This window comes from Ptychodera flava, unplaced genomic scaffold (assembly GCF_041260155.1).
Source record: "Ptychodera flava strain L36383 unplaced genomic scaffold, AS_Pfla_20210202 Scaffold_125__1_contigs__length_171678_pilon, whole genome shotgun sequence".
NCBI lineage: Eukaryota > Metazoa > Hemichordata > Enteropneusta > Ptychoderidae > Ptychodera > Ptychodera flava.
Genome location: NW_027248307.1, coordinates 11,714 through 69,604, shown reverse-complemented (window position 1 = coordinate 69,604; position 57,891 = coordinate 11,714). Strand labels below are relative to the sequence as shown.

General features: G+C 37.4%; 2 long non-coding RNA genes across 2 annotated transcripts; one reads left to right on the top strand and one right to left on the bottom strand.

The window, feature by feature from the left end:
* Positions 1 to 19,492: 19,492 nt before the first annotated feature.
* Positions 19,493 to 51,916, top strand: LOC139126704 (uncharacterized). The gene is made up of 3 exons (XR_011550703.1): positions 19,493 to 19,631; positions 32,875 to 33,012; positions 51,824 to 51,916. It is a non-coding gene; the product is annotated as an uncharacterized lncRNA (long non-coding RNA).
* On the bottom strand, positions 41,967 to 50,489 carry LOC139126702 (uncharacterized). Its single transcript, XR_011550702.1, has 2 exons — positions 49,977 to 50,489; positions 41,967 to 42,034 (listed from the first exon to the last, which is right to left on the bottom strand). It is a non-coding gene; the product is annotated as an uncharacterized lncRNA (long non-coding RNA).
* Positions 51,917 to 57,891: the final 5,975 nt, after the last annotated feature.

Genomic DNA, 57,891 nt, shown 5'->3' with positions numbered 1-57,891 from the left:
TTAGAACTCCCTGGGTTTAATTGTACTTTTGTTTTTTACTCTTTATACCGACTGAGGGCGCTGCTCATGAACCTCATATGCTTACATGCAGTGTATACCGGTAAAAACAAGTAATGTTGCTTCTCAAAGGCAATGAACTTTACGTAGCATGAACGAACTAAACATTGCTGAATATTGAAATTATATATACAGGACACTGCCGGAATGAAGAATGAAACAATACATTTTAAACGTTTAACATCCTGATGAAATGCATCAGAATTTTCAGGTCAACTTTCTCCAAGAACATGCAAAGATTTTAAAAGATACAATGACGTACATGTATTTTCAACAGCAAATACATGTATTTCTAAAGATGTCACACCTTTGATAAGTTTCAATAGTCAGTGGATCAAGGCTACAGTTTGTGGGTTTTAAATAACAAGGAGAACATTGGATGGAAAGCAAATATAAGAACTCTTTTGATGACATTAGCAATTACCAAGCAAAGCCGGTGATTTTTTTACTGCCAAATACACGTGCATGTCAATTTTTCCCTGTGTGGTCTGTTTCTGTTCCCTAGTAAGTACCCTGCGCACTGATAATAATAACATACATTGCAATATGAAAAAATATTACTGCTTTCTCTGTCATTAGCTAAGTACACAATTAGCTAATTAAATGTTGTGACTGTATTTGCTACTTTGGTAAAAGTCATTAAACTGATGGATAGCTCTTAAATTTCTTTGGAAACACAAGAGAGTTCTATTAGGATGTTTGTAGCTGTGTCAAAAATTTGTTCATACCTTTGCAAAGAATGGTTACCCTAGAATGCAATTTCTTATTATGCAATAGTTTTCCTTGCATAAAGACATGTCATCTCATCAACTCAAATTGACAAAAAGGTAGAGTTTTCACTGGCTGCAAATCTGCATGATGGCAAAACGGTTAAAGATACAATTAGGGACTAGTTAGTTTCTTCAGCCTGGAGAGAATGGAGTGGATGAATAAGGGGGTCATCTTGTTTTTGACTTTGGTGATTGGGGGGTCACACTGTTGTGGAAATAATAGGGGGATTAGAGCTTTTTTAAGCAAGAAGAGGACTCAAAATTGCATGAAATGCATCATACCAGCCATGAATTGCATTATACAGTTATAGTTTTCATAGATAGAAACACTCAAATTCAGTGCCTTGAAGACCAGTTCAAGTGCAACTTTTAAAGTGTGGTTTCAAAGAACTGCAGCTGTACATAATCACTGAAATAAACTTTTATACCTAAATTATCATGAAAGATAGAGGTTTAATAACTGGTCTTGTCTTGGTTCTCCTAAGATTAAATGTAATTTATGACAATGCCATTACTTCATTATTTTTGTTCTACAATATCAACCAAGCTGTCTTGTACACTCTCTGAACCTTGACACCCCCATTTTCCTCTGTAGAGCTAGGTCACCCATGATGGTGAAATGGTGAACGATATGTTGCAATGCCTAGCATTAAGCTAGTTGATACAGCCTGCATATGTATAGCCTAGGTAAAATAAATCACTCTATACAACATTGATGTATTCACAAAACTTAATACACATGTATGGTGTATTCTATGTTGAAAAATTGAAGCCTGGGTACTACTGGCATTATTATTCAGAAAAAAAAATCATAAAAAACTTTCAAAAGATACAGCTAGTGTCCCTTAGCCAAAGTGAGAAAAACAGACTTTCAGTGAGCAAAGCATGGGTTCATGCCAATCACTATAGTGGCTGGTAACTGTCTAGCTATCCGATGAAGTTTTTGATAAACTACTGTTCATTCTTTGATATTAGATTGAAATCAATTTATGTACATGACAGTTCTGGACATCTGGTTATGCAAACAATTTTCAAATACATTTACAGCTAGTATTTATGATTTAACCATATCCATATGTTGAAGTTCCTATATCCTATTCATAACAATTTCACTAAAACAGAATGTTTAACACAACAGTATAACGTTTCAAATATGACTAATTGTTTTACACAGACACAGACACACACAGACAGACACAGACAGACAAATCTATTATATATATATATATATATATATATATATATATATATATATATATATATATATATATATAAAATCATATCCATAAAATCAAGACCCTGGGTGATCTATCATGAGGACGCCCCATCTGCAGTCAAATCTGTTCTCCATCATGGGCAGCGTCCCTCGACTGGTTAGATTAGAAATTGACAATTGTCTGTAACAAATTATAGCACTGAACTGGTGAAAAACACTACTCAATTTCTATAACATATCAATCAACTTAATGCCAACGCAGACTTTCCTACGCCCATATTCGTGCTTAACATCTGATCGCACTTTACCTAAATATCGACATTAATGAGGACATTTGTGCGCTCAAGGAAACTTTATACACCAGTTCAGATGAGAATTCCAGCAATATAGACAACATTCTAACTAGCAAAGTCTGTCCTTGAAAGGAACTATTTTGATTTCAACAATCGATATAACAGACAGATATCTAGAACAGCAATGCAGGTACCAAATTTGCTGTTATATCTTACATGTAAATATGCAAATATTTAATATGAGTTGGTGGATGCACTATTTCACATCACCACACTGTCCAGAATTAACAGACTGTTTTATCGATGACAATTGGCAGCTCTGTCCACTTCCTCTGAAAGAGAACTTCACTGTTTTGTCAACCAACTAAACCTGTGCCACGACAAAATCAAATTCACTGAAGAGATCAGTAACACATCGATCTCATTCCAGAATGGAAGACTCTACATCACGAACAATAGACTGGAAACTGACTGGTACAGTAAACCTACCAGCTCTCATCATTATATACCATCAAATAGTTGCCATCCACCTCACGTAGTTAGATCAATCGTCTATTCAGGTTCACTTGGACTTCGACGTATTTGCAGTAAACCTGAATGGTGTGATATGAGATCAAGGAAATTTGCCAGCTACCATAAATTCTGCGGCTACAGGACAAAAACTATCAAACAACATATTACAGAGGGGTGTATCTTAACAAAGGACTTAGCCAAAACGGCCCCAATGAACCCCAACAGGACCACAAATACCTTAAATGATTGATTCTGATACTTTACAGGGGCCAAATGGGATCAAAAGTTAACTTGAAAAGTGTAAAACAGCTGCAAAAGTGTAAAACAGCTGCAAAACATAGATCCCGGGACATCAATCACCTTTGACCATTGCAAGGTCTATGATTAACTGAAGCGTTGAGCGGTGCGATTCAACACTGACTGTGAGCTTGACTCGTCATTTATTTTCCAGCAACTTACTTTCAGTTTGTGAGGTTGTTGTTTATAAAAATGTAACAAAATTTTTAATGTTGTCACTTTTAGTTTTAAAATGACCGTTTTATTCCATTTTTCCTTTATTTGAAGCAAATCTTTGACTCCCGGAAAAATAGACAGCCTTTCAAATGATTTTCTGTGCAAATCGGCTTTGTTGTTGCATGTTCTAATGTGTAGTAATGTTTCACTTTAAATGACACCCACAAATGTTGCTGTTGGAGGGCATGAATTTCTGTATAAAAATTGGAATGTACCTGCATTGGATTTGTGTGTGTGTGTGTGTGTTTGTCAAGTTTTTGCCAAATAAAATAGTTGTTTGTTATAGAGCATTTAAAGAACATAACGTGGATTTTCAGAAAATTTGACCTAGCCAGAGTGGGGTTAAATTCTTTGGAAATTTTGAAATTGGGGAAAAATAAGCCAGGAAATCGGGTGGTTTTCATAAATTTGCATAAATTAATACTTCTTTATCATGCAATGCTCAACTGCTTGACAAGCTAAAAGGTGAACCTAGCCAATATTTAAGGTGGCTGCAAAGGCTATTTTTGCACCATTCTTTATTCAGAGTTAATGTCAAGTTCCAAGTGTTAGAATCAAGATATTTAGTTCAAATTTTCAGGACAACTCCCTTACTTTATACTTTCTCCAAAGAATTAAAAATTGTATATTTGAAGCCATGATTTGAAATATGACACCAGTAAATATTAAAATGTAATTATTCATATTTTTTTACATATTTGAATGTAATGATTGGATAGTACTTACTGTCGTATGCAGATAAGAATGGACAGTGAAATTGATCTAAATGTTATCACACTTGTGTAATTGGTTTGTAAAGTTGTTTCGAAATTTACTACAGGATCGGTAACTTTAGTTGAGTTGCAGCAAACAACAGACGGATGATACATGTAGTGTTGTTTTACAGTAGTCTTCTGCTGTAAGGGTTGATATAAAGCAATAAAGTAGACACTGATTAGTATCTGTGTGTGTAGGGTAAAGATTTCCTGACTTTCTATCCCCTTACATTTCAACAACTTTCTCACTTATTATTTCTGGTGTATAAACACCTCTTTTCTTGTAGATCATGATATTTTGCCAAAGAACTTCATACAATGCAAAGGCAACAAGAGTCTAATGACAACTAGACTCTGACTTGGCTGTGATACAATGTAACTCAAAGCTGCAGTATATAAGGAATGTAATATGAGTCTGTGTATGTGAAGTGCACTGTGAAGTGTACTCCCTGGTGTATGTTTATTGTGGGTCCATAGTAGCTCTTTGATTTTCACCGCAGTTATAACAACTCAGTGCAACTTCAGAGGCAAGTTTTGGAACAACTTTACAAACCAATTACACAAGAGTGACATCATCTAGATCAATTTCACTGTCCATTCTTATCTGCATACCGGTGTAATATTACCAAATTAGTTATAAATGTGTTGACACTATTAATTGTAAGATGTGTACAGCAGGATAAAATAAAATTGGTTTTTATGATTTTATATTGGTTTACACATAAAAAATTTATTAAAAATTCTTTCAAAATTCAAATGTGATTTTTCAAAAGTACTTCAAATACAGGAAAATTGTACCACAGTCATCTTGTCTGTAACCTTGTTAATAGGCTGTAAAATTCCATGTCCATATCTCATTTGAAAGGTTGGATAAATTGGTAAAAATTATGTAGGAAAACTGTTATTCTGTCAAAATGTTGAAAATAAGCCGTATTTGCACCCCTTTGAAGTCACAGAGCAGTCTTTTGGTTAATCTCACTTTTGACACCTCTTTGACACTCAAAATAATCTAAAAATGCATTTACAATAGCAGTCACTAACTCTGAATGCCAGCACCGCCTTGTCAAACTTTCCTGAAAAACAGCAAATAATGACTTTCCCTTTTCAAACATTTTATTAAAAGCTAGGGGACCTCTACCATAGTTAATACACTAAGGACTCCCCAACTTCTTCTTATTTGGTCAGTTTTTCAGAAGTTTCAACAGGCTTTAACTCTGCAATGCCTTTGAGCCCAAATGTCTAGTTTTTTTTTTATTCCACAGAGACTGCTGACTACTTATATTTTAATAGTTTTATTGAAGTTTATAACTGACGCTCTAGCCTTTCCGACCACCTTAATCTTGGGTTAACAAATAAATTAACACTGAATGAATATTTGCAAAAAAGTAATTTTCTGTGTTGGGTGCAGCAACCCCTTAACTGATACTGGTAATTGTGTTGGATGACCAGGCAGCTGCAAAGCAGTGAATACATTGGAGGGGGACGGGAGGGCTTCCCCTTTCTCAAGGAACGTTTGAAAATCAGACATTACAACATGATTCGGTGATACTTAGAATGACTGTAACACATGAATGTGTTACATAACCACTCTTTTTAAATAATTTTTGCATGAAATGCCTTCCTATTCATCATTTTTAGCTCACATGTGTAAACACGTGGGCTAATGTCATAGCGATGTCTGTCTGTCTGTCCGTGTGTGTCTGTGTATGTTAGTGTGTGCGTGTGTGCGTGTGTGTGTGTCTGTCTGTCTGTTTACACGATAACTCAAACGCCCAAACAGATTCAGGTCAGATTTGGTACACGGGTACCATATGCTACTTGCAAGAACTGATTAGATTTTGGTCAGTGTGGCTTGCATATTAATGAAGTTATGCAATATTGTTTTTTTCTGTACAATGTTTCCCTATGGAGACAGTAATGACAGTGTAGACATATATCAAGAAATACTGCACCAACTTTCATGAAACTTTCCACAGATGACAGTCTTAGAACATTATGATGATACTGTGAGTGTCATGTCAATTATCTTCTCATTTGCATATTTAATGAACTTTTGTTATTAGTGAGATAACTCTGAAATTCCTGCACCAAACTTGATGATACTTGCAACAAATATTGATCTGATATATATTTAATTATACTTAGAAGCATTTGGCAGTGTCAAGTTAACAAATAGCTCATTTGCATATTTTATGAAGTTTTGTAATTAGTCTTATAACTCCGATATAACTTCACCAAATGTGATGAAATCTGCTGCAGATACTGATCCGACTGATATCTAACTGTAGTGTAAAACATTTAGTAGTGTGAAATTAATTAAGGGTTCATTTGCATATTTAATGAACTTTGTAATTAGTGATATTACTCAAAATTACAGCCTTAAATTTGATGAAACTTGCTACAGATGTTGATCTGATAAATATCCAATTGTACTGAGAAGCATTGAGCAGTGTCAAGTTAATAATTAGCTCATTTGCATATTTCATGAAGTTTTATAATTAGTCATATAACTCTGAAATAACTGCATCAAACGTCATGAAAACTGCTGCATATACTGATCCGACAGATATCTAACTGTGTTGTAAAGCAGTTAGTAGTGTAAAGTTAATTAAGGGTTCATTTGCATATTAATTAACTTTGTAATGAGTATCTAACTCTGAAATTACGGCACCAAATTTTGTGAAACATGCAACAGAAATTGATTTGATAAATATTTAATTGTGCTATGAATCATCGTACCGTGTCAAGTTAATTTAGGGTTTATTTGCATATTTAATGAACTTTGTAATTAGTTACATTACTCTAAAATTACAGCACTAAATTAAATAAAACGTGCTACAAATGTTGATCTGATGGATATGTAATTGTCCCATGAAGCATTGAGCAGTGTCAAGTTAATTAACAGCTCATTTGCATATTAAATAAAGTTTTGTAATTAGTAATTAAACTCTGAGAGTACTGTGCGAAGTTAAAAAACCCTGCTACATATAGTGATAACATATATCTTATTGTTCTGTGAAGGGTACTGCTATTAATAAACCTGTTTTAAAACACGTGAGCATATTCAGTTCATATCTGGTTATAAATATATGTATTAGGCACTTTGTTTCTCTAGTATTAAACTGTTCACGCTGACTCCTGATTATTTTTCTTGATTTTGTGAGACACTTGTCGAAAGTTTAAACACTGACTGCCTTAATTTGTATAATATAGTCAAAGTAGAAATACATTTTGTGATTGCTTGTAGTTTGTACTCAGGATATAAAATTTAACGCTTTCAATTCATGGTCCCATACTACTCCATTTTCCTCGATCTCATTTTGAACTCCTTCATGATCCTATAAGTGTGTGTGTTTGTGTGTGTGTGTGTGTGTGTGTGTGTGTGTGTGCGTTTGCCGTGAATACAAAGTGAGGACGTCAACTTGAAGATGCACACACAAAGTGACGACAGGGGTGACAAAGTGAGGGCCCTCACAACGTTTTTTATGGCAAACGATTCCCGAAGTCTTCAAAATGATTTTCTGTGAGTTTGGACTGTCCTCACTTTGCACGATAAAACTGACCATGTGTGTTCCTGATGGGACACACACCACGCCTCAGGTATGTTAATGCATGGGCATAGGCTTGCATACATGTAAAATCAGTTTGAACATACTTTTTAATCAGACCTGGTCAGAAAATTGTGAAAATTGCCAAAAATATGTTTCGCATTTGATTAAGCTGAAATTTATCATAATATATTACCCAAGTCAGGTCACGTGACCATAATCTGTTATTTTCCCGCCAAAATTATATATTGCAAATAACTGAATATTCCAACCGTTAAACACTAAAATATTTAAAATATTATGACCAATTAATGTAAAATGGGATTGGAACTTGTGTTAGAACTAGTGGCAGATGCAAAATTATTGAATTTTGAATATTATTTCTTCACAAAAAACAACAAATACAATATTTTTGACGTTTTACATGAATATTTTGAATATCAGAAAGAAGTATAGATAGAGTTTCAAGAGTGCCATGTATTTTTGAAAGAATATGATAAATGTCGTTTCCAAAAGTGCAAAGAAAATCAAGAAAATTTAACGGTTTACGGTTGGAATATTAAAATTAATAAAGACGTAAATTTTGGCGGGAAAATATCAGATTTGGTCACGTGACTCAACTCGTCAAGATTTAGGCAGACATTTTTTTAAAGAATTTAATAATTCCAATAATTAGGCCAAATATCAATCAAATCTGGTGGTTTTTAAAGATAATTGATCATTTTCCTACTTTGGGCTTGATGGGTACAAACACCCATGCATTAACTTACTTGAGCGAGCGCCATCTTGAGCCTCGCTGAGGAGAAACACACAGGTTGACACACTCATTATATGATTGTAGCGCCACCCCTCCTCCTTTCCTTTCATTGCAACTTTGCGCGCTCTGGGAACTATTGTTATGTAAATTTAATTTTAGCTAATTTCATGAAGTCGTCACTTTGTGTGTAGGCAACGTGTGACACAGTATGTACATTTCAGGTGTTTGCGCGCGTGGTCTCACTTAGTGTGTAGACTACAGACCTGTGTCATTCTGATGACAAATTATATCACCGATTGCTGGATACCTCGTCAGTTATTGCATATTTAGGTTGGAATATGATCATTTCTAGAGCGATATTACATTACATCAAGCAGGGCATTGGTATGGTTGTTTAAAAATTGCTACATGCTTCATTGTGGGGAGTTGCGCACCATAATCCTTAGCTATAGGTAACCACGTCTCATTCAAATATTCTATGTGATCAGACTTTTTGATATGAATTTTCCTCTTTTATAATGTAGTTTTCTCGTATATTATTTTCAAGAACAAATTTAATGATCATTTAATGCATTCTTCCTTTTGAAACCATGTATTTGCATTCCTTATTGTTATTATATTCATCCTCATCAGTTTTCGATCGGTCAAAACATCAAAATATGCAAGACAAAGAGGAAGTACATATCCATTTTTTGGTGCGCCATGTGTTCAGCCTTGAATAAAAGTAAACAAACCTGTGTCAATCTTATAACAGAAATTCTGTCAGCTCTTGCTGGATATACTGCGTAAGTTATTTCTTTTAAGTGTGGGATTTCCAGAACATTTGACATCACATCAAGCAGGGCATATTTGGTGTAATTGTATAAAAACAGCAATGCGGCTGTCCCACTTGTGAGGAGTTGCGCATCGTGATCCCAAGCTACGGGTGACCAAATCACATTTAATTAATCTACGTAATCTGACTATATATTTTTGATACAAGATGCTTCGCGATGTGCTGACAGACTGAACCCCTAGCAACAGCACGCCAACCATAACCTGTAAAACACATTGCTTGTCACTTCTGTATGCATAGAGTGGTATGAAAGACAGCACGCGTTTGCTAGTACATGTATGTTTCGTTACATTTATACTTTATTTATTCCGGCAGATATCATTATTAAAATGACAGGTGAATTTCTTATTGAAAACGAATACTACATTAAGTGTGTAATGTCTCGCTTTCATTGCGGCATTAACAGCTTGTTCAGCTGCGGAATCCAGAGGATACTATTCTCGACCAAAAAATATCTATTTCCATATTGGGGCTTTTGAAAATAAAACAATAAATATATGATGATTATAAATAGTGATATATGTGGTCAGTATGCAAAACTCACACAACCTCTACTGGTCAAGCGGACCAGCAACTTTAAAAAATCACTGACCTTAAGAAAATCAACAGGTCCGATCCTCAGGTCAAATCCAAATATTGTGCAGAGTTTTTCACCCGCGCTCAGTATAGGGGCCTAGAAAATTTGATCGAAAAATAAACAGAGACCACTTCATCATCCTAACATTAAGCTGATTTTGTGCCTTTTAATTCATTTACAGGAAAGTAAATGAATATGGCTATCAAAACCAAAAGTTCGGGCAACTGATCTCAGTGCAAAAAAAAAAAACAAACAAAACAAAAACATATGAAATGAAATCAGGGAAAGGTTTAGCACAAACAAATAAACATTTTTATTTCTTAAAACAGCCTTTAACAACAAGTATTTCTAACATTGAGAAAACGAGCACAAGCGTGGTCTTGAAATAGGTGCCAATACGAAAAAGCTAAGCGTCCAGCTAGAACTCTGATCAGGGATGGCTATAAGGTTTGGCAGCACAAACACCGGATCACACACAAATGGAGTCATTACAACAGTTGACTCTTTCAAAAATCGATCCTGGCTTCTCATCTTTGAGGGAAGATGACTATCATCGAATACAAGGAAGGGAATACAAGAAACTAGCTAAGGGTAACTGATAAAGAGAAAAATACTGAAGTGTCGAAACCCACGTGAAAAGACGAATCACAAAAATGTAATCTTTACAGGTGACCAAGGCAAATGGCCATCAAGGTCAAATCACCATGAAGGCGCGATTTTGCACAATGTTTAAATATCGGACATTTACTTTCTGGTATCGAAGTTTGACGTCCAAAATATTTCTGTCATACGGTCTAATATCGATACTAGACGATACAAAATGACTTGTTTTCAGTTGCGGCACGCCGGGTTTGCGAAATTGCCGATATTTTATGCCAGGCTGATACCTATCGGCGATGTTGGGACTCTAATAATCGATACTAGACAATTCTAGAATGACTTGCCTCGCGTCTCGACACGCAATATCTGTGAAATCAAAGATATTTACTATCGGCTGGGACTCTAATATCGATACTATACAATGACTTGCCTCGTGTCTCTTGCACGTCTGCGGTGGCAGGATTAAAAACGTAAAGGCCGTAAATGACAGAAATCCTGTCGGAAAACATCACAGCTATGGACCCACACCTAGTGACTCCAATATCGATAATAGTCAACTCTATCGACTTTTAAATCGTGGGTATTATTCAATGTAAATCGGAGTTTTACCACCCTACAGATCTTGACAAGCTTCCTCAATCCGACCCTAACTTCGATACTTGACGATCCTATAATTGTCAAATCGCCGGCAAATATTCGATGTAAATCGGGGATTTCACTTGTACCTTGCAGATCTGGCCCCGGCCGCGGTCTAGCCAAGCCGATTTCCGTGGTCCGACTCTACTAGACTTGTCTAAAACTGTGCGTAAATGTCATATATTGGAGATTTTACCACCTCGCATATCTGACCGAACAATTCTAATTTCGATACCGTGTTGTCTAATAGCTATAAATATCCGATATCATAATATAAAAGTGCAATGTTGCGGCGCGGTTTCCTCGAAATCCAGTTTACCTCGACACGGTCGATACGCTGAACAATAGTAACTCTTTCATGACCACAACGACATCTCGCACTGCAAACATGCCTAAAAATGGGGAGCATATTGATAGCGCCCTTACTCTCGCGAGAAATCATGAGGTAAGATCTTTCGCCAAGATGCAGTACCGATCAGTCCGTTCAGTTTTTAATTGCGAATCTCACGTTTTGCAAATCTCTTGAAAGAATAAATTTCGTTTCTTTGAATAATGCTGTCAGGTATTTAGCCTAGCAATATTTGGGTAAACTTCTTTCCATGTAGTGAAAGCCGGGAGTGAAAGTTACTAGCCGGCGTCTGGAAGAACAGCAGGACATCTTTCAAGAGTTTAGGTCCGGCATGAAAATAGCTGGTCTCGGGCCATTGGATTATCGTGAATTTCGCCCGCTGTCTGTGGTGTGCTGTGGGATACTCTGTATGTATGATTTGACGTCTGGTGTGGAGTGAATGATGTGTACGATATGAGGCAAATCTGTCCGATAAGCCATGCAGTCGACCGGGACAATGTGGGAATCATTTCACAACTGTCAAACTGCAAAAAGAAGACACTGCATAATATTGATGAAATTAAAATAATAATTTAAAAAAGTACCCCGGCACTGTTTTGGAAATTATGAATGTTGAACATGAGAATTTCCGTCTACTTCGCAGAATCCACTAACTGTAAACCCTTCTTGTTTCATAGTATGAAACCATCGCGAAAATGAATTAATGGTCATGACCATTAATTCATTTTCGCGATGGTTTCATTTATCGTGTCTAAAACCGGGGTCGAATATATGCATGGTCACCCATTCATTCAGTATCTTTCAACATGTCAAACAATATAAGTAGTATCTCGTATCAAACAAAATCCATGAAAAATGGCCGACTTTGTCCCTTTAATACCCTATAAAATTTATGATTAAACCGAAACATTAAGATAACTGTGTTTGCCTATAGAGTCCCCCGATCTTCGCCATAATGCGGTATGTAAGTTGAGTTTAATTAAACAAATACAGATTAATTCAGATTGGTTTTGGTACAGTCACTTTTGATGTATCAGATGTGCATTATATATGCGGTTAAACTTAGTTATTCGGTATTCTGATTCAGCGCGCTATAAGATGAATCCAGTAACACCAAGCCGATTGCGCTATGTATGAGACGAAAGTTGCACTGCAATTTGTAAACCACTTGTCAGCCGATCAGAGACCTCCTTGTTGTTGATATGTGTTGATAGACCATTTTCGGAAAAAAACTAATCATGGCAAAAGTCTGTCTTAACGACCTGACAATCATCCACGAATGGACTGATCATCGAGGATTTTGTGATAGAGGTTGAACATCACGACGTCACCTCCGACGGGTTGAGTCATAAAGGCAACGTTAAAGCAATAGTTCAATTTAAAGCAATAGTTCAATAGAGATTCACTATTGTAATATCCTTACTCATTGTACTTGAAGACATTATCTTTCTGGCTTTATTATCCTAACATCCTTTCGTTTGCGTCATACGATTAGTTTACCAAGGAAATCCGCCTCCTGCTGAAAAATTGATACAAAGTTTTCACAACCAATCACGAAGAAATCTCTCTATTTTACGGATAACCCCTATTTCAATAATAACCAATAGAATTTGGGGCTATTTTTTCACTGACGAGATTAAAATGTAAAATCAACCATGACCAAATTTTACATTAAGCCTATTCCACGGTATCGCCGATTTGCAGCACAGTTTCGTTGAACGGCATCATCAGATGACAGTAAATACGTACCGTTGCCCAATAATTACATTAGGCTATTATGAGTCAATCCATCAGACTGAAGGTTTATTACTACCTACCTACCTAATGTCGTAAATTTGGCTCACTGCAATGTACGCTGCGCTGTTTTGTCGGGGGGGGGGGGGGGTGCCACCATCACTGACCGTGAGAGTTCGTTGACCCAGAACGGACATGAAAGTTGCAGGACGCGCAACGCGGCATAGCGATGTCGACGTCGAATCGCGACAAATCGTGGTTTAAAAATTGGGCCCTTCCCTCCAATTACAATTATCAGATAGGAGTATAAACCTAAATTAAAGGAATCTTTCAGTAATAAGATTTGTTTACGTGCCCAAGCGTTACGATGATTTACGATTCCCCGCATGAGCGTCGTATCTGCATCTGAACGTGAAGTAGTGACGGTAAACGGAACAGTGTGAGTCCGTTCGTTGTACAGGCGGGAACAGGCTTGTGGCTGGCTATATTTAAAGTAAAAAGAAAATAATAACTATGAATATTGTAGCTAGCCGATTCAGTCAATCAGCACATTTCATTTTGAATAGATGTAGGCTACCTGCATTTCTTTTATTTATCATCCCCGTCAGATTTCGATATGTAAGAAAACATAAACACCTACAAAGGGATCTACCTATTTTTTGATACGTAGGTCTATAGTTTCACTTTTTTAATCATGTAACGTCACAGTATATAATCACACTCAAAATAATATTATTTACATTGCATCAAACTTCTGAACTTGATGTGTAACATAGCACATCAATATCATTGTCTTGTGAATTTGTGTAGCATGTGTTGGGAATGCCGTAGCATTGTTAACATGCAGAGTACTTCTCAAGTGATAGTCATTTGAACTCAAAATATACATTACACGGAGTTATGATCAGAATTTACGAAGTTTATGACAACTTTCAGCAGTTATAATGTTCATAATATCTATGAAGCATTTACCAAACGTACAACTTGCAAGTTTTAATCTTATATTATCTCCGCGGCCTACCACGCGACTTGTATCATCATCTGTGAGCCACGAAATTCAATAATGCTTTGAAAAGTCTTGATCAGTTCCAATAAAAAGATTCACTTACTATAATTAAAAAATTACTAACAACTTTATCTTGCCTTATGAATGAATTCAAACAACCTTGAATGAGTTTAGTTTTAAAATTATGTATACCGAAATAATGTAAAAATATGACATTATTTTGATATCCCGGCACTTAAAGATGGTCGTGATTGGATATCTAACAAGTCATAAAAATGCCTGCCTGGTGCATGTGCTTTGACACACTGTGTAACCTAATATGAAATACTTTTTGTCATTAATATCATTCCACAAACGTCGCAACCACATGTCAAACGTTTAAAATGGGCTATAATTGCAAATCAGTAAGGCTTTCAGTCACTATTGTTGATTATTGTCAAGTTGAAACTCGGATTGATTCATAATATCACAAGAAAAATATTAGGATGTAAACTCATGGAAGAAGTATTCTTTTCCTGAAAAAGGTAGGAGATAAAAGTTACTCAGCGTCGAAATGTTTCATGGAACATAAAGTAGTTATTATTTGCAGACGTGACGATGCTACACAAATTCGATTTCAAGTTGAACCGATATTTAGTGTCAGACAAAAGCACAACATCGTAGTCGTCAAATTTAAATTCTTCATAGTCGGAAAAATGTTAATAAAGATTTTTCCAGTGCTATTACGATCTTAAAGATGAAAATATCACCTATAAATGGCTATTTTGCAAGCCCCGTGTCTTTCCAATCATTCATTCGAAATTGCTTTTGTGAAAGAAAAACAACTTCCGTTAGGCCCACAACAGTCTCCGTATTTTGATCATTTTGGGGAGGAAGAGGCCCATGCTATCTACTTCGTGGGCATATACTTTAAAATTCATTCGGTATGCCCCCTTTTCGCCTCACTTAGAGTTTTGAATTAAAAAATAATGTTGATACATTGAAAAATGTTTACACCATGCATGAGCTACATACAGGTGTAGCTGTGGAAACGCAGCTATCTGTTGGCAGGGTAGCGTGCGTCGAGGCTTTGCGGGTCATCAAAAGGTCAACCCGCCACGGACATATCCGTGGCTGGGTTGACCTTTTGATGACCCGCATAGCGACGAAAGCTGCATTTCCACTGCTACATACAGGTGCAGCCAAAGAACAGTGCACTTTTAACGAGGGTCCTTTACTATGATAAGATATATTGTGCATGGCAATTAATGCGAACAGACTAATTTTAAGTCAAGAGGGTATTCATTAGCCGTTCATAATTTGTCCTCCAACAGAAAATTTTTCGACTTTTTCTCCCACTCCCACTTATTTTGGCTGTTTCCCCTCCCCAATGTGAAATTCTGAAGCTCTCCTGCCCTGTGGCGAAAAAACTTGCCATTTCTCCTGCCCTGGAAAAAAAATTCCCCTCAAAATTTTGTCAATCATTTCCCCTGCAGACACGAAGCTACCTTACCCTTTGATAAAAAACATGTCGATTTCCCCCTGCTCCGTGAAAAAAATTCCCCTAAAAATTGATGTGGGGCTCAATCAAGATAGGCTAAGTAGTATGGGTAACCCTCAAAAGGTATAAGTGCACGTGCTTGCCCTGTGTCTCCATCTCTGGAAATACCATGGCTCAACTTCCCCTGTCCCCGTTTTAAAAGTAGCTTCCCCTCTCCTCGCCCTGTCCCCAGGACAATCAACCGATATTTGCCCTGTCCGACAAAAAAGCACTAAAATTTGCTCCCCTGTCGCCCGAAAATATGTCCCCTGCGCGATATGTCAATAAACCAATAATATATAGACAAATCCAACAATATCGACCCTCTCTATCAATTCTACTTCAGTCTACGGTAAACTAGTGAATAACCGCTCCAAATTAGATCAACTGCTGAATAAGAATTTCTTCTGAGGAGACAATGCTCTCTGTTTTCCTTATACATGGACTGATATTTAAACGTATCTAAAGCATCGATCAGGTCGGGACGACACAGAGAATACAATCAGCCTGACGAAAGACAATGTTGAAGTAAAACTTCCTGACTAATATGCTCGAGGGTCGCCACGTCGTCGTGATATAAGTATTTTTCTCTTAGGCATATACATCAAGAAATATTTGAATACATTAATTCTCTAAAACCCGATTCAATTAATCGAAATTATTTCATCCCTAATTTACCGACTCGAAGTACTTTCATCCTCCATGTCCAGTCCCAATTTGTCTGATTATTGTATCGTATACTAGTAACGTGACTCTGTGACGTGTCCCGGTAAACGAGCACACATAGACATGCCAGGCTCCAGTATGCTGTACACCAAAACGGACAATTTGCGAGATGTTTTGCGAAACGAGGAATGTATCAAGTGTCATTATACTTGCGCCTCGGGCTTTCGCCTATACACCGCCAGACCATTCTCACGTTGAGGAGGAATAGCTACTAAAGAGAACAAAAATTGCCTATTTTAAGGCTGAGAAAAGTGGAGGCGGTAGCAATGGCGGTAACCATAAACAAAATTGCGAAACGTTTTCCCAATTTCACAGAATTTCACACGGTTCAGATTTTGGAAAAGTGTCTTTCCTTCAACTGAATGTTAGTAAATCTGAAGCACTGTGGCTCGGTTTATGGAAAAAATAGACGCGACACCTCGGCTGATTTGAAATGGCAATCATCATCCAAAAAATTATTAGGGATTTACTTTGGTTCCGACCGTTTACGCCTAAGACTTCTACTTAGCTGGGAGAAAAAATTGAAAGGCTTAAGACCGTTTTGAGACTTTGGTCAAAGAGTGAGCTCTGCATATGGCAGGCCTGTGTGTTTACCGCGTTATACGGCCTCCCACCACAGGCCGTGTAACGCCGGTAACACACAGCCCTGCCATGCAGAGCTAAGAGTAAGCTTAGTCTGTATGGACGTAAAATCACTATCATCAATCAAGCAATTTTTAAGTTTTTATGGAATAATTGACCTGACAGAATAAAAGACTTACATTGATTAGGGCCTATAACTTACGAACATGGAAGGCACAAGATTCCCGACATCTTTGCCCTCCACGATGCCATTCTGTGCTTCACGGATTCGTAGACTGTGCGATTCAACGATCGCTCGCTGGTAAGCTTTGCTATTGAGATGGCTAAGTATTTATATGGATTTGATTTTCTAATTTTTCATTTCAACTTCAGAAATTATTGCTTTTCATACTTAGACGCAATATCAAAAGGCACAAGGCAGGTTCCTGTTGCTCTAATACGCCGAATCCAAGTTATCTAGATATCCGCAATCAAATTATTTGGGGCAATATCAACATCTCGAACAATGGTACAACTATTTTATCCACTGTGGCACACTAGATTAGTTTCGAATATCATCTACATTAATGACATCGTCGATGACTATGGCGACTTTGTTTCGCCTACAAAGTGTTGTTCACGACAAATCGGATTGTGGAATGAAAAAGGCTTTTAAATCTCATTCCAAAACAATGGAAACGTATTCTGAAAGACACCCGTTTTGATCAGATACGTAGACAATATAATTTTGTGCATGTAAACAGAAAACGTTTCTCTTTCACAACGACCGAATACTTTAATATCCAAGTTTTTTATGACATTTTGTTGTCAAACGTGTCATACCAATTGGATTATTAATAATTTTAGAAAATAATAATTATCACTTGTATATATGTTCTGGCATTAAAATCAAGACGGGAGGTTCATGACTTTAGAGGAAGGCCACAATTTCGAATGCAAGTGTGGAGGAGAGTCGACGTCACCATTTTCAAGGCAACCAGTTAATATTTGAATCACACCACCCTGCTTCTGTTAATTCTGTCCTTACCCTATGTTAAGCATGCCCGTGAAGCCATCTCGACATGACAAACATGTCTATATAAGAATATTCGAAATAATTCTAGCTGTACCATTATTTAATTGGAGTTTTTACATGTTGATTATCACGACACATCTCTAGATTTTTCAAAATAGTCCGATCTGTAAATTATTTAGTAGGAGTTTCTTTTAATTCCACGACTTACTATTTTTGTGAAGTCTAGAGAAAACGTTTTGATAATGAGCCGCCATGGCAACGAAACACCGTCCGCTCTTCAAGCATGCGCACCATAATCTTTTGCAAGGAAACTAGCTACAAAGTGCCGAACGAGTTGCCTAACTCAGGTTCCAGTCGCGTCGCTTGGTGTGGTGCCTACGGTGTTGCTCGTCGTGTTGCCTCGTGTAACTTGGCATTTAGATCATGATCGCCCACTAAAAGTTTGCGCTTTCCTGTTAATTTGTCATATTTCGCCAGAATCCTTCGCACAAAATATCATAACTTGATATAGAAGTTGACAACATTCCAATCCAAATTATATGAATGACGATCACTATTTCTAAAACCAAACCTTGCGCAATGAAATTAATACAAACCGACCTACAATATGTCCATCACCATTATTTTTAAAATATGTGACACAATTCAACATTATTCCAGTATATCAGAAACCACTTTCTGATACCTATTAATAATTTTATGTCTTACAAATAGTCAACCGAAGTTTGTTTTCAAGGTCATGCCAGCCTGATCCCCTGCAGTCTACTCTAAGATAAATCTATTTACATGACAAAGGCCGCAAGAGGTATATGCGCTGCCTGCTGTATTATTGTAACATTGTTACAAATATATACACGGTTGGGTTAGGCTGGTAATTCAACAAAAGGTCAGCTCTTGGCTTGGTCGGCTTCTGCACCCTAGGGCATGAGGCCGGGGTTGCTCGTTTTCTGTCTTAAATGATCAAATAAACGAATCTGTGCTCGGAATGCTCGCTTGTCACACAATAAATTACTGGCAAAACTTACAAACAGGGGATCTGCTAACAATATTGAGAAATTTTACATTGTGAGTTTTTGTTGTTGTTGTTGTTATTATTATTATTATTATTATTATTATTATTATTATTATTATTATTATTCACTCAGATATGTGTCATGGTGACAATGAAATTAGTTTTGATAATGCATATCTCGTATTTCAGACGTAATATTTAATCATGTGAATTGTTTTGTGTCATGGGGATATATACGGCTCGGGCTGCTGCTGAGGCGCGCAAGAATTTGAATATGTATTTATGCAAATGACACTTCCAAGTTCCAGCGAGCCGTGCAAACAGTTTGCGCCGCGTACTGCGCACAATGCAAGTTTCAGCTGAGATCGAGACTACGAACATGATGTAGTCTACTGGTACAAGGTATGGTCGCTGGCGCGGTTTGTCAATTTTTGGGGTCACCACATGTCTGCGTGATCGATGACCTTTGATGACGCAAAAAATTGATACTTCTGCGCCGCCACCTCGCTGACGACGTGAATGTTGAGTCAAGAACGGGTGCATGGCACGGTCGCGATCGCTCAGCTGATTGATGAAGGTACCAGAGTACTGGGGCGAGCCGTACTACGCACTTAGTAGGTAAGTAGCCGTGCATTATTGTGACAACATCGTCCGAAGATACTGTTAAATAATTTTACACTTCTGCTACATGCAAGTCCAAGTGACTTGAGCCTTTGCTAGTGATGGATTTCATACGAATATGATAATAGATGCGTGCTTTTTTCGCGCCAATTCAACCACTGCCAACTCTGCTGCTGGCATGTCAACCGTTCACTAATGCATGATTCAGCTGATATGATCTTGATACACGGAAACATGTTGAATAGGCAAATAAGAGATATCATGAAAAAGTCGAAATTTATAAAGGCGTTCAAGAAGTACCGTAGCACGTGACCTGTGAAATGACAGTGGTAGACAGGAGACGGCTGCTCCATCTTTCAAATCATTGCATCAGTTGACTTATCTACCATTGGTACCGGATGTACCGTACATGTACAAAGCCATTTCGCATACAAAATCACTTTGTCACACAATGATTGTCAAGAATACTCCTCTTGGCTAAGTTAAAAGAAGTCTGGTGTTTAAATGGCACTTTTCCGCTCGCAAGGGATTCAAAGCCTGTCAGTGACTTTGTTGAAGGCACATGCGTTTTAAGAAAATCAATTTTGTGCGTGTGTGATTTCATAATTGACAGAGTCCTTTCTGCTTTTCGATGTGATTTTAAAATGGCACTGTCGTATTTTTATGGATGTGTTTTCATTGTTGATCAAATAATGTCCTCTACACAAATACTGTGTTTGATTCTTAAGGGAAATTAGCTGTAACTTTTGGCTATTTTGTCAGTATTCAAGTTCTTTGTATCAACTACAGTTTCTTGCCCCAAACCCTATGTCATGCTGAAGTGTCAAGTAATTTGCTTGTCAACACACACTATAGGGTTCTCAAAATTTTTGAAGTAGGCGGAAAGTTTAGAAAAGTAGGCGGTTAGCTTCCGTGTGCAACCAGGTTCCCTGGGCACTGGGGGGGAGAGAGGGGTGTGTTAAGTATTTTTTTAATTTGAAGACATTTCTGAGCAATTTTATGCATTTTTATACAGTGTATGAGACAACATACACATTTTTATACAGTGTATGAGACAACATACACACAGGGGAGGGTTTCAGGGAGGGGTGTGCAAGAAATTTTTAAAATTTGAAGACATTTTGGAGTAATTGCATGCATTCTTGTACTGTATGAAAGACCATTTCAGCATAAGAGTGTTAAGGATTTTTTTTTAATTTGAAGACATTTCTGAGTAATTTTATGCATTCTTATACAGTGTATAAAAGGCTATTTCAACATACACACATGTGAAGGGTTTCAGGGTGGGGGTGTGCAAGAAATTTGTAAACTTTTAAGACATTATGGAGTAATTTCATGCATTCTTGTACAGTATGAAAAACCATTTCAGCATACAGAATAATCATTATCACAATCAATTACAACATGTTTTCGTGGGATAAAGTTTAAAAAAAAAAAGTCAGAAAAATTAATTTGATATCACTCGGGCCTGTCAACTGCATTCTGTTGGCAAGGATAATAGCAAAATTTCACCAGACTGTTGTGTAGAATTATATTTAGCTCATGACTTGAACAAACATTTTGAAATACATCTTATTATAGGAACACAATTTTCTGTGATTTCAATTCACTGTACTATTAAATTTCACAATAAAATGAATCCACCAGCTGATTATTGATTTTTTGGTGATGTTGAATATTATTGAAAAAGAGAGCTAAATTTCAGTGTTCATGTTTGTTAAAATCCCAAACTAACGACACTGAACGCGAACCTGTACAACTCCCTTAGTGACCCTATGTGTACAAACCACCGGCAGTCGATTGTAACACAGTACACACAATGCGATATCGGTCAACCTGAAATTTGACACTGTGATCGACCTTCTACCTTCTACCTCCATGGTTGAATATTGACATCGTCATCGACCATGGATGGATTGACAGGGCGTTTCAAAAGTATGAAAAATGAGACTCAGTAACTTTTGATCGCTATAGATTTGATCAAAAACCTACCAAACCCATCAGACAAGGCCCTATTCTTCTTACGCAGAAAATCAAAGCTCTCAAGTGTCGACTTTCTCTTCCGCGTTTGAGCGAAACAACATCAGCTTCATTTGGAAATGGTTGGCTATTCGTACTTGTATGTACTTGTATGTTAGTCCAATGTTTGGCTATACCCGATGTGAACGTCGGAATAATTCGGGCTGTGATCAGGAAGGAAGGGTTGACCTCGAGAGTGATTCCCAGTTCGCTGATCACGATACTATAGTACATGATATCACAACACGTTCGCTGATCGCGGTACTATAAAGTGATAGCAACAAGTTCACCGCATAAATTTTTTGCTAGACTACATATAGCCACATCGGCACTTCTTAAATATTATTTCCGGCTTGCAAGACCACCAAAAAAATCAAAATATTGTTATCAAAAGTAGAATTTCGGGGCTAGAGAGCGAAACAGTGCTTAAAAGTAGCCAGCCAAAATAAGGAAGAAGCCGGTCAATTTGGCCGGTATCCAGCTAAAAATGAACACGCTGACTATACATGTGTTATTTATAATCATTGTGTTTGTTGACAAATGAATTCTAGTCCCGACCTGAATGCAATTTTCAACAATAATAATATTTAGGGGTTATTACACGAAGTTTGGACAATACCGCATCGTATTCGAGTGATGTGTCCGTATTTTGACGAGTTGTGCACTTTATCATGCATACACATGCTTTGGTTATGACTGTTTTCCTACGAACACTCTAAAATTAGCGACGAAATCAACTGAAATTGACCTTGCTTCCTCCTGGCTGTACTTAAAAAAGTTGGTTGCTATAAGGAGTGATGACAACCGTATCACTTTTTGATATTATTCCACTATTGGGCCATTCCACTTCAAAAGAGGGTTTGTGGAGCACTTTTAAAGCGAACAATTTAAATATTAGGATGTCAACACCGGTTTCACAATTTGAAGAAGATTTTTTTAACTTAAAATGACGGTAGATGTAAAACGTAGGCTGGAATGTGTAAAATGGATGTGTTTTCATGTTTTGATACATAACCTCATCCCTGCGTGAAAGTTATGAGGCCGCCAAAATCGGGTCAAAATACTCGTGCCAAGCCAGCGTTCGATTTCAAACTTGATCGAGTATGAACAACTGAGAATATAGAGTTAGAGCATAGAGTTAGACCGGTGCCACCTTAAACCTTCAACCTTGCGTGTTGCGAGTATTTTCAGTGCAGTTGGATTTTTGTGGCTCATTTACAGTAAACGATGCAATTCACCACCCAGATACTTAAGCTCATCAACAAGAAACTTATGGTAAAGCATTTCTATCATGATCTTATACATGTAATCTTCAGCAGTGTAGACGACATGAAAAAACTCGACTGTATGGGACCTGCCGTGAACGATGACAGGTGTCGGCAAATGATACAAATTTTCCATGTGTTTGTTTGTATGTTTTTTGATACAACTGTACTTGTGCCTAAGTGCAATACCCATGAAGTGACTGAAAGCAGAATTTTGACTTCAATCATAATGACGCTTCGGATTGTCAGTGTTTCCGTTAACGCAAAATCCTGCATATTTTATGCAAATACTGGTTTTTACATGGCGTGATGACCGCTTTTGAGGTCACATGCCTGGCTCTAATACATGAATTGTAAATACTGCTTTTACATGGCGTGATGACGGCTTTTGAGGTCACATGCCTGGCTCTAATACATGAAATTGTAAATACTGGTTTTTACATGGCGTGATGACGGCTTTTGAGGTCACATGCCTGGCTCTAATACATGAAATTGTAAATACTGGTGTTTTACATGGCGTGATGACGGCTTTTGAGGTCACACGCCTGGCTCAAGTACATAAATTGTAAATACTGGTTTTTACATGGCGTGATGACGGCTTTTGAGGTCACATGCCTGGCTCTAATACATGAAATTGTAAATACTGGTTTTTACATGGCGTGATGACGGCTTTTGAGGTCACATGCCTGGCTCTAATACATGAAATTGTAAATACTGGTTTTTACATGGCGTGATGACGGCTTTTGAGGTCACATGCCTGGCTCTAATACATGAAATTCTAAATACTGGTTTTTACATGGCGTGATGACGGCTTTTGAGGTCACATGCCTGGCTCTAATACATGAAATTGTAAATACTGGTTTTTACATGGCGTGATGACGGCTTTTGAGGTCACATGCCTGGCTCTAATACATGAAATTCTAAATACTGGTTTTTACATGGCGTGATGACGGCTTTTGAGGTCACATATGCCTGGCTCTAATACATGAAATTGTAAATACTGGTTTTTACATGGCGTGATGACGGCTTTTGAGGTCACATGCCTGGCTCTAATACATGAAATTGTAAATACTGGTTTTTACATGGCGTGATGACGGCTTTTGAGGTCACATGCCTGACTCTAATACATGAAATTGTAAATACTGGTTTTTACATGGCGTGATGACGGCTTTTGAGGTCACATGCCTGGCTCTAATACATGAAATTCTAATACTGGTTTTTACATGGCGTGATGACGGCTTTTGAGGTCACATGCCTGGCTCTAATACATGAAATTGTAAATACTGGTTTTTACATGGCGTGATGACGGCTTTTGAGGTCACATGCCTGGCTCTAATACATGAAATTGTAAATACTGGTTTTTACATGGCGTGATGACGGCTTTTTAGGTCACATGCCTGACTCTAATACATGAAATTGTAAATACTGGTTTTTACATGGCGTGATGATGGCTTTTGAGGTCACTTGCCTGGCTCTTATACATGAAATTCTAAATACTGGTTTTTACATGGCGTGATGATGGCTTTTCAGGTCACTTGCCTGGCTGTAATACATGAAATTCTACATACTGGTTTTTACATGGCGTGATGACGGCTTTTGAGGTCACATGCCTGGCTCTAATACATGAAATTGTAAATACTGGTTTTTACATGGCGTGATGACGGCTTTTTAGGTCACATGCCTGACTCTAATACATGAAATTGTAAATACTGGTTTTTACATGGCGTGATGATGGCTTTTGAGGTCACATGCCTGGCTGTAATACATGAAATTCTAAATACTGGTTTTTACATGGCAAGATGATGGCTTTTCAGGTCACATGCCTGGCTGTGACTAGGTACAGTCACCCAGTTGTATGTGCATGACAAGCCTATGTCAACTTTGCGGAGATTGCACCCAGAACGTAAATGTTCAGGCGATGAACAGCCAAGTATCAAATAATTCTCTGATAAACAGGTCAAACAAACTCTCAGTGAAAAATCTGCCGATGAACCTGCCAGCACTTTAGCAGTGTGTCAGTGCAAGTCCTACTCCGGAAATCGCAACCAAAACAATAAAATCAATTTTGAAATTTACTCAAAACTTTTGAGACTGAATTTGTAACTTTACTAAGAATTTTCAGAAGCTAGAGGGGACAGACATACCAGTGTGATGGGCGGACCAGAAAGTCCATGGAAATCAAGCAGGTTGTTCTTACATGAACATTGCTGTTTGGTGTGTTGATTTATAACACACTATGCTAACATGTTTCAACACCCAAGGAAACTTGCAACTTTAAGTCAATGCGACATATTAATAAAATTATTTTAATTTTGTATCGGAATATCACAAAACAATGTTGTGATCATCACAGTCCAGCTAGCTGTTATGAGTAAGCATGTGTACTTGGCTGAACTGATCAAGTTTCTGCAAAAATCACTTCACCATCAATGACAAGCTAAAGTGACGTCTTTAATAAATGTTGTTACGTGCAGAGAAAACGAACAAAAGGTGAACTCAGCAGTTTCCGTTTAAACAAATTTATTACGAAAACAAAACTAATTGCTAAGTTAGGGACAGAGTACAAGCTTTAAAAGTGTACAGACTACTTATCTCAGCTGGGACGGCAAAGCTCCAGTCTCAGAGTTGTAACAGTCAGTCGAATGGATGAACAGTCCTTTGGCTTGCAGGCTTGAAGCTGCACAAAGTCCACAGTATAAATCCAGCGTTGACAGTGAAGGTCTTGAAAAGTCTTGAGAATGACTACTGCTGGAGTTTAGTAACACACAAGAGACACGATCCCAAAAGTCTGACTGGAAGCTGTGCACGTCCCTTTTATAAAGGCATATAAGAACAATCTAGAACTTTTATTGACATGCTAATTACTGTTCTAAAATTATCTCCCTTACACAACTAATCAACTTTCCAGAACATTCCAAACATGACTAATTGAATTCAAGGTTGTGAGGTCATCAAGGGCAGTGACCTTGAGAATGTTCTAGACTAATTGAACTCAGGTCATGATGAGTGTGGGGGAAATGACCTACATAACACACCCCCTCTTCAAAAAAGAAAATTTTTCAATGAAAATCTTTCTTTTACAAATGTAATCTTAAAAGTGTGAACAACAATAAGTTCTAAATACGAGAGAGACAGTCTGCAATTAAATTGTCTCTGCCTTTGATATGTCTAATGTCAAGATTAAACTCCTGTAACATTAAACTCCATCTTAGCAATCTCTGATTTTTGCCTTTGAATTTCTGCAGAAAAACAAGAGGGTTGTGATCAATATAAACCACTATTGGCTGATTTGAAGAAGTAACATAAACTTCAAAATGCTGTAAAGCTAATATCAAAGATAAACACTCTTTTTCAATTGTAGAGTAGTTTCTCTGGGATTTGTTAAATTTGCGTGAAAATAGCAAACAGGATGATCTATACCATGACTATCCTCTTGCAATAAAACAGCACCAGCAGCCGTATCACTAGCATCTACAGCTAATTTGAATGGCAAAGTGAAATCTGGTGCAGACAACACTGGGGCACTTTGCAGTATGGCTTTAAGTGTATCAAATGCCTGTTGGCATTGCTCTGACCAAACAAACTTTACTTTCTTTTTAAGTAAGTTAGTCAAAGGCTCAGTAATTGTGGAGAAATTTGGACAGAATTTTCTGTAGTAACCAGCCATACCGAGAAAGCGCATCAGTTGTCGTTTGCAGTTTGGTATGGGAAAACTTGAAATGGCACTGATTTTGGCATCAACAGGTTTTTACCTCACCCTGTCCTACAGTATGTCCGAGGTAATTACCCTAGCCCAACCAAACTCAGATTTGGCAAGGTTGACAGTCAACATTGCTTTGCTCAGTCTCTCAAAGAACTTCCGCATGAGCTTGATGTGTTCCTCCCAGGTGTCACTATACAGGACGACGTCGTCAACGTAAGCTGCACATCCGTCTAGCCCGGATATGACGTCGTTGATCATCCGTTGGAACGTTGCCGGAGAGTTCTTCATTCCGAATGGCATCACCTTGTACTGGAACAATCCGTCTGGTGTAACAAAGGCGGATATTTCACGAGCACGATCCGTCAGAGGGACTTGCCAAAATCCCTTCAGTAGGTCAAATTTCGTCACATACTTGGCTTTTCCCACTCGGTCGATGCAGTCATCAATCCTCGGGATTGGAAAGTGTCTGTCTTTGTTAAAGTGTTGACCTTCCTAAAGTCCGTGCACATACGATAACTGTGATCTGATTTGGGAACAAGTATGCACGGCGAACTCCAGTTACTTTTACTGGGTTCAATAAAGTCATTGTCCAGCAGGTATTTGACTTCTTCCTGGAGATATTTTGCTTTTGTTGGATTCAGTCTGTATGGATGTTGTTTTACAGGCTTACTGTCCCCAACATCAACGTCGTGATAGATGACGTTTGTCCTCGTTGGAACATCTTGAAACAGGTGTTTATATTCGTAGAGCAGTTCTTTCACCTGTTGTTGTTGTTCTGGCTGGAGGTGTGCCAACTTTGTAGACTCCAGCTTCTCCAGGATTTCTGAGTTCTGAAGCTTGACCGAGCCCAGCTTTGAGTTTAGAGTATTTTCACTCAAGTCAGTTTCAGTATCACTATCTTCATAATGGCCAGAACTGACGGTACTGACAGGCTGAGTTATAGTAGGATTATCCCTATCCAAATATGGCTTAAGCATATTTATGTGACATAGCTGTTTTTGTTTTCGCCTGTCAGGTGTTATTATGATGTAATTTAAATCACTCAATTTCTTATCAATTAGATATGGCCCAAAGTAACGAGCATGGAGTGGTTTGCCAGGAATCGGAAGTAGAACAAGAACCTTTTGACCCGGTTCAAACTTCCGTTTTGAGGTGCTTTTATCATATTTGGTTTTCATTGACTGCTGAGATGACTCAAGATTTTCTCTGGCTAATTCACATGCTTTAGAGAGTTTTGTACGAAAATCTGACACATATTGCAAAATATTCAGACAATCATCATCGTCTGATAGGAATTTCTCTTTAACGAGCTTAAGTGGGCCACGGACTGTATGTCCAAATACAAGCTCAAATGGGCTAAAACAAGAGACTCCTGAATTGACTCTCTAACAGCAAAGAGCAAAAATGAATTCCTTCATCCCACTGCTTCTCTGTGTCAAAACAGTAGGTCCTAATCATGTTTTTCAAAGTTTGATGAAATCGCTCAAGAGCACCCTGACTTTCTGGATGATAGGCGGATGACCTATACTGTTTAATGCCTAGCTGATCCATTACTTGTTGAAAAATTCCAGACATAAAGTTGGAGCCTTGATCGGACTGGACACATTTAGGGAGGCCAAATAAAGTGAAAAATTTGACTAAAGCTTTCACTATAGTCTTTGTCTTTATATTTCTCAGTGGTATGGCTTCTGGGAACCGAGTTGATGTACACATTATTGTCAGCATGTACTCATTTCCTGATCTTGTTTTTGGTAGGGGCCCAACACAGTCTATTAGTATCCTACTAAATGGTTCTTGAAATGCAGGAATTGGCTGTAAAGGGGCCTTTGGAATGGTCTGATTTGGCTTTCCTACCATTTGACATGTGTGACAAGTTTTACAGAAATGTGCTACATCCTGCCTGAGATTAGGCCAATAAAAGTGACTGAGAATTTTATGATAAGTTTTCCTGACTCCTAAGTGACCAGCCCAGGGGGTTTCATGGGCCAGGCGCAATATTTCAGCATGGTAGGGCTTTGGAATCACAATTTGATGTTTTATAGCCCAATCGTCATCAACCAAAACATCTGGAGGTCTCCATTTACGCATGAGAATACCAGATTTTGTATAATAGGAAACAGAGCTATCTGAAGTTTTACTTCATCATCTACCCTGTCAAACAAAGACAAAATATCTGGGTCTTTGTATTGTTCTGCAATGAGATTTGATCTAGAAAATGTCTGACTTTGGTCAGCAGTTTTACTGGAAGTTGCAAATCCACGAGGGATAACGGAATGATCCGTGTCAAACACCTGACTGAGAAAGGTGTCATTTAAGTCAACATCTGTGACATTATTTTTGAGAGTATTTTGATTCTCGGAAGTTTTCTTTGACATGGCTCGAGTAATAGCACATGAAGGAAATAAATCGGGTATCTCTTGTTCAATTGGCTCTGGATCCTGATCTAAAGTAGGATTATCAGTCACAAGTGGATTAGTAATGACCTTGTCCCCAGCAAGGTCGTTTCCAAGAAGAAGGTGAATCCCTTCAAAAGGCAAAAAAGGCCTAATACCTAAAGTCACAGGTCCAGAAACAAAGTCCGAAGACAAATAGACATTATGGAGAGGAACAGGAATGTAGTCATTACAATCTACCCCCTTAATAAGAACTTTAGAACCTGAAAATGACTTTTCAGAAAACGGCAGGGTATCTGCCAACAAAAGAGACTGGGAAGCCCCGTATCTCTTAAAATTTTGACAGGGGTAGCGGAAGAAAAATCACTAGAAAGTGATATAAAACCATCATGAATAAATGGTTCGAAAATACCCATAATGCTATCTTGAGAAGAATTGACCTTGACCTCATTAATTGGGGATAAGAGGGGTTTAACCTCAGAAAATGTGTTGCACACATTATTAGACTCTAATTGAGTTGATGAAGAAATAAAGCCGGTGGGCTTAGATCCACTTTGACCACTTTGACCTTCACGTTTTCTTTTCAATTTGAAACACTCTGACATTAAATGGCCGTCTTTCTTGCAATAATTACAAGAAAGTGTACCGAACTGTTTGTCAGAAGGAGATTGAGACTTGGGATCTGATGATGTGGAAGTGTTACTTGAATTTTGTGAACTGTTGTCATTTGATTTCCTACTCTCCTTTGAAAATTCTTGGATGAAAAGGAGGAGTTAAATTTACCTGCATTGTTTCTGTATGAAAAGGACTGGGATGGTTTGCTGAGAAATGAAGATTTGTGGGTCAATGAATAATCATCGGCCAAACGTGCAGCAACCTCCAATGTATCTGCCTTTTGTTCATTGATAAACGTCTTGATGTCACTCCGAATGCACCTCTTAAATTCTTCAATCAAAACAAGCTGTCGTAATTTGTCATAATTCTGACTGACCTTTTCAGAAGAGCACCAACGATCAAACAGTTGTTCTTTTGTTCGAGCAAATTCAACATAAGTTTGATCCTTCACCTTCTCACAATCCCTAAATTTCTGACGGTAAGCTTCAGGCACCAACTCATAGCCCTTGAGAATTAATTCCTTCACAGAATCATAATCTGAAGCCTGCTCTACTGACAACTGAATGTAAATTTCTCTGGCTTTACCCACCAAAGCACTCTGCAAAAGCATAGACCAGGACTCCTTAGGCCAATTCAGGCTCTGAGCAATTTTCTCAAAATGGAGGAAATATTTATCAACATCCTTTTCTTGGAAAGGGGAACTAACCTGAAATGCTTAGTGATGTCAAACTTGTCTGAAGGGAAGAATTTTCCTGACTGTCCAAGCTCTAAACGTTTATTTCTACCTGCAATCGCTGTTCTTCTAATCGCAATTCTTTTTCTTTCTTTTTCTTCCATTTCTAACTGCATTTGTATTTTTTCCTTTTCTAATGCCTGTCTCTCTTTTTCCATTTGTAATTCTTTCTCTCTCATTTGTAATTCTAGTTTCTTGATCTCCAAATTTGTCTGCATTTCTAATTCTAATTTTCTGAGTTCAGAGGTAGACTCGGGCTCATAATCTTTCAGGGTGGATTCCTCAAATTGGCCTAAATCAACTAGATGTTTGGCAATACGGTACTGTATTTCCCTCTTGCGCATAGATCTTTTGACTTCTACTTTAAGGAAATTTGCCAGTGCTATGAGGTTGTCTTTTCTGAGGGAATTAAATGTGTCCTGATCAAGGTCATCCATAAATTCGTCTGGTTTAAATTCCGCCATGATTAAATTTCGCTGAGTTCACAGTATACAGTAGTTTTGAAAAGGCTGTCAAAATGTTGTCAAACGGCTCAAAATATTCGTATCCCGGACAAGCCCCCAATTTGTTACGTGCAGAGAAAACGAACAAAAGGGTGAACTCAGCAGTTTCCGTTTAAACAAATTTATTACGAAAAAAAACTAATTGCTAAGTTAGGGACAGAGTACAAGCTTTAAAAGTGTACAGACTACTTATCTCAGCTGGACGGCAAAGCTCCAGTCTCAGAGTTGTAACAGTCAGTCGAATGAATGAACAGTCCTTTGGCTTGCAGGCTTGAAGCTGCACAAAGTCCACAGTATAAATCCAGCGTTGACAGTGAAGGTCTTGAAAAGTCTTGAGAATGACTACTGCTGGAGTTTAGTAACACACAAGAGACACGATCCCAAAAGTCTGACTGGAAGCTGTGCACGTCCCTTTTATAAAGGCATATAAGAACAATCTAGAACTTTTATTGACATGCTAATTACTGTTCTAAAATTATCTCCCTTACACAACTAATCAACTTTCCAGAACATTCCAAACATGACTAATTGAATTCAAGGTTGTGAGGTCATCAAGGGCAGTGACCTTGAGAATGTTCTAGACTAATTGAACTCAGGTCATGATGAGTGTGGGGAAATGACCTACATAACAATGTGCCATTCAATATCCAAAGAAAATCAAGGCTATCAATGACACGAAGAAAGTTTGTTTAGAATATAATTTTGTTTTAAACCTACAGTCTCTGATGCAGTGTGGTCGTCTGGCAATCCATCATCACGGCAAATGTAGTGCATGCAATACACAGTCCACACTGTCCAATCATGCGTGCTTGTTTTCCTGTTATAATTCAATTGGGTCAGAATTTTGTAGCAAGGAACATACAAAATCTTGCAGATAAATCAATTTGGATGATCTATGTTGATCTATGCAAATTCCAAGTTTGGTGGACATGTGAAAATTATGTTTTTTGCCTTCATGTACAAGATGGCATGTTTACCAAGCTGGACGCTCACTGCTAAAAACAATAGGTTTTATTACAGTTTCACATTTCAACCCTTTCTTTGCATCTTTCTCAGCAACATTCCCCAAACCTCTCTCCTTGCATCCCTACCACTAAATGCACTGAGGAGCACAGTGTCATATCATTGATGCTATTTTTAGCTGATGTCACTGTGGCATTCGTGGCTTGTCAATGTGCAACTACATGTACATTTGCAAGGCAGATGTAGGCACACATGGAAAGCAAATGACACTATTTAGACAAAGTGGAAATATAGATTTTGGAAAATTCAAGTGGTTACTGTTCAACACATCTATTACACAATCAACAAAGTCATGGTTTTAGTCAGCATGAATATAATTCATCAAAGTCGGCAAGCTTTACAGGTTTGTCTGGCATACACAATCACCCATGGCTTATCCATGAGTGATTGTGTATACCAGACTGCTGAACAACTTATGCAGTCACACTCATAAAAACATAAACATGTTCATTTCCCATGATATCTTAAATTGCGAGAAATACTGCATAATTAAGCCCACTGTCAAGGGTAAGTCAACATGCCTCAACTAGTTTCAAATTAAACATGGCACAATGACGTTCTCATTGTCTGGTAAACTGACTTTGCTGCACTGTCATTCACATAAATTTGTTCTGCAGTAGGATCCAAAAGGTCAATATGACAGCTTAGCAGTGTTTTTTTTTCATGTTGAGAGCCATTACTTTGGCAAAAAGAAAAATAAAGCAATAATTTGTCAGTATTTGTAAAATGCCTGATGAAATCAATAATATAGCAGCACATTATTGCAAATATCAAATAGCACTGCACTACCACTCATTTGTTTCACACTTTCTCTGATCTCCATGTATTTCAAAACACAAATTAACAAGTGGCAACTGCGTCATCTTTGGTGACTTGTCCTTGCTTAATTTGAGATTTTGATGAAATACAGTCACATATTGAGTGAAAACATATAATGCGCAAAAATAGTATTACATGATATCATTATTTTTTTATCACTATTCCAGACAATGTCAGCTTACAGATCCAACCTGAGAGGTCAAGCAGGCAATAAAAAAGAGACTGCTGAACAAGTTGCAAGATCTTTTATTAGGAAAAAATCGATCGATCTGGATGGTTTTGTGTGAAGTAAACAGAAACTAAAGGTTTGTACTGGTGTATTAAGTCCCCTAAATACAGGTTATCCACAGGGTCCGTGGTGTACGTGTTTCTTTCATTGTATCTTGTAATTCACATGGTGAAATCAACCGTGAAAAAGGTAATGTAATAAATTTCACAGTATAACTGACAAGGCAGTACATTATTGTACATCATTCATTGATGAAGGTGATTCTATTGTAGTACGTAAAAATGATAGGGGGGCTTATAAACAGATATACCCAAAAATAGAAACATTTACACTCACTTAAAGCAAATTATGTAAATTATTCAAGCAAGAATTGTTCCATTTCAAACAACACCTACACAATTTTGACTGCCCTGTTAGATAGAATAGTTCAGTCACAAAAATAGAGGTGGATAACATCACTAAACTTGTCTTTAGGTTGTATTTAAAATTTTAACAAAGGTGATAAGGAAAAGGGTCAAACAGTAAATTTTGTTTCAAATGTAATATTCCATTCCTACAGTACACTTGCCCGGATATAATTTATACAACAATAAATTAAATCATTCCAGAAATCAATCAAATAATTCAGGGGAGGGAGAGGGGGTTGAACTTATACATAAGGAGGGTCTTATTGGATGAGTGAGATTCACTTGTACGTGTGGTATTCGAATATGTAAATCATGATATATCACTCTGCTGATAAGTATGACATCATGATCTACAAATCAAATACATCATTACAGATTTATGAATAGACAAAGTAACATAGGGTGTACAGAATGGAACTCTACCTGCAAGCACCCCCATGCAGGAAGAGGATGATTTGTGATGGCAGATGTAAACAGTGGGAAGGGTCAGTCCTTTGGGATGGTGAGGTTCTTTATGCATCTGTTTATTTTCTTCTATTTTATTCGTTAATTGTTTTATCTATTTCAACTGACAGTGGTGTTGACTTGATCAATATTAACCCTGTGAGTGCTGTATTTTTTTCCACCAAAATTTTAGTGCAACATTTTACAAGTTTTGATGAACTTTTCTGTAATTTTCATGATAATTTTGGAGCAAATGAACTCAACATTACATTGGCAACAATTTTATTATCAAAATTTTTGCAAAAATGTAACAAAAATTGACTTGGTAGGTATATTTTATAAGGGTGATAAAAATTGACTTTGGCACTCAAAAGGTTAAAGGCCAGTGAGTAGCCAGTTTGTAGAGCAATTGAAAGAAATGGGGACCGGTAGATAATAAAGAAAGCAGTCAGTTTGAGTCAAAATCTGTATTTGAAATATCACTTATAAAATAAATAAAAAAATATGAAATAAAATAGAATAAATAAATAGTTTCGTGAAGAACCCAACCCCATCCCACTCCGCCCTAGGAACTGACCTGTCTCCTGTGATGTGTCATGTGAACTGGTTTATGCTACAAAGTGAAGGCACTAAACATGCGCTCAGTTTGTTGTAAGTAAACTGGTTTTTATAGCAAAGTGAAGGTTTCAATGATAACACAGCTGGTGTTCTTTAGAAAACTGGTTTACATAGCAAAGTGAAGACATTAACTGGTTGACATTGTGTTAGTGTCTTTGTGTAAACTGGTTTATGCTAACAAAGTGAAGGCACTCAGTTTGTTGTAAGTAAACTGGTTTTCATAGCAAAGTGAATGTTTCAATGATACCACAGCTGGTGTTCTTTAGAAAACTGGTTTACATAGCAAAGTGAAGACATTAACTGGTTGACATTGTGTTAGTGTCTTTGTGTAAACTGGTTTATGCTACAAAGTGAAGGCATAGAATTTGTATGTTTGTGTGCTCAGTTTTGCAAATGGTGTGATGTACAAAGAAGGTTTAAGGCAGCAAGGCATATTAGTTTGACTGTAGCATACCACTATTTTGTACCTCTGCCAGATGATAGGTTAATAAGATCGACCGAAATTCAACCCATGTGTATTCATTGAATCTTAAAGGATTTTTCAAGAATATTATCACTAGGTATATTCCCTCTTATTTCATTAAATGATTTTAGTTGAAAATGAAAATTATAGTGTGATTCTGCAGGTATTTTACAATGCTTAGTGCAGTAGACAGAAATGGCGGTTGGCGGGTCCCTTGAAACTGACCAGGTGAATGTGCAGAGGCTATACAGAAACATGCTAGTTGGGATACCTCGAACCTGCCGGAAAAGTGTTAGCAACGATGCTGGCCCTAACATGTGTTCAGTGCAGCAAATTTCTGTTTTTCTCACTGGCAGATGTATAAGAAGTACCAATATTCATTTAAAAATGTTAAATTCTTATAAAATTTCTTAAGTTAGCAGTCTTTATGAGAAATCCAATTATAAGAAAAACAAAAATCTGACAGAAAATCACTGTCCAAGATTCCTTTCTACATTTAGCCAATCATTTCAGTGTTCAAATCCCTATGGAATGATGAAGTGTCAAGTATTCTACTTGTCAACACAGCCTATGGATGTGTAATGATCGATCATTGCTATTGTTTACAAATAACTTCTTGTCAAGCCTTGAATTCAATTTTCAACAACAACAATGCTGACTATGTAGGCTGTGTTGATAAGCTGAACATTGAGCATTTCACCATGCTTCATGGATTTGAAATTGAAACTGTACTTTGATACAAAGAAAAATAATACTGAAAAAAGTCTCATTTACCTACCATAACTTCTGAGATTAATTCTTAGATTCATAATTTATGAATTGATTAGACATCAGGCATATTTTTGATCTGCAAAGATTTCAATAGTTATGCAGACCAGTATGAACTATATATTGCGCAATACTTCTTAATGTAAACTAGGTCATATGTAGTACAAAGCAACACCATGATAGTAACTTTGTTACAGTAGAGCACTCGAGAAATACTGTTTGCTATTTTCATTTCATTGTAGGAAGAGGTGTCTTTGCTATCATATCGATTAAAGCTGGTTGGGAGAAGTTTGGAAAATTGCTCTTTTTTGGCACTAAGGTTGCATACAGTGATCCAAGAGTGGAAGCCTTTTCCTGCCAGACAGTATCACTTCCGCATCAGCCAAGTCAGTAAAAAGCAGTATTGAGCCAAAACATGACATATTTTCACCCACTTGGCTTGGTCTGTTATAGCATCTTCAGTCTACAAAAATCAAGTTTACAGTATTTATTTTTCAACAGCCTTCAAATGTTCAGTATTATGTTAAAATACACCGTATGGAATATGTTGTGTTATTAATTTTAACCATCTTGAACTGATGGTGAAATATGGACTTGGCAGGAAAAGGGTTATCTCTGTATGGGTATAATTAAGTTTCAGAGGTCAAAGATGAGCCTTACAAACAGTTTCACCACATGAAACAGAGAACCTGCAGAACATACGTGATGACAACATATCTCTCAAGATATGATAATTTTCTTGTATTGACTGCCTCCCTACACTTATTATATACACTGACTGAGACAATATTGGTCCCATCATAAGAGTGGCATAATTTTTGAATTTTTTAGTTATAATTGACTTCTGGAATAGGTAAGCGTCCATCTGTACCGGTATGTGTGTATGTACATGTATGTATGTGTATGTACGTACGTACGTATGTATGTATGTATGTATGTGTGTGTGTATTTATGTATTATGTATGTATGTCAGTGTGTGAGGATGTCTGCTCAATTTAATATTTTGAGGACCAAAATACCTATGGACTTGATATTTTTTAGTGTAGATGCATGATGCGTAAATGGCTGGATTTTTTTCTTTTTATGTATATGTATTCCTGAAAAATATTTAAATTAGATCAAGAAGGGAAATTCCATAATTGGTAAAAAAATCTTCATACCTGCCAGTCAGATAGCTTGGTATACTCAGATTTGTTCAGACTGTGATACAATAGATGAAACTGTATTTCTTAGACAATTTTTTTCATTTTTTGTTACAAAAATCTTATTAAAAAGTCTTCAAAACGTTTCTTCAAACAGCTGTGATATTTGACATTTGCACAGGGAGGACCTCAGCGGGAATGCTGAAATTGTGCTGAAATAGGCAAATTTGTATTTCTTGAGGTAATTTTGGGGCAAATGTTTTGTTTTGTGAAAGTTGTAGCCAGACAGCTTTTATTTTGGTGTATAGGTTACTAGGGATGACAGAATAACACATAGCTTGTGAGCATAAAAATCTCATTTCAGATGACAGAAATGAGATTTTTATGCAACCAAGCTATGTGTTTATGGCCGGACGGATATTCGTATTGATGGAAAAGGTCTGCGTGTAGTCAATCTGGTCCCACTTTTTTCTGTCTGTCTATCTGTCTGTCAGTAGTAAAGGCCTGAAAACTTGAGCAGTTACCTCAGTGATGTGTAGATGGGATGTGCACTATAGCTGTGAGATTGTTCAAATGAAGTTTTCAGTCATTGTGATTATCTCTACAACAATGTAAACTTTTAAGTGAAACGTTTACATAACTATATATTCTATTCAAAGCCTTCCCATATGACACTAAGATCTCGGGTAGAATAAACATTATTGTGAAAAAAATTATGGTGAGAGGAACCCTGGTTGTTCTGTCTAGGAGTACCCATTTTGTTGCCATACTGATAGATGGATGGCAAGTGTGTCGTCACGTTTATTAATTTAACACCATCTAAAATTTAAAACCAACTAAATTTAACACCAATTAACTAATATCTTATCTAAAACAAATACATCAAATGCTTTTAATTTTTATCAGAAACAAAAAGTGCTTACTGTGAACATGGCATATACTTCCACTTAGGTTTGTTGCAATGAGGAACCAATTAGACATTGGTATTTCACAATGATATGTTCAACATATAAAAGCAGTGTAGGTGTTGTTTAATAGTTTCATCCTCATCAATTAATTTAGTGTATGTGTTGCATGTGTCTTTCTGTTTTTAGCTCATAGTTGGTATGTATATAAATACCAAAAAGAGCTTATATGGTGAGTCGGTTGCGTGTGTATATGTCTGTCTGTACAGGTATGTAAGTGAGTATGTATGTGCAGATGTATGCACACGCAAAGGCTCCCGTATGACCTAAGCTACCATCTCAGTACAGGTGTACAGGTAGATACAGGGGTTGAGATGTGATGTTGTTCAAATGAACACGTCAGTGTCAAAAATGTGCAAATGAGGTAAGAAAAATGGGAAATCTGTAAATATGCAGGAGTAGTGGCAGACCAGTGACTGAAACAGGCTACTCCACTGACCTTGAGTCATTTCCTGTTATTGTTTATGAACTGTTACATATTAACAGACCTGCTCAAGCTAAGGGATGGACCATTAGATCTTGGGAGGGGATGGTCACAATTGTAAATTTCTAAAAAAAATTTTCCAAATGACAAAAGCTGTGCTAATTATTTTTCAGATTATATGTTTTTTTTTGTTTAACGCTGTCTGAGGATACAATGTACATCCATATCACTAGCGCAAATAAGATTGCATGGCCTAGTGATTAATATTGCTGATAGATTTCTCGAAATGTTGCAGATCATCTTTTGACAAGCTTAGAAGCTGTTTACAAAAAATGTTTTGAAATTTTAATATTCATGTTTTTAGGACAATTTTTGCCTTATTTTGATCAAAACATCTATTCTCTGAAGCAGCATGTCCAACTTTTGTCATTCTTGTTTTTCTGGTTTAAATACTTCTTGTTGTTTTTCTGGTTGTACTATGCAGAAATCATTGTCATAACATCAACGTAGCATTTTCCTGCACTAAACAGATAGAAACAATATTTATTGGTGAGCCATTAACCAGACATGTCTCAACTGATTTCTTTCAAAATTGGTCCAAGGACATAGACATATGCCATACATATGCACATGGATTTATTTTATAATACAATCCAGTCACACTTATTAATTGATGCCTTGACATGAAAACAATCACAGGATTCGCAGTACACTGCTACCACTTATGCACTGCAGATCTTATTTCCCTGCCCTATTAAGGCAGATATCCCAATAATGAGTGGAGACTATGAAATGTCTCTGTTCAATACTTTTACTTGCCAGTCTGGATGATGAATGTAATATTTACATTTATCATTCTCCATCTTGTACCCATTGTTCTCTCTTGTTTCATGTGACCTCATCTTTCTTTGATTACAAACTGTCCAATTAACAAGTATTATTGTTTGAAACTGTCTGATTGAGTAGTAAAATATACACTTTTTTGTGGTTGGACATTGACCTTGCTCCTGGATCTGTTCTATTCAACTGTTCTCCCATTCAAACTGGAAAGAAAAAGTGTATGTAACTTTCACTGGAGTACAAACTGGGTACCTGAGATTAAGAAAGCTTCTCTCTGATTGTTAGACCACAAGGGTATTTCTGCCAAACTCTCATCAGAGATTAATTTAGAATATGACAAGCTACAAAATGCAGAAGTGATGTCATATGCAGAGCAGTGATTTTAGTCATCCGGGAGGACTTATAGATTAGGTCATGTCTGTCCGTCTGTCTGTGCGTCCGTGCGTGCATCCGTTCACGCAGATAATGCCCTGGTCAATTTCTTTCAAACTTTGCACAAGGATAGTACCCTACCCCATACAGATGCACGTTGTTTTGTTTCACAATGCGATCAAATTTGGCCGTCTTAGAGGACTTTTTAGTTAACACCTCTATAGACTCCCATATATAAGGCAGTTCTCTATAGACTTCCATGTATAAGGCAGTTCTCCATAGACTCTCATGTATAAGTCAGTTCTCCATAGACTCCCATGTATGAGGCCAAGAAAAATAAAAATTTAGTTTCTCATCGTATTCATATTGCAAAAAGGATGCAGTGACACAGTTTTTAGTCCCCAAGGATGAAGTCCAGGGGGCTTATAGATTGGGTCATGTCTGTCCGTTCGTCCATCCGTTCACGCGGACATTTTAGACATTTTGACAATATGTCACAGACCTCTATGACCTTTGACCTCAAATATACATATTTGTCCATAACTCAGTAACCACAAGTGCTACACCCTTCATATATGGTATGATGGGACACCTTATGACGCCACATATTGTACCTCATTAATTATGCACATATCTAATTTTGAGCAAGCCCATAGAGCTAGAGGTCTGGTTTTTGGTATATAGGGATAACTTAGCAATACAATTTTTCGACAAGATATCCCATGATCTCGATGACCTTTGACCTCAAATATACATATTTGTCCATAACTCAGTAACCACAAGTGCTACACCCTTCATATTCGGTATGATGGGAGAACCTATGACGCCACATACTGTACCTGATTTATTATGTGCATACCTAATTTTGAGCAAGCCAATAGAGCTGTATGTCTGAGTTTTGGTATATAGGGATAACTATAGTATAGAATTTTTTTACAAAATGTCGTGTGACCTCCATGACCTTTTACCTAAAATATACGTTTATGTCAAGAAATAAGTGACTACAAGTGCTATGTCCTCTATATTTAGTAGGATGGCAGACCTTATGACAACACACCCTTTACCTCATTCATTATGCACATATCTAATTCTGGGCAAGGGAATCGAGCTAGAGGTTTGGTTTTTGGCATATAGGGATTAATTCACAATACAATTTTTTTTCAAAATGTCGTGTGACCTCAATGACCTTTGACCTTGATTATAAATATATATGCCTAACTCAGTAACCACAAGTTCTATACCCTTCAAGTTTGATAGGATATTAGACCTTAAGATGTCACATCTTGTACCTCATTTATTATGCACATAATTATGTATTTCTTGGCTGGCCAATACAGCTATAGGTCTGATCGTTTTTAGCTCATATTTGGTTTTATATATAAATACCAAAAAGAGCTTATATGATGAGTCTAAGTGGCGTCTGTGTCTGTATATTTGTGGGTATGTGCGGATGTATGTCCGTCACACACAAAGGCTCCCATACCGCCAAAGCTACTGTCTCAGTATTTGGTGTACAGTAGATGTAGGGTTGAGATGTGAATTTGTTCAAATGAACACATCAGTGTCAAAATGTGCAAATGAGGTAAGAAAAAGCGAAATTCTGAAACAGGCTTGAAACAGGCTTACTCCCCTGACTTGAGTCACTTCCTGTCATTGTTTATGAACTGTTACATATTAACAGACCTGCTCAAACCATAGACATTAGAGGGAGGAAGACCGTCAGTAGAGGGGAGGAAGACCGTCTATGGTCAAACTAAGGGGGGCTAGCTGCCTTTCTGCTATGCACGTTGCTAAAGTTCTCCAGTACCTAAAGTTTCAGACCTTAATTACTTTTGCCATTCTTGTTTTTCTGGTTTAAATATTTCTTGTTGTTTTTCTGGTTGTACTGTGCAGAAATCATTGTCATAACATCAACGTAGAATTTTCCTACACTGAACAGATAGAAACAACATTTATTGTTGATCTTTGGTACCCATACTGGTATGTACCAACCCTTACGAAAAAATATGGCTTCTGGCACATAGTTGTGCATGCTAACCCACAATAGTTTGTGGATACCAAGCTGCAACTGTTTGTGGCTTATAAGCAGGTTATTCATATTTTATCATGCAAAGATCTGTTCTGGCACAGTTTTGCGGCATACAGGCCGCTGTGATTGCAGACGATATGCCGCAAAAAAATGGGACGGGGCTTTTAGCGGCATATAAGCCGCTGTGATTGCAGACAATATGCCACAAAAAATGGTGGGGTAAAAGGTTTCATGGTAAAATGCTGCTATGCATGCTTCCTGCGCTACCCCCCCTCCCCAACCATACCTGCATTTGTACCTACCTGTTTTATACTAGCCAGGAGATTACCATACACTTCACATCTTCATTTGTTTTAAGGGACAGTAGCTGTAACTTATGATGTTGCTCTTTTAACTTTTGTGCGTTGAGGTAACTTTTCACTTTACTCACTTGGCAAAATAGGCAAAAATCAAGACACATAACAGTATAAAAATACTGCATAAAAATTAAGTTACAGCTACTGCCTTTTAAACCGCCTACTCACATATGCAAACAAAAAAAAACACTTACCACATATCTTCACGATAATACCCCATTGTTTATTTTGATATGTAAAACAATGATGTTGGTACACTAGGCTGGACCACTAAGAATTAAAATAAAATCAAAATTCAATAATCTAATGAGGTCATGTGAAAAACATAACAGAACACGTCTAAAAGTCTGCATTTGATTTTTAGCTCCCATTAGCCATATGTATATATGGCAATGGAAGCTATTCTTATAGGCTAGGGAAATGTCTGTATGTATGTATGTCTGTATGTCTGTATGTCTGTATGTCTGTACGTCTGTATGTCTGTATGTCTGTATGTCTGTCCGTCAACATCAAAAACTCCAAAACCGCTGCACATTTCATCTTGATATTTGGTGTGTACATGGATGATGGGCTGTAGATGAGATTTTTCAAATGAAGTTGTCATTGCCAAAAATATGCAAATTAAGTGAAAAAATGTAAAAACAGTCAAAATTGAAAAAACTCAATAACCACTGAGCAGATTACATGAAAAATTAGCATGTAAGTACTTTGGGCTGACATGAAATGATTGTGCACATCTTGGGTCAGTATCTTGGACTTGCTATTTTTCATGAATTTTTTTGTAATTTTCTCCCATTTTTGGTCAAAAAATCTCCTGCTCTGAAACCACAAGTCCGATTGATTTGAAACTTGGTATGGAAGTGCATAGGAGTGACCTTTCCAAATTTGGGCAAATCGTGGTGAAATTTGCATATTTATAGTTTACACGTCCATAGACTCCCATGTACATGTATAAGGCAGATCTCCATAGACTCCAATGTATAAGGCCACAAAAAATAAAAATTTAGTTTCTCATTCATATTGCAAAAAGGATGCAGTGACAGCATTTTTAGTCCCCAGTGAGCTTATAGATTGGGTCATGTCCGTCTGTTCGTCCATCCGTGAGTCCATCCGTTCACGCAGATATCTCGGATATTTTGACAAAATGTCATGTGACCTTGATGACCTTTGATCTCAAATACATATTTGTCCATAACTCAGTAACCAGAAGTGCTACACCCTTCATATATGGTATGATGGGACACCTTATGACGCCACATATTGTACCTCATTAATTATGCACATATCTAATTTTGAGCGAGCCAATAGAGCTAGAGGTCTGATTTTTGGTATATAGGGATAACTTAGCAATACAATTTTTTTGACAAAATGTCACGTGACCTCGGTGACCTTTGACCTCAAATATACATATTTGTCCATAACTCAGTAACCACAAGTGCTACAGCCTTCATGTATGGTATGATGGGACACCTTATGACGCCACATATTGTACCTCATTAATTATGCACATATCTAATTTTGAGGGAGCCAATAGAGCTAGAGGTCTGATTTTTGGTATATAGGGATAACTTAGCAAAACAATTTTTTTGACAAAATGTCACGTGACCTCGGTGACCTTTGACCTCAAATATACATATTTGTCCATAACTCAGTAACCACAAGTGCTACAGCCTTCATGTATGGTATGATTGGACACCTTATGACGCCACATATTGTACCTCATTAATTATGCACATATCTAATTTTGAGCGAGCCAATAGAGCTAGAGGTCTGATTTTTGGTATATAGGGATAACTTAGCAAAACAATTTTTTTGACAAAATGTCACGTGATCTCGGTGACCTTTGACCTCAAATATACATATTTGTCCATAACTCAGTAACCACAAGTGCTACAGCCTTCATGTATGGTATGATGGGACACCTTATGACGCCACATACTGTACCTCAATAATTATGCGCATATCTCATTCTGAGCGAGCCAATAGAGCTGGATGTCTGATTTTTGGTATATAGGGATAACTATAGGAGAGAAATTTTTTGACCAAATGTCATGTGACCTCGATGACCTTTTACCTAAAATATATGTTTATGTCAATAAATAAGTAACCACAAGTGCTATGTCCTTTGTATTTAGTAGGATGGGAGACCTTATGACAACACATGCTTTACCTCATTAATTATGTACACATCTAATTCTGGGCAAGCGAATAGAGCTAGAGGTCTGATTTTTGGGCATATAGGGATAATTAGCAATATAATTTTTTTTTTCAAAATGTCATGTGACCTCGATGACCTTTGACCTTGATTATACATATATATGCATATTTCAGTAACCACAAGTTCTATACCCTCCAATTTTGATAGGATATTAGACCTTAAGATGTCACATCTTGTACCTCATTTATAATGCGCATATGATGGTGCCTGGAGTTGTCACTGATAAAAATACGTCTAAATTATTATTGTATTTTGTTTTTATGTCAAATATTATTTAAAAAGCGATTTTTTAACAAACAAATTCGTGTGTAATAAGTGATATCGAAACAAAAACGAAAAACTCTCGCAAATAAGTCAAAATAAATTTGAAAAAAATAATTTTTTGTTTCTTGAAAAGGAACAAAATCAAACATTAGACATTGAAAACAAAAATTGTTTGTTTTATGATTTTATTTTGATTAAAAAAGCAGGAACATTTCATTTGAAACATTTTTTAAGACACAAAAAAATAAAATCATAATTGAAATGAAAATATGATAAAGTGAAATTAAAATGAAAAACATTTCACGTGAAATAAAGAAATTAAATGTTAAATAAAAAAATTAAAGTAAAATTGAAAATAAAAATTTAAAGTAAAATGAAAATAAAAGTAAATTCAAAGTAAAAAGAAAAACGAAAAATTCAAAGTAAAATGAAAACGAAATGAAATGTATTTCAGCTATGGCCGACAGTTGTCATAGTAGACCAGCATCCTTTTCGGTTCCCATAGAGTTACATGCAGTCTAATGACAATCCTCGGCCGTCGTGTCACAAGCAAAAATTTTCAAAAAGAAAAAAATCAGAATTTGGCGATGGCCGAGGATTGTCATAGTATACCAGCATGCTTTTCGGGAAGGAGAACCACAATGGCGGCGATACGAACGCTTCCCTCGCATATAGGGAGAAAAGTGGGCTTTGCGTGAGTTTACAAGCGCAGCTTAGCATATCATGTACCTAGACGAGGTCAGTGTGCTCGAAAACGCAGACCAAAGCAAGTTCTGGATTCCAAATCGACTGTTTTCGGTGGAGAAATCGCGCGCCGCAAGTCCGCGGCGCTAGCTGTGGTGGGAGGCCGGTAACAGTACTATCAAACACACAGTCCTACGCTGTTATACTGACAGGCCGATACATCCACAACAAGTGGACATAAAGTTCGCTGAGGCCGAAGCTCTTGTCAGTAATTTCGCATTCTGGACTCAGTGTGACTGACACGAGTGCTAAAAGAAATAAATAAGCAAATTAAATCATAAAAGTGACGACGCTATTAGTATAGCGTGAAAACTGCAGGGTTAGCCTAAGCTTACTAATTACGGAGCTCTCACTCTAGTCTATGGTTGGGCTTGATTTACATGTACTCGGCCGAACATGGAGGTCGGTCGGAACAACTACAAGCTAGCTGTGTAGTCTGCTTGCCCGAGCACAGGGCATCGCGAGCAATATTCGTTTATTAGTTATGAATATGATCAATAAATATCATGTATTAAACTTGTTTTCATTATACAAGCCTTAGACCTACCTGTGGCTAGTTTGTGCGTATTACTAGTACTTTACCCTAGCTATCTGTGTATGTATAGTATTTCAAAGAAAACAGTTTATATCTGTCAATTGCCCTCCCTAATCCCCGTCGTTAATTTGTTCTGCTGATCACCGACTACTACCTTATGAGTTATTTGGTCAGGGGGATAAGCCCCCCCCCCCCACCCCACGTCGGTGTTTGGCAGAACAAATTAATGACGGGGATAAAGGAGGGCAATTAACAGATATAGACTGTTTTCTTTGAAACACTATACACAGATAGCTAGGGTAAAGTAATAGACACACACTAGCCACAGGTAAGGTTTGTATAATGAAAAAAGTTTAATATATGATATTTATTTATCATATTCATAACTTCTAGACGAATATTACTTGCAATACGCCCGAGGTAGAGTGTCAACACAGTCTCAGCAGCTGGCTCGAGCGCCCCATTTGCGTATCACACTATAAACGGAGCCACTGTGGCAAGGGTGCGGGAAAAAGACTTTCCCGACGACCGAGAGTCAATGGCCCGAGAGCTAGTGTCGAAGGCACATCACAGGGGACCAAGAGATCTGGTTGTTGTTGTTTGCATTGTTGTTTATGTTTATTAGTCTTGTTGTTGTTGACCAATAAAATTCAACGAACATAATTGTTATGTTGTTTCAAACGTAATGTAGATGTCATAAGAAACATTACAAGGACACTATCATTATTTGACTCATTGCAACTCCCGCCGCAATGCTGTTGAAACAACAACAACAACAACACAGTTATATCCATTGAATTTTATTGGTCAACAACAACAACATACAACAACAACAACACGACTAATCAACATCAACAACAATACAAACAACAACAACAATCGTGTAACACGATTGAAACTAATTTGGATAATTGGATTTTCATGTTTTTAAAATTTCTCAAAAGCGTTATTTTATTTTTTTATTTTATTTTATTTACACTTTTACTGAGCGGCCGAGTTACTGAAATAGTAATTTTCATCGGGGCTCATAAAAAGAGAGAAAAGGGAGAAAAGTGGGCTTTGGGTTAGGTGCTCTTTGGCTGATTGTTGCAATATTACAAATTACTCATAAAAACAAGTGTGTGACTCATAAAGGAAAGCAGATGAGTTTACATTTGCAAATCAAACAGGCATTACTTCACCATCCAATTATCCAAATTAGTTACAAACGTGTTATGAGCAGATACAGTGAAGAACAAGGGTGATAAATCGCAAGGGTGATAAACAGGCGAGACTCGCGTCTTCGACACTCGCCCTCAGGCCATTACTAGCTCTCGGCCGGCCGGGGCTCTCGGTCGTCGGGAAAGTCTTATTCCGGACCCTTGCCACAGTGGCTACATTTATAGTTATATACAAATGGGCACTCAGGCCAGTTGTGGAGACTTCACTCTGCATCGGGCCTGCAGACTTCAAAGCAGGCTGAAGTCGCCCCGAGTAAATCAAGCTCGTCCATAGATTGGCGCTCCGTAGTCAGTATAATCCTGCAGGTTCATGCTATGCTAATATCTTGTCACTTTTATGATTTTTTTTGCTCATTTATTTCTTTTAGCACTTTTGTCAGTCACACTGGGTCCAGAATGCGAAATTACTGACAAGAGCTTCGGCCTCAGCGAACTTTATGTACACTTGTTGTGGATATATCGGCCTGTCAGTATAACAGCGTAGGACTGTGTGTTAGTACTGTTACCGGTCTCCCACCACAGCTAGCGCCGCGGACTTGCGGCGCGCGATTTCTCCACCGAAAACAGTCGATTTGGAATCCAGAACTTGCTTTGGTCTGCGTTTTCGAGCACGCTGACCTCGTCTAGGTACATGATATGCTAAGCTGCGCTTGTAAACTCACCCAAAGCCCACTTTTCTCCCTATATGCGAGGGAAGCGTTGGTATCGCCGCCATTGTGGTTCTCCTTCCCGAAAAGCATGCTGGTATACTATGACAATCCTCGGCCATCGCCAAATTCTGATTTTTTTCTTTTTGAAAATTTTTGCTTGTGACACGACGGCCGAGGATTGTCATTAGACTGCATGTAACTCTATGGGAACCGAAAAGGATGCTGGTCTACTATGACAACTGTCGGCCATAGGTGAAATACATTTCATTTCGTTTTCATTTTACTTTGAATTTACTTTTATTTTCATTTTACTTTGAATTTTTATTTTCAATTTTACTTTAATTTTTTTTTATTTAACATTTAATTTCTTTATTTCGCGTGAAATGTTTTTCATTTTAATATCATATTTTCATTTCAATTATGATTTTATTTTTTTTGTTTCTTAAAAAATGTTTCAAATGAAATGTTCCTGCTTTTTTAATCAAAATAAAATCATAAAACAAACAATTTTTGTTTTCAATGTCTAATGTTTGATTTTGTTCCTTTTCAAGAAACAAAAAATTATTTTTTTAAAATTATTTTGACTTATTTGCGAGAGTTTTTCGTTTATATCACTTATTACGCACGAATTTGTTTGTTAAAAATCGCTTTTTAAATAATATTTGACATAAAAACAAATACAATAATAATTTAGACGTATTTTTATCAGTGACAACTCCAGGCCACCATACATATGTATTTCTTGGCTGGCCAATACTGCTAGAGGTCTGATCTTTTTTCCCGATTAGAACCATAACTTAGACATGCCTCATGTGTTTCAAATTGGGAACAACGACATAGACCTATGTGCCCATAGATCTCAACATATACACTCCAGTGATACTTCTTAATGACCACATTTTCCTGCCCCATCAAGACTAATACTCCTATTACAAGTGGGGACTATGTCATTGTAAATGACTTGTTGAGTTAATGGTTGTATCACAGTATTCGATATATCTAATTCTGTATTTTTTCCATTTTATATTCTGATAATTACATTAAACATATTTCACTGTCTCCAATACATTTCATTTAAGTATTTTCACTTCATGCACTTTATCCCTTTCACACATGTTCAAATATCTGACCAGAGAACAAACACTAAATAGTCCAGGATGGGAGCTACAGTGTCATTGACGCTATTTTTCACATTATCCAAAGTTGTTTTCGATGCCATCCTAATGTTTACGATCTTGTTCTGAAACTTCAGATTGAATGTTCCTGTTGATCCATTGGTCTGTTCAGCTTCATGGCCTTTGCCCATACACTGAGAATAAAAATGATAAATAACAGACAAGGATATTATTACATGTGCAAAGTGAAATTGCTTGTATTTTGTCGACTACCCTTATATATATATTAATACAAAAATTCACGGAAAGAGCATTCATGTGCTTGAAAGAAATTATAATAATTAATATTAAATAATTTACCCAATGATACAAACTCATGACATATCTATACATTATGTTATTGTGATTACCAAAGCATTGCTTTTCAGCCTCATTTTCACTATTTACTTGTGACACACCACTCAAAACTACAACTATTGACCAGCGGTGATTGAGTTTCAGCACATCTCAAACAGAAGAAATGTAAATGGAAAACTGTCTCATAAATTGTTTTAAAACAAAAGTATCCCTTTATAATAGCGCAGTGCACGGTTACAGGTTTGTTACTAAATATACCGTAGCTGTACGCGCGCAATATCGACACGCAGCTTGAAATGCGGACAAATTTTATCAATGTTGCATACATTGCTGTTTTGCAGCTTGTACTCTGAGTCGTGGATATGCCTATTGGTATTCATTGTTACACTAGCAGTTAGCCCACTAAGTTGTATTTTGTCGTTCTTGCATTCGTAATTTTCAAAAGCGTAATCTAAAAATGCGGCCGATGCTGTGTGTTGGCCGCTACACAGCTAACACACAGCATCGTACGCAAGGCTAGCGAGAGTTGCCGACATCGACGGTTATTTACGAGAAGTGAATAAAAGACTGGCATTTTTGGAAGCGATCGAGTAGCTGAGGTAGGCAGGGATACGACTTGGGCCCAAGAACGCTGAATTTCGGCAGTAATTTGGCTTTTTACATCAAGTCCCAAAATGGATTTGAAGTCACCGACCCTACCTACGCTACGGGTCTTTGCAGGGCTGTGGTGAGCGGGGCGATTAACTGTAGCGGAACACACAGCATCGTACGCGTAGGGCTACCAACCTCCATGATTAACTACCGGTATATTATTTTTGCCAATACCGTACGTTCATTTGGCATACTTGAACAGGGTTTGCCGAGAACAACATCAATATAGCACGACCAAAGACAGTCCAAACTGCGAAAATTATAGAGATAACTCGTGGTATTGAAAATTACTTACCGAATTTTTAAACGATCTGTAGCTCTTCGATCAAACTATGGGTGTGTCCGTGACCGTTGTTCTTCGGGACGATATCTCGGTCTCAGAATCGGTCATCCAAGGGCCATCAACGCATCGCAAACGCTGTTTGTTGGTTTTAAATTTATAGCTAACCTTTAAGTACCCTGAATGATAATGTCCTACGGTAATTTTACGCTAAACTGTACAAAAATCAGAGCGAAAAAACGGCGACGATATACTCCTCGCTCAAACGTCCTAACGGCCTACCAGTGCATATCAGATTTAATTTGCCGCTCAGGATTTGACCCATGACCTTTTGGCAATCTGACCAATCATAAAGAAATGTTCACATGATCTACAACAATCTGACCAATCATAAAGAAGTCTTCACATGATATATGACATCATCAGGCGTGATTCTAGAGTTCCGGGTTCAAAGTCTGTTCTGACCCACGCATTGTTTCAGCAAGCAGCTTGATCCAAATCTCGCGAGCTTGCGTTTGAAAACCAAAACGACACAAATACATGGGAATAACCTTTCTAGATCAACACAAAACTCTACAAAAACGGCTCCGACATAGCAGTCTCGTGACTTACAAACTTTGCCCGACGATGACTTTCATCGCGCACGTCCGTATTTTGAAGCCCAGCGTGATCACTATGAAACTATGCGTACATTATTGTACGCTGGGAAAGCTTTACCGTACGTACCTCCATGCCGTACGTACGCTTTCAAGACCTACTCCGTACTTGCAGTTCATTTAAACCCGCGTGTGAAAGGGCGTAAGAAAACACAAAAGAACAAGATATACGTTATTTTTGAGTTGCAGTTCTTTGAAAGACTAGTCTTTTCAAGGGAGATATGCACGTGTAAAGTTCATTATACGTCGATATTTAGCCCTGCGTACGATGCTGTGTGTTCCGATCCGCTACAGCCATCGCCCCGCTCACCACAATTAGCTGTAGCGGAACACACAGCATCGTACGCAGGGCTAACGTCGATATATGGTTCGCCAGAGTTAATATTTTGCAAAGCCTTTTTTCTGTAGAAACAGTTACGCTGTCAGTGAGAACCAATCATTTGCAAAACGTACATAAAAAGTCAGTGATTGATTTATTGCACCGATCAAAGTCAAATGGTAGTTTTTCACACAATTTGTTGAAAATCAAAGGTTTCCTGCTGTGCCAGCTGTAGTGTCACTGTCAATGGATATCTCATCTAAGATCAAGTGGAGTGTCAACTCAATGTTGTGGCTTATAGTGAGCAATATCTTGCTCAAACTGTGTTTATTTAAATATTTTAGCATATCTGCCACAAAAGATTTGACTGATTGTCTTTGTGTGCCTGTTAAGTGCCTCTAGTGGCACATATCGGCACATAATGAAAAATAAGTTCTGGCAGCCTTTTTTGTGTGTAGCTTATAAGCCGCAAGACAGTGGGACATATGCCACAAAAAAATTTTTCGTAAGGAATTCTGATCAAATTTGAGCGACACCGTATAATTGCGGTATTTTTCCTGATTTAGAACCATAACTTAAACATGCCTCAAAATTGTTTCAAATTGGGAACAACGACATAGACCTATGTGCCCATAGATCTCAACATATACACTCCAGTGATACTTCTTAATGACTACATTTCCCTCCCCCATCAAGACTAATACTCCTATTTCAAGTGGGGACTATGTCATTGTCAATGACTTGTTCAATGAACAGTTTTCAGTAAACTCCTCAGCCCTGCAGACCTCAGAGTTTTGCCACAAACTGTGCAATTAAATTCTGCAAACTTCTGCTATGAATTTGCTTACGATATATTATAATGAATTAAGCAAAATGTTTTGCTCACAACAAATTGAAATTAAGGTCACTGCTATGTGTATTACGTCACTTCCCGATTGAGCAGCTTGTAATGTTTATCTTTAGTAAAACTTTACCTCCATAAAGTTTATAACTAAGTAATGGTTGACATACGATATAATGTATTAACTTTTGTTCCATTTGAATCTACAGATCATACAAATGTTTCTTCAAAGAAAGAAAGAGTATCGGCCTCAGAGGGAACATGTGGGTTTGACATTGAAGATAATGAACCTGAAGAAAAATGTGAAATGTAAGTTTGCTTTTGTAACAAATCACTTACATCTTACAGGCTAAAGTATATCAAATTAGCAATATTTGGCCATTACCCTGGATGTGAAATAATAAAAATATGTGATGTATATTTGTGAGTTTTACCATGCTTCAAAATTTTTATTGTGGTACTGTCATTAATCAGAGCTACATGTAAACAAAATGATAAGTATTGCCGAATTGATGTGTCTTGCAAGTGCAATCCATTTCATGGTCAATACTCTTATTTATTTCTGAATAAATTACTTTCCATTGTGTGTTTAGACCACAGAAGACAAGGCAGCAGAACAGAAAGATGCTATTTCCTTATTCCGTGGTCTATTGGAAGGTATATGCAGTGTGTTGCATGGTAAGTACAGATAATTCAGTTGCTCCTTAGGCTGGATGCCATATTCGGCAATTAATGCATAATTTTGTACAATTTTTATGAGTTTTCTTCCACTTTCAATAAATGGCTGATAACTCTAGAAAATATGCCACCAATTCAAAAGTTAAGGGAAACTTACCTGGAAGTTGAAGTTTTACTAGAATTCTGCTAAGCTGCTGTCGTACCTGAGGTGTCACTCGAGATTGCAAGATATTACCCAGCATTGAGTTCTCATCGGCTGTTTAATACATTGTGTATCAAATTTATGGGTGGGTGATCATGAGATATCGAATATTACCCACAATGCAGCAATGCAGGGGAGCATAGAATTGGGTTGATATATGAGTGACACCATAGCTACGACAGCAGCTTAGCAGAATTCTAGTCAAACTTCAACTTCCAGGTAAGTTTCAAATTCTGATTCACTGCTATCTCAGCAAGTGTCACTCGAAATGTTTAGAGTGTATCCATGAACTAATGATTGGAAAATTCACCCACTTTTGTGTATATATATAAAAGAACACAGAACATTAATCTCTCAAGGTTTAGTATGAGTTATGTACTGGTATAGTTAATAACAAAGTCTCCTGTCTGGAGGGTAAGCAGATAGTCTTGATGGTTTGATTTGTCTATAAGGAGTGACTGTTTCACCAGGTCTCCTATTTTTATGACATTCCCCTTCTTTGTTTTGACAGTGTTCCTGATATCTATCAAGTATGTAGTCTGAGCTTGTTGAGCTGACAGTAGTGCAATAAGAGTTACTAGTTTTAATGTCATTTTTTTAAAGGGAGAGTTTCTTAACAGACACCAATATTGTAGCAGTCTTAAGTGCAATGGAGACATCCCACATACTGTAATTTTATTTATGTGTTGTTTTGTTGAACATTCCTTTCATAAATTGAGTAACTAAAGGGTGACTTCCAAATGTTAGGCTACTATCTGACAATGTAATGAATGATGACAGTGCTGACCATCACTATTGATTTCACTGAACCAAGCCAGCTGACTTACATGTATATAGTATTGCCAAAGCTGTTGCTACAGGTTTTGTATGGATATTAATTTCCCTCTCACTGCTTAAGTTTCTCAATCATTCCAGGTTCGAGTTATATCACCCTTTAGTCCCTGGTCTACAAGACTGGAGGATGACCTCTGTAACTGGTTCTCATAGCCCTTTGCTTCTAAGGGATATTGCCTGATAAGAGGCATGCTAGCAGTTTTAGTTTTCTTTGACAGTGGTGGTGTTTCACTGATATGTTCAGGGGTAGTGTCAGTAGTGAGTTTCCTTTTGGCAAGAGGACTGGGTATGCATGCAATCAGGCATTTTGTCAAGGTGGCAAACCATGGTTGGGTTGCCCAGAATGGCACTATCAGGATTCTACTCACTCTGAACTGTCCTTAATGGAGCACACTGAAAGGAGGAAATGCATAAAAGTACCACTTAGACCAATTAATAAGACTAAATGCATCTACAGCAATGGCATACGGTCAGGGTGCATGATACATGTTTGTCATGCTGACGTAATGGTTGAGCCTTGAGGCAAAGAGGTCAATTTCTATAGTGTACCAAATTAACAAGCAATGTCCTTTACAACTTGTTTGTTAGCATATCTGCCCAGTGTCGCTGTTGTGTTGTCTGAAGTGGTAGTCTGCCTCTGTGTTCTGAACACTGGGTACTGGTATGTGTGCTGCACTAAGTCAAATATTATGTGTTATTGCCCAATTTCAAATTTCTCTGATAATTATTTTGCAGCAGGATTTCCTGTCTCCCATGTTATTATAGAAATAACGGGCGATGCGCTGACCATTAACGTTTATTTGTGGGCAAGGGCGAGAGGAAAGCCAAAAATTAACGGGCCAGGCTTGCCAAGCCTGTTAATTTGGCTTTCCTCCAGCCCGCGCCCACAAATAAACGTTAATGGTCAGAGCTGAGTCTGTTATTTCCATTATATTATCAGCGAACCCAAGAAAACCGTCAAAATTTCTGAAAATTTCAGGAGCTAACGACAACTGGGCCCCAGAAACTGAGCAATACGCAACGCACTGTCACACGCGCTGTAAAAAATTGGCAAATCCGGAGATGTTTTCAGGAAAAAGTATCTCAACTAGACCTACAAGTGCTCCATTTTATTTTGTGATTGATTATGATTTACGTTTGAGCTGTAAGGTTACAATACTTTGAGTTGTTAATCTTATTATTCATATTTACGGGCATGTAAACAAACCATTACTGTGTATTTGTGGTCAGTCACATGGTTCAACTCGACCAATCAAAATGCGACGGGCAGGGCATGGTAATATAATGTAGAAATAATGGACGACTCGCTGACCATTAACGTTTATTTATGGGCAAGGGTGAGAGAAAAGCCAAAAATTAACGGGCGAGGCTTGCCAAGCCCGTTAATTTGGCTTTCCTCGAGCCCACACCCATAAATAAACGTTAATGGTCAGAGCGGAGTCTGTTATTTCCATTATATTATCAACGAACCAAGGAAAACCGCCAAAATTTGCGAAAATTTCCGGAGCGAATGACAACTGGGCCCCAGAAACTGAGCAATACGCTACAAAACGTCATGCGCAATGTAAAAAATTGGCAAATCAGAAAAAAAAGTATTACGACTTGGCCAACAAGTCCTTCATTTTATTTTGTGATTGATTATGATTTACGTTTGAGCTGTAAAGTTACGTTACTTTGAGTTGTTCCTATTATTCATATTCACTGCCGTGTAAACAGACCATTACTGTGTATTTGTCCTCAGTCACGTGGTTCAGCTCGACCAATCAAAATGCGACAGCCAGGGCATGGTAATATAATTATATATCACACTGCTGTGGTGTTGTAATGAGCAGTCAGATGTGTACATTTTTCATGTTAGTACAGAAAGCTTTCAATGTAAAAAGAGCAGCTTTCATTTCAAAGTAATTTATGTGTTCTGATGTTTCAAATCAAACCATCCACCACTTGTCTGGTCTTGCATCACCCCTTCTCATCCTATTTTGCTCTGATATTTCAAGGTGAGGTCCGGGTTACCATGGGATACCATATCCCAAACATCGGACTATGTGCCCGAGGGTATGTGACCATTTGCCCGACGTAAGGAGGGCAAAAGGACCTGCCCCAAGGGTACATAGTCCCTTGTTTTGGCTACAATATTTTTATTACATGCCTCTCTTACACAGTTTTCACTCAAAATATTAACGTTCATTGGCAAATGATCATCAAAATGCTTTATTTCCATCCGTTACAAATGGAACGACTTTCATCATCGAATGGCGCATTGATATATTGAAACTAGTGTTATACGGTTTATCAATTTTTTGCGCTAAATTTCACAAAAGCCAGATTTACCATGCAAAACATGTAATTTCCACATTTTTACATGCAAAAGGTGTCAAGTTTAAAAAAGTTCCGGGTCACTTTCAGTCTAATTGTTGTGTGGACATGGTTTAGGAACTAGAACAAGAAATCAGATTGATGCACAAATTTGTCAAATTAGGTTACATACAGCTGCTGTTCCGTAGAAGTCAGTGTTGTTTTGTTTTGTTTTGTTATCTTCAACATGTTATACTGAATTCCCTATTTAAAAGCATGTTGATACTCCTAGTATTAATTAGAGTCAGCACAGCCTGCACATTTAAGGACAGCATGACAACAATCTCATTAAAATTTGATATAGAGATCTGCAAGTTGATCTTTACCTTTGCTTATTGCCGCTACATCTGAACCCTGCCACCAGACACACACTATTGTAGATTTCCCATAATTTATTATGATTTGTATCCTCGGAGATTCCCCAGAGAAGTCTATCATGTGTCTCCCATGTGTAGACAAATTCATAGACTTAGTTGTAAAAATTCTGAAAACATACTTTTAAGGACACCATTCTTCTCAATTCTCATTTCAAATTATTTGGAAAATTATGCAAGATTGAGAGAGGAGATAGCATTTTTGTACAATTTTCCACTGATTGTGTCTTCAGCCATACAGAATAATGTGATTGAAAGAAGGGAGACTAGTACTTGCACCTGTTTTTTGAAACAAAGGATATTGATTTTTTTTCCGATGGAAATGACAATGAATGACCCCTTCAGTTCATCATAGCTTACTGCCTAAAAGTATGGCATTTGTAGTACCTACAGAACGTGACTTCAATGGTTGTTTAATGGTTATTTGGAAACTTTCACTGAAATTTCTAAATGATCTTTTACTTGATATTATTTATCAATTATTCTGATGTTTGCACATTATTGCTTGCATACAGAACAAAAAAGTTATTTAAAAAGTAACCTACAAGGATACAAATCAAAGAGAATTGTGGGTATTTTATTGTACTGCGAGCACAACCCACTTGGAGCACCCAGGAGCACAGTGGTTTGGTAAACCAATCAGCAGAACACTGCTTACTTAGCACAGTGGATTGATAAACCAATCGGAATGCTGCATATTTAGCAACATAGCTCTGATGGGCTCTTCGTCGCACAAGATTTATACGTGATCACCTATGGCACAATGGTATAAAGAGGTTGCTGAAGACAAAACAAAAAATAGACAATGACCGAGGAAGTGAACAGCCCAACCACTCTATCAGATTTTAATCAGTTTGATGTTGACAATATACAGTCAGTGAATGCAAGCTAAATGCATGGGCTTTGTATAAAGTGTTATATAAAGTGTTATTATAGAACCAAAAACAAAGACAATCATGATTACCTTTTCACTTTTATAGTTCATGATATTCTAATTTGACCAAAAAGCGTCAAATTTGTAACAAAAAGTTTTATGGTTGGAAAAAGTTAGACAGGGTTGGACATTTCTAATACACTTTGTCTTTCATTAAATCTGAAAATACTTCTGCACTTGTGGGTGTGAAACGAAAACATTATTTACTCTTGCCTAATCCTTTTAGCTAATAATCCTGATTTTATTGTGCTTGATATTGTGATCTTTGTATTTCCCTACCTACCATTGTACATCAGTGACTTGAACGGGTGGGGAATTATTCATTTTATCTGTAATAGAGTTGATTGATGATGGTGATGCCAAAGATGATGAAGATGGTGATGTTGGTGGTGGTAACGAGGAGAAAAAAGAAGATGGTCATGATAATGAGTATGGTTCTATTGACACAGTCACTGGTCTCTGCTGTACCCATGCAACCTCATTTGGCATCAACATCAGCATCTGCAGTGACAGAAAATGCCACATCTAGCATCATGTCCACCAGTAAACTAGTTCTGTAGTGACAGACAATGATGAATATGATGACAATTAAACAGAGCAACCACAGAGTGAGTATGAAATCACATACTGTAGACTGTCGCAAACATCACACTGTGTTTTGGTGTTAAATGACCTAGTGATGAATTGAAATGAAGCATTTCACTAAGAAGTTTATCTGTGTGTGTAGATGAAGTTTATTATGGCTCTTGTAAGATGTACACAAGTCTAATCTATAACGTGAAGTACAGGCATTGCATTATGTTCTATTTGACAGTAAACCAAATTCATCATTTCAATGCAAATGCAAACATAATCACTATTTAAATCGTGTAAACCATATAGACATTTTGTACACTACAT